This window comes from Phocoena phocoena, chromosome 20, assembly GCF_963924675.1.
Source record: "Phocoena phocoena chromosome 20, mPhoPho1.1, whole genome shotgun sequence".
Lineage (NCBI taxonomy): Eukaryota > Metazoa > Chordata > Mammalia > Artiodactyla > Phocoenidae > Phocoena > Phocoena phocoena.
Genome location: NC_089238.1, coordinates 1011959 through 1073605, shown reverse-complemented (window position 1 = coordinate 1073605; position 61647 = coordinate 1011959). Strand labels below are relative to the sequence as shown.

General features: G+C 42.1%; 3 protein-coding genes across 3 annotated transcripts in view; all 3 read right to left on the bottom strand.

Moving 5' to 3' along the window:
• Positions 1-3270: 3270 nt before the first annotated feature.
• LOC136140867 (zinc finger protein 420-like) lies at positions 3271-13134 on the bottom strand. Its single transcript, XM_065899016.1, is given in 8 exon segments — positions 3271-3469; positions 3471-3617; positions 3619-3780; positions 4320-5543; positions 5880-6220; positions 7260-7270; positions 12710-12836; positions 12928-13134. Coding segments are annotated over 8 exon segments (2418 nt in total).
• Positions 13135-31538: 18404 nt separating this feature from the next.
• Positions 31539-33497, bottom strand: LOC136140866 (zinc finger protein 418-like). Its single transcript, XM_065899015.1, has 3 exons — positions 33050-33497; positions 31903-32893; positions 31539-31818 (listed from the first exon to the last, which is right to left on the bottom strand). Exons 1-3 carry the CDS (start codon positions 33495-33497, stop codon positions 31539-31541), a joined length of 1719 nt encoding a protein of 572 aa, XP_065755087.1.
• A 22342-nt stretch (positions 33498-55839) lies between these two features.
• The window catches only part of LOC136140865 (zinc finger protein 850-like), a 15935-nt gene continuing 10127 nt past the window's right edge, over positions 55840-61647 (bottom strand). The window contains exons 4-5 of the mRNA XM_065899014.1: positions 57944-58425; positions 55840-57859 (exon numbers count right to left, since the gene is read on the bottom strand). Of these exons, the coding sequence (XP_065755086.1) occupies positions 55840-57859; positions 57944-58425 (2502 nt within the window). The remainder of the gene's footprint in view (positions 57860-57943; positions 58426-61647) is intronic.

Sequence of the window (61647 nt, the reverse complement as noted above, 5' to 3'; positions counted from 1 at the left end):
CTGCCCTTCTAGCTCTCTCCATATCGGGCTTTGGAGACTCAAAGAATGTACTGTTCATCCTGATGTCATTTAGTCTATCTGAGTCTGGCTCCAACCTACCAACCCCCATAAAGGAGCAGGAAAATGGACAAACACTACAAAGCAAGGTCATTATTCACTGTCTGGACTTCAGAAAGTGATGGACAACATATTAGGGTAGATTAATCTTTTTCTTCTTTTCCCCTTGGCTGCACTGAGTGGCTTATGGGATCTTAGTTCCCAGACCAGGGATTGAACCCAGGCCCTAGCAGAGTCCTAACCACTAGACCATCAGGGAATTCCCAGGGCAAATTAATCTTAAAAGTGTATGGTAACATGTGTCCATTACACCGTGCATAACAAAAAAACTGAAAAAACTCAGGGCATGCCCTTCCAGTACTGAAAGCTTTTCTTCCATAAAACAGTCACATTATTCAACAAGTGAAAATGGATGACACTCCAATACACATCTTTGTTGTTTCAATGTCCTACTTGTTAAAAAAAAAGAAAGAATATAGCCAAAGTTCATAAAATAGAAGATAAAAATGGATATTTTACAAAAGAGAGAAAATGACAAAAGGGATCAAACATCTGAAAAAATGCTAATCATGAATTCTTATGGAAATACAATGAAAACAACAGTGAGACAGAGTAACAAACTTATTAAAAGGGTTAAAATTAAAAACGACTGACCAAATAAGTATTCACTAGGATATGGAGAAAATGGAACCCTCATACAGTGCTGGTAAAAATGTAAAAAACACAATTATTTAGTCAGAATTTGTTAGTTTCTTCAAAAGTTAAATAGTCACCTACCTCATGATTCAGACACTGCAATCTAATTTTTTGAACAAAAGATAAATGAAACAAATATCCATATTAAGAACTGTACACAAATGTTTGCACCAGTTTATTTTCTACAGTCAAAATCTGGAAATACCCAAAATGTACATAAACAAGTGAATGGATAAATAGCAGTATATCTAAAGATAAGAGTACTGAACCAAAAAAGAACATAAAAGGGAGGGATGAACTACTCACATAACATCTGTATAACAAATATAACATCAAATAACAAAATAATTATAAAATATAAAAGAAACCAGAAAAAAGAAAGTAAACATTTAAGGATTCCATCATATAAATTACAGAAAACATAAACGTATCTATTCTAATGGAAAATAAATCAATGGGGGCTTGGAGGGCTGTAAAGGGTAGGGACACAGAGACTGCAAAAGGACATCAGGCAAATACATGGTGACAGATATGGTCATTACCATGACTGTGATGATGTTTTCACAGGTATCATGTGTATGTCAATATTTACCAAATACTTCACTCTAAATATGTGTACTTTACTACATGTAAATTACACCTAAATAAAGCTTTAAAAAAAACACATTAAGATAAACAAAATCTGTATGCCCCACTTTTTTGGAAAATAGATTTGACAGCCCTATAGTGACTCCACCATCTTTTTGTCATGCCCTCTGGGTGTCAGTCTTGCCTCAGTGGCAGCAAACACTGGCGAGTAATAAAGGACATTTCCACTTCAGTCAACAGGAATGTTGGCTGGCTCACAAGAGCCACATCCCTGGACTACTTTCCTCTACTTTTCTTTTTTCTGCCTGTGCAGCAACGGCATTGAGGCGAACATTGCAGGGAGGTTACAAAAATCCACAAAACTTTCCAATTGTCTTCTCTGACAATGACCTCAGCTACACAAGATAAACATGCCTGAAGGTCCTGAGATTTGTGTACACGCTGATCCTGCACATAGGTCATCGTCACAAACACATCGGTAGATGCACTTTTAGAAGGGGCACATTCCAATGAGCTGGCTGCTGTCGCCTCTGCTCCCTACTAACCCAGTTTCTGTATCAGTTTCAGTTTCCCCTGACCCCTATAGTCTTACAACCAGTGACTGTCACCCATGGAATTTTGGACATCAGGGCACATGCTCTTTGCAAAACCAAGGGAGGAGAATCCTCTCAACAGTGCTGACATCTCTCGTGATATCCCCTGTGAACAGGGGAAAAAATTCATGCTGCTCCAAGAACTTGAGATTGTCACATCTTACTCCTCTTGAGGGTGATGTCTGAGTCTCCTAAAACTCACAGCATCCAGGCTTCAAATGAGTACCAAAAAGCCCTGCCCTCTCTCCTACAACTTCATTGGCACCAATGCAAATTTGACCAAAAATGGCAAGCCAATTTTTGCCATCATACTATCCTCCCTGAGGCCCATGCCTGTGGAGCCCAAATCTCCTTATAAAAAACCTCTAGCAGTACAAAGAACTCCAAAAACAAAGTAGGCCTTAAACAGTAAGGCATCCATATTATACAAACCAAAACAATGTGTGGCACACAGTTTGGGCTGGTGACTTGCTAGACGGAAAAACTGAGCATTTGAGAACATGTCCCTGGAAAATATTGTCCTTCTCTGCACATTGTCAGCTGAATTCATATGACGTTCTCAGGGCCAACATTACTTCAGGCTTTTGTACACGTAGTCAGAGAGAGGGGAACACCAACCCCAAAGGGACTGGGCTACTACTCCTGGTTTGCTCCAACACTTGGAAGAACAGAGGTCAGTTTCCCTGAGCACACTGGGCTGGTGACTGATGCCCATGGTGTGGACCTTCCAGGTGATAGAGGTAAAATGGCCACAGAAATGGGCAGTGACATAAATCTGGGGAAAGCCCTGGACAGATTACAAAGGGCAATATAGCCACACATGCTTCCCACGTAACTGAAACTTAAGGGGTATCTCCCCCTGTGGAAAACTGGATATATGAGACTAAATTCAGATGGGTGGCTCCTCAGTTTCTTCCAACGTCATTACCCTGAACTAGAAAATTGCACATTTCTTTGCATGTTCAAGGCCTTTCTCCAGTGTAAATTCTACCATGTATAATGAGGAAATTTTTTTTTTTTTTTTTTGCGGTACACGGGCCTCTCCCGTTGTGGAGCACAGGCTCCGGACACATAGGTTCAGTGGCCATGGCTCACGGGCCTAGCATCTCCATGGCATGTGGGATCTTCCCTGACCGGGGTACGAACCCATGTCCCCTGCATGGCAGGAGGACTCTCAACCACTGCACCACCAGAGAAGCCCCAGGAAAGTTCTTTAGGAAAGGATTTCCCAAATTCTTGGCACGAATAGGGCTTTTCCTGTGAACTCTCTGATATGAATAAAGGGTGGAACTAGAGGTAAAGGATTTACCCACATTCACCAGACACTTGAGGCCTTTCACCTCTGTGAACACTGATGGTGAAGGACTGCAGAGCTCTGGGGAAAAGATTTCCCACGTTCACTACCCTCATATGGCCTCAATCCTGTGTGAACTCTCTGATGATAATGGAGGCCGGACTTAGACAAAAAAGACTTCCCACATTCACTGCATTTATAAATCTTTTCTCCAGTATGACCTCTACAGTGTTCAATAAGAATTTGCCCTAAAGGACTCCCCACTTTCAGTGCATTCATAAGGCCTTTTGTTAGTGTGAATTCTCTGATGTTCATGGAGAATGGAACTACAAATAAAAGATTTCCCACATTCACTACACTCATTTGGCCTTGATCCTGTGTGAACTCTGATGTTAATGGAAACCAGACCTAGATGAAAAAGATTTCCCACATTCACTGCACTCATAAGGCTTTTCTCCAGTGTGAACTCTCAGATAATCACATAGGCCACACCTAGTAGTAAAAGATTTCTCACAGTCACTACACTGATAAAGTCTTTCTCCTGTGTGAACTCTGGTGTATTAGGTGACATCTTTGGATAAAAGATTTCTCACATTCACTGCACTCATAAAGCCTTGACCCTGTTCTGATCGTAACACTCTGATGATAACAAAGTCTGGACCTAGATGAAAAAGATTTATCACATTCACTGCATGCATAAAGGCTTTACTGCATTGTGAACTCTACAGTTTTCAGTGAGATAAGAATTTGCCCTAAACGATTTTCCTTATACAGTGCATTCATAAGACCTTTTTAAAAATATTATTCTTTTTTTTAAATTTATGGCTGAGTTGGGTCTTTGTTGCTGGGTGTGGGCTTTCTCTAGTTGTGGCAAGTGGGGGCTACTCTTCATTGTGGAGCACAGGCTCTAGGCATCTGGGCTTCAGTAGTTGTGGCTCATGGGCTCTAGACGCAGGCTCAAGAGTTGTGATGCACAGGCTTAGTTGCTTCACGGCATGTGGGATCTTCCCAGACCAGGGTTTGAACCCATGTCCCCTGCATTGGCAGGCGGATTCTTAACCACTGAGCCACCAGGGAAGCCCCAATAAGACCTTTTGATTACATGAATTCTCTGATGATCCTGGAGGATGGAACTATAGATATAAGACTTCCCACATTCACTGCACTCATAAGGCCTTTATCCAGTGTGAACTCCCTGATGATAATGAAGGTTCCTCCTAGTGGTAAAAGATTTCCCACATTCATTACACTTATAAGGCCTTTCTCCTGTGTGAACTCTCTGGTGTATAAGAAGGTAAGATCTTTGAATAAACGATTTCCCACATTCACTGCACAAATAAGGCCTTTCCCCTGTGTGAATTCTCTGATGATTACTTAGGTTGTAACTAGTGGAAAAAGATTTCCCACATTCACTGCACTTGTAAGGTCTTTCTCCAGTGTGAACTCTCTGGTGTATAAGAAAGTGACATCTTTGGGTGAAGGATTTCCCACATGCACTGCACACATAAGGCCTTTCTCCTGTGTGAACTCTCTGGTGTTTAAGAAGGGAGCACCTTTGGATAAAGGATTTCCCACATTCACTGCACACATAAGGCCTTTCTCCTGTGTGAATTCTCTGATGATTACTGAGGTTGGAACTAGAGAAAAAAGATTTCCCACATTGACTGCACACATAAGGCCTTTCTCCAGTGTGAACTCTCTGATGATTACTGAGGGTGGAACCAGAGGAAAAACATTTCCCACATACAGTGCACTCATAAGGCCTATCTCCAGCATGAGTCTTCTGATGATAACACAGGGCAGAGCTGGAGGTAAAACATTTTCCACACTCACTGCACTCATAAGGCCTTTCTCCTGTGTGAACTCTCTGATGATAACGAAGGCCAGAGTGAGAGGTAAAAGACTTCCCACATTCACTACATTCATAAGGCCTTGATCCAGTGTGAACTCTCTGATGATAATTGAGGCCACGGCGAGACATAAAAGATTTCCCACATTCAGTGCATTCATAAGGCCTTTTTCCACTATGAACCTTCCAGTGTTGAGTGAGGTAAGATTGATGACTAAAGGATTTCCAACACTCACTGCACTCATAAGGCCTTTTTCCTGTGTGAACTCTCCGGTGGAGAATGAGTATCGAGCTATTGGTAAAAGATTTCCCACATTCACTGCAAGCAAAAGGCCTTTCCCCTTTATGTACCCGCTGGTGTAGGACAAGCACCGAGCCATTGGTAAAAGAGTTCCCACACTCACTGCAATCGTAAGGCCTTTCTCCTGTGTGAACCCTCCAGTGTACGATGAGGTAAAATTTTCGTCTAAAAGATATCCCACATTGAGTACACTCATAACGCCTTTCTCCAGTGTGAATTGTCCGTTGTCGAATTAGGATGGATCTACAGCTAGGAAACTGCGCACATTCACTGCACAAGTAACAATTTTCTCCAATGTGTTTCCTCCAGGGATAAATAAGGACAAAGTTTTGGTTAAAGGATTTCCCACATTTGCTGCACTTGTACTGCCTTGCCGCAGTATGAATTCTTCGATGCAGATTGAGGGTTGAGGTTCGCCTGAAAGATTTTCCACATTCACGACACACATGAAGCCTTTCTCCAGTATGCACTCTCTGGTGCACAACAAATGAGGGTTTGTACCTGAATGTCTTCCCACATTCACTGCACACAAAACAATGTCTTCCAGGGTGGACACCCTGGTTCTGAACAAGTGCACGTTTCGGACTGAAGGCTTTCTTGAATTCTCCCCAGCTGTAATGACTTTCTCTGCTTTGTAAAGTTGCCTCACACTGGGCAATCTTGTTTGGCTTCTCCCTGGTGTGAGTGATCTGTTGCTGGAGATGTCCCAAGGTGGCCAGAAAATCTTTCCCTACTTCCTCACAGGTAAAGGGCTTCCTTGACACATGGCATTTGAAGCTCTTCACAAACAAGGCCCTGACTACAGCGTTTCTGAAGGATTTCTCTTCCATATCCTGTTTCTGGTGTTTCTGGAGGTTTGCACTAAAATGATATCGTTTCATACATATTCTACACCCGAACACTTTCTGGCTGTGTTGTGTTTCTTCATGCTCAGCCAAGTGAAAAACACCTCTCAAGATCAGACTACACTTCTTACAGGGGTGGCTCTTCTGGGAAAATGAGCCTTCCCTGTGAGTCCTGGCCTGTGACATGCTTATAGAAATGCTTCGTTGAAAGGGTGCTTCGGCATCCTCTGCTCCACAGCAGCAACCTGAATGCAAATAAATGCTGGTGAAGTACACGTTAACTTTATAGGAAGGAGGCAACATCATCATAAATGGATGTGTCACATCTAAGAATGAGTCAGTGGGATGCTCCTCCACACAAGAGATTTGAAATTCCATTGGGGAAGTGGCTACTTATAAAAAGGTCATAAGAAACTACTATGAACAATTAAATACCAACAAAGTGGATAAACTAGAAGAAACGGATAAATTCTTTTAAACAGACAACCTACCAACGAGTCATGAAGAAATAAAAAATATGAATAGACCAATAACAGGTAAGGAACCTGAATCATTAATAAAAAAAAATCTCCCAACAAAGAAAAGTCCAGGATGAGATAGATTCACTGGTGAATTCTACCAAAGATTTTAAGAAGAATTAATGTCAATCCTTCCTCAACTCTTCCAAAACACTTAAGAAGAAACATTTCAAAACTCAATTTCTGAGGCTAGCATTACCCTGATACAAAAGCAAGATATGCAAACTACAAGAAAGGAAAATTACGGGCCAAACTCCTTGGTGACCATAGAATGAGAAATTCCTAATAAATACTCAACAGCACGTTCAAGAATCTTACACTATTGAATAATAATAAAAAAATTTAGGTAACTCCCTGGCAGTCATCCAGTGGTTAAGACTTGGTGTTTTTACTGCAGAAGAAGAATCTTACATTATTATCATTATCAAGTATGATTTATCCCTGGGATGCAAGGATAGTTCCTCATATACAAGTCAAAAAACATGACTTACCATATTAACAGAATGAAGGATAAAAATCATATGAATGTCTCAAAAAATGCAGAAAAAGCACTAAACAAATTGAGGATAGTTTCATGTTAAAACCTCTCAACAAATTAGGTATAGAAGGAATGTATCTCAATACGATAAACCCATACACAATAAGACCACACTAATATTATACTCAAAGTTTAAAAACTAAAAGCCTTTCCTCTGAAATCCAGAACAAGCCAAAGATGCCCACTGTCCACATTTCTATTCAACACAGTTCTGGAAGGCCTAGCCAGAACACATAGTTATCAGAAGAAAAAAAAAAAAAGGCATCAAAATCACAAAATAAGTAAAACTGTCTGTGTTTGCAGTAGGTATGCTCTTATATAGAAAACCCCAGGGACTCCTCCCACCCAAATCTGTTAGAACTATTAAACAATATCAGTAAAGCTGCAGGATACAAAATCAATATGCAAAAAGCAGTTGCATTTCTATAAACTAACAATGAAATATCTGTGTTCTGAAAACTATAAGACAACGATGGAAAAAAACGAAGAAAACACAAATAAATGTAAAGACATCCAGTGTTCTTAAATTGGAAGAATACTGTTAATTTTACTAAGAGCAACTTACAGACTGAAAACAGTCCATATCAAAAGTCCAATGACATTTTCCAAAGAAATAAACAATCCTAAAATTTGTATGGCAGCACAAAAAATCCCAAATAGTCAAAGCAATCTTGAGAAAGAAGGACTTCCTGATTTCAAAATATTACAAAGCTATGGTAATTAGCACATGATGACACTGGTATAAAAAGAGACACATAGACCAATGGAACAGAATAGAGAGCCCAGAAATAAAGGCACACTTATATAACTCATCTTTGATAGGCACCTCAAGAACACACAATGGATAAAGGACAGTCTCCTCCATAATTGGTGATGGGAACACTAGATATCCACATGCAAAAAAAAAAAAGAAAACTAGACCCTTATCTTACACCATTCACAAAAATTAACTTGAATTGGATTTAAAAATTTTAATGTAAGACTAAAATTGTAAAACATTTAGGAGAAAACGCAGAGAAAAATCTCCTTTACACTGGTGTTGGCAATGATTTTTTTGGATGACACCATAGCACAAGCAATGAAAGTAAAAATAAACAAGTGGGAGTATATCAAGCCAAAAACCTGAACAACAAGGGAAACAAAATGAAAACACAACCTAAGGAAAAGGAGAAAATATTTGTGAAGGGTTTATCTGATAACGGGTTAATATTTAGAAAATATAAGAACTCATACAATTCAACAATAAAAAACGAAAGAATCCAATTAAAAATGGGCAAAGGACCTGAATAGATATTTATCCAAAGACATACAAATGGTCATCAGGTACATGAAAAGGTGCTCAACATCACTAACATCAGGTGAATGCAAGTCCAAACCACAATGAGGTATCACCTCACACCTGTTTGGAATACTACTATCAAAAAGACAAGAGATGGGCTTCCCTGGTGGCGCAGTGGTTCAGAGTCCACCTGCCAATGCAGGGGACACGGGTTTCGTGCCCCGGTCCGGGAGGATCCCACGTGCAACGGAGTGGCTGGGCCCGTGAGCCATGGCCACTGAGCCTGCGCGTCCGGAGCCTGTGCTCCACAACAGGAGAGGGCACAACAGTGAGAGGCCCGCGTACCGCAAAAAAAAAAAGAAAAAAGACAAGAGATAGGTGTTCGCGAGGATGTGAAGAAAAGGAAAGCCTTCTACATTGTTGGTAGGACTGTAAATCGGTACAGCCATTAGGGAAAACTATGCAATTTCTTAAAAATTGAAAAAAGAACTACTATATGGTCCAAAAATCCCAATTCTATGTGTATATCCAGAGGAAACAAAATCCATACCTCAAAGAGGTATTTGCACCCCCATGTTCATTTCAGCATTATTCACAATAGCCCAGGTTTAGAAACAACCTAAGTACAGCCATACCTTGTTTTAATCTGCTTCAAAGATAACACATTTTTTTTCAAATTGAAGGTTTCCAGTAACCCTGTGTCAAGCAAGCCTATTTGCACCAGTTTTCTAACAGCATTTGCTCACTTTGTGTCTGTGCATCACATTTTGGTATTTTTTGCGATATTTGAAACTTTTTCATTATTATTACATTTGTTATGGTGATCTGTGATCAGTGATCTTTGTTTTGGGGTGCCACAAACTGTACCCATATAAGACAGGAAACTTAATAGATAAACATTATACGTGTTCTGGCTGCTCTACCAACTGTCCAATCCATCTCTCTCCCTGTCCCCAAGCCTCCCTCTTACCTGAGATGTAACAATACTGAAGTTAAGCTAATTAATAATCCTACAATAGCCTCTAAGTGCTCAAGTAAAATGAAGGATCACACATCTTTCACTTTAAATCAAAAGCTGGAAATGATTAAGCTTAGTGAGGAAGGCAAGTCAAAAGCCAAGATAGGCTGAAAGCCAGGCTTCTTGGACCAAACAGTATTAACCAAGTTGTATCAATAAATACAAAGGAAAAGTTCTTGAAGTAAATTAAAAGTGCTACTCTAGTGAACACACAAATAAGAAAGCAAAAGAGCCTTATTGTTGATATGGAGAAAGTTTTAGTGATCTGTATTCAACATCAAGCCAGCCACACATTCCCTTAAGCCAAAGCCTAATCCAGAGTCAGGCCCTAACTCTCTCCAATTCTGTGATGGCTGAGAGAGGTGAGAGCTGCAAAAAAAAAAAAAAAAACGTCTGAAGCTACCATAGGTTGGTTCATGAGATTTAAGGAAAGAAGCCGTCTCCAGAAAATAAAAGTACAAGGTGAAAAAAAAGCACACGGTGAAGCAGCAAGTGCTGATGTAGAAGCTATACCAAAGTTATCCAGATGATCTAGCTAAGATAATTAATGAACGTGGCTACACTAAACATTTTTAATGTAGATGAAACAGTCTTATGTTGGAAGAAGATGACATCCAGGACTTTCACAGTTAGAGAGGAGAAGTCAATGCCTGGCTTCAAAGCTTCAAAGGACAGGCTGACTCTCTTATTAGGGGTAATGAGGCTGGTGACTAGAAGTTGAAGCCAGTGCTCATTTATCATTCTGAAAATCTTAGGCCCTTAACAGTTCTGCTAAATCTACTCTGCATGTATTTTATAAATGGAACAACAAAGCCTGGATGTCAGCACGTCTCCTCATAACATGGTTTACTGAATATTTTAAGACTACTGTTGAGGCCTACTGCTCTGAAAAAAAGATTGTTTTCAAAATATTACTGCTCACTGACAATGCAGCTGGTCACCCAAGAGCTCTGATGGACATATATAAAATTAATGTTGTTTTCATGTCTACTACTACAACATCCATTCTGTAGCCCATGGATCAAGTAGTTTACACTGTCAAGTCTTAAGAAATACATTTCATAAGGCTACAGCTGCCATAGATAGTAATTCCTCTAATGGATCGGGGCAAAGTAAATTGAAAACCTTCTGGAAAGGATTCACCAATCTAGATGCCATTAAGAACAGCTGTGAATCATGGGAAGAGGTCAAAATATCAACATTAACAGGAGTTGGGAAAAACTTGATTCCAACTCTCTGGATGACTTTGAGGGGTTCAGGACTTCAGTGGAGGAAGTAACTGCAGATGTTGTGGAAAAAGAAAGAGAATTAGAAGTAGAGCTGGAAGATCGCTGAATTGCTGTAATCTCAGGAGAAAAATTTAACAGATGAAGAGTTGTTTCTTATGGATGAGAAAAGAAAGTGGTTTCTTGAGATGGAATGTACTCCTGGTGAAGATGTTGTGCAGGTTGTTGAAATGATGACAAATGCTTTAAAATATTACATAAACTTAGTTCATAAAGCAACAACAGTAGGGTTTGAGAAGATTGACTCCAATTTTGAAAGAAGTTCTACTGTTTTAAAATGCTATCAAACAGCATCGCAAGCTACAGAGAAGTCATTCATGAAAGAAGAGTCCATCAATGTGGCAACCTTCATTGTTATATTATTTAAAGAAATTACCAAAGCCACCGAAACCTTCAGTAACTTGATGAGTCAGCACCCTGATTAGTCAAAATCAAGGCAGGAACCTCCATCAACAAAAAGATACAATTCAGATGATGGTTAACATTATTTTAGCAATAAAGTATTTTTTAACTAAGTTATACACGTTGTTTATTTAGACATAAGGCTACTGCACACTAACAGGCTCTGTACAATGTAAACATAATATTCATATGCACTGGGAAACCAAAAGTCTGTGTGACTTGCTTTATTGTGATACTCACTTTACTGTGGTGGTCTGGAACAAAACCTGCAATATGCCTGTATCTGTCTACAGATGAGTGGGTAAACAAAGCCTGGTATTTATATGCAGTGGGGTATTATTCAGCCATAAAAAGGGAAATCATGCATTTGTGACAACACTGATGAACCTGGAGGGCATAATGCAAAGTGAAATAAGCCAGAGAAAGATAAATACTATATGCTAAAACTTATATATGGAATCTTGAAAAAAAAAATAGTTGAACCCATAGCAACAAAGAGTAGAAGGCCAGGGGCTCAGGTCTAGGGGAAATGGGGAGATGTTGGTCAGTTATAAGATGAAAAAGCTCTGAAGATCTAACACAGCATGGAGCCTATACTTAATAATGCTGTATGGTATACTTCAAATGTGCTAAGAAAGTAGATCTTAAGGGTTCTCACACACACACAGGAAATGTAAATATAATATGTGAGGTACTGGATGTGTTAATTAACTTGATTGTAGTTATCATTTCACAATGTGTGTGTGTATATATATAATCATGACACTGTATACTTACTTTAACGTTTTACCTTTTTTTTATTCTTTGGCCACAATGCACGGCTTGTGGGATCTCAGTTCTCCTACCAGGAACTGAACCCAGGCCACGGCAGTGAAAGTGCTGAATCCTAACCACTAGACCACCAGGGAACTCCCTGTACACTTTAAATATATACAGTATTATTTGTCAATTATACCCCAATAAGCTGGAGAAAAGAAAAAAGAAAAGAGATCTAAACACTACAAGTAAAACCATGAAGGACAGCCTTGGAAAATAGCCCATGGTCCAAGTAAGTAATGGTCATGACAATACCTTCAATTCCTGGCATATGGAGGCGGAACGAAATGTCAGATGATAAAAAGGAACAAAACCTGGGACACAGAAGTGCCATGGACGTGGATACACCACCTGACCAGGGAAAGGGCAAGTATTAGCCTCACTGCAAGACTGCTGACCTCAAATCCATCCCTACGAGGGTTGAGTACAGACTGTATTGGGGCTATGGGGAGAGAAGGGGGCAGTGCAAACAACCCAGCCCTACCTATCACAGCAACTACCCAGAAAGCTGGGGAAACAAGCAGTGCCCAAGGTCCACATGTGAGAAGGACACAGCACACCTTGGAGAAGAGAGGGTGAGGCAGGATACAGAGCCTAGCCCAGGTCACTGGGGAGGGTGAGTCTCTTACCCAGTGAAGATATAAGTGCAAAGTTCTCCAGCATCACATCATGGTACAGGCGTCTCTGAGCCTCATCAAGGAGCTTCCATTCCTCCCAGGAAAAGTACAGGGCAATGTCCTCAAAGGTCACACCACCCTGTCATGAATGAGATAGATGAAACATAAACATTCTCTCTCTGAGGACCCACAATTCATCTCCTCACACATGTATTCCATGGTCATCCTACATCAGAGCTCCCCACGTCAGGCCTGGTGCCAATGATGCCTGATCTCTCCTCACTGTGTTCAGCCCTCAGCCACAAAAGGCGGTGGCCGGGGGGATAAACGCCATCTAAACACTGGGCCTGGCCTACAGGGCCCCATCCCTCCCCCGAAGTAATTCCCCTGAGGTCTCCCACATTGTGCCTCCAAGACACAGCCAAACATGGGCTCATCTTTACCCTTAATCCCCAACACCAGGTCCTGTGGGCCCTCAGCTCACAATTCCCCTTGATGTGCACGTCATTCAGTTGACCAAACCACTTTCACATCTTCAGACCTCACAGTTGCACTCCCACAGCTCTACCACCTCCCTGCCCCACATCACAGGCATCTCTCTGGACTCACCCAGGTACTTGGAACATGGCATCCACAGAATGCTTAACAAAATCAAACATGATCTGGTACAATCCCAGTTCTCTGAGGGAGCCCAAAGCCAGGAAAAGCCCTGCCTGCCTTGCTTCTGATCTCTGTCTCAGTATTAGCCACCCAGAACCAGTAAGGGACTGGGACACCCTCTCCTGCCTTACATAGGTTCCGTAAGTGCCTCTTCAACCTTCAGAACCTGGGCGTCAAAGGAAGGCAACCATGGCTGGGCTCCATGTGTGCAGGACTCCCTTGTATCCCCACCCAGCCCTGGAACCTAGTGACCTCAGGCTGACTAACCTCTGCTGCCTCTCATCAGATCCTGTGACCTTGGACGAGGACTCAACTCCCTGTGCCTCTCTTTGTCACCCCCATTCCAATCCAATCCGTTCGTTCTCTGAGCAGCTTTTTGAAAACTTTTAAAGCCCTCACATACACTGTTCCTCGTCCGTTCACAGCCCTCTGTGACTCCCAGGTCCCTCAGAATAAAGGAACAACCTCTCTCTCTGCCGGTCCAGGCGTGATTCCACCTCACACTCTCTTTACTGCAGTCATAAGATGCACCCCAGGTTTCCCGAATCCTCCTGGCTCAGTCCGACCTCCAAGCCTTTGCACCTGCCGGTCCCTCCGCCTGTCACCCTTGCCCACGCCCCACCCAAGGCCGCCTCACCGTCCTGGACATCGCGACCTGGGCTGCGGGTACGTGAGCAGGCGTCCCGCACTCGGGGCTTTAGTGTCTAGTGCAGTGAGGGCGGTGAGGGGCCGGAGGACGAGTGTTTACCTCAGGCGGGTCCCTCAGGGCAGCCACAGCCATCGGACTCCCTGGGCGGAGCGGGGCCGGGAGCTGCGACAGAGGAGGCGAGACGCGGGCACGGCGGTCACTCTCCCGGGCCTGGCGCAGGGCAGCCCGTGCTGCGTCGCCGAGCCTCAGACGCACCCCTGAGTAGCAGGGACAGACCCTCCTCTCGGACTTTCTCGGTCCCGTCACCTAGAACCTGACACAACACTCCGAGGCCGAACCGACCAGAAGGAAGCGAAAATGACCGCCGAAAGGAGGACGCCGGAAGTCCCGCCCCGACACGATGCGCACGCGCGGGAACTCCTCACCCTGATTGGTCGTGGGTTTGTAACTGCGGCCTCTCGGCCAGGGGCCTTCTGGGGGCCGCGGCGAAGCGAGTTGATACAGTTCAACCCGAGCGTTAGTTTTGCAGCCCCCTGAAGCAGGTGGACCAGCAGGAGCTGAGCCTCTGCTGGTTCCCATAAAAAACGGCTCCCTTGCTTGTATTATCAGTCATTTTCAGAAGTGGAAACAAAAATCAACAGGATCAACAGAAGTGGAAGTAAAATAGGAACTGCCAACCTAAATGTCCTAAATTGTATAAAAGCTAATTTTTAGTTTTGTGGCCTTTTTAGAATTGTTAACTATTGTGTCCCCTAACTATACACACACACACACACACACACACACACACACACACACATATATTTAACTTTTGTTACAAAAATTAACCCATTTATTAAAGGGTAGCAGCGTTTCAAATGGTGCTGTTTCTACTGGTCCTTCAATTCCTTCAATCTTCTCATGGCCGATTTTACTGTGATGGCGGGAGTGGTGTTGTAAATATAGTTAGGCCTAACTATACTTTTTTGGGTGTTGAGCTCATTTATTTATTTGGTGACAAGAAAATATTGAATGAGAATTGTGTTAGTCTGCTAGGCTTGCCATAACATTTGAATACTATTGAAACCGAGGGTAGTCATAAGCTATTAATAAAAAATAAATTGGAACCTGCCTTCACTGATCAACCTCACTTTGCTTTTACAAAAATGTGCACGTACTCCCAAGCATCAAATAGCCTAAACAATAAGATCTTTGCCAAGTTGCTTTTTAGGAAATTGGGGTCACCTGTGTCCAGTTTGAGCTCAAGTTGGTTAAAACTGCTAAGACCACTGACTCTCCAACTGGGCATATGCAAGTGTTGGCTAGGTGACTTTCTTTTTTAGTTAATTAATTTATTTATTTTTGGCTGTGTTGGGTCTTCGTTGCTGCATACGCGCTTTCTCTAGTTGCTGCGAGCAGAGCGGGGGCTACTCTTCGATGCGGTGCGGAGGCTCCTCATTGCCATGGCTTCTCTTGTTGCAGAGCTTGGGCTCTAGGTGTATGGGCTTCAGTAGTTGTGGCATATGGACTCAGTAGTTGTGGCTCACAGGCTCTAGAGTGCAGGCAGTAGTTGTGGCACCCAGGCTTAGTTGCTCCACGGCATGTGGGATCTCCCCACACCAGGGCTCAAAACAGTGCCCCCGCTTTGGCAGGCGGATTCTTAACCACTGTGCCACAAGGGAAGTCCCCAGCTAGATGGGTTTTGATGTCAGAGGGCCAAAAGCCCACCCTCAGAACATGCTAAGCCTGACATTTTCTGAACATGTATCTCATGAAGAAGTCTGTAGCTTACTTTTACCTGTGCAGAATGACAATTACTGCACCTTTTCCGTATCTTCAATCCCCACCCTCACCCCTGCCAAGCTTTATCCCATAAATATTCCTAGCCCCTTGCCTTTGGGGAGATGAATTTGAGATTTGCCCTTCCTTCTCCTTGCTTGGCTGCCTTGTGAATAAACAGTTTCTCTGCTGCAAAGCACAGTGTCTCAGCGTTTGGCTTGTTGTGTGTAGGTCACATGAAACTGGTTCAGTAACAGTTTGGACTGGGTGGCTTAAATAACAGAAATTTATTTTCTCGCAGCTCTGGATGCTGGAAGTCTAAGAGGAAGGTGTCAACAGTTTTAATTTTTCCTGAGGCCTCTGTTTTGGCCTTTGGGTAGTCCACTTCGTGCTGTGTCCTCAAATGGCCTTTTCTCCCTGTGATCATACTCCTGGTGTCTATCCCTCTTCTTATAAGTGATGAAATAAAATTTACATTTTAAGGAAGGACAAGAAAATTTAAACATAAAATTTTCTGTTTCAGCCTCCCTACCTCCTTAATGTGCAGTGTGCATCTGCATTACACACTGTTGCAGTTTATCTTATGACAGGGCCGAAAGCAAGCTCATCACACGAGATGAGTTGTGCCGAAGCACAGCAGTAGAGGGCTGCTGCTCGCTCAGGCAGAACAGCGCCGTCTGTCCTGCTGTGGTAGCTTTTATTTAAGCATTATCTATGTTTACATTTTAAGACTTGTTTTCTTAACATTCCAGAAATGCCAAAGCAGCAACATATGTTTTTTATTGATTATACAAGTAATAATGGGCTTTCTTGAAAACATGCCGTGCTTCGTCCTTGAGCGCAAAAGCAGCACAAGGACATTGCCTTGTGTTCCCACCATTCTGATTATACTGAAGTAGCACAAGAACATTTCCTTGTGTTCCCACCTTTCTGATTATACTGAGGACATCGCATGGATCAGTGCCCGAAGCACTCAATGCTTATTCGCAGGCCCCCGGTTTGCCGGGGGGCGGGGGGCCTCAAAGCATTCAGAACTGTTTACAGTTCTGGCTTATTCGCATGCCCCCGGTTTGCCGGGGGTGGGGCTCAAAGCCATCAGGACTGCTTGCAGTTCTGGCTTATTCGCCAGCCCCCAGTTTGCTGGGGGGGGAGCTCATGGGTCACGTCTCCTTTCCATGTCCTCAATTATTCCACTACATTTCCCCCTTTTTGTTTTGCAGCTTGTGCAGCATCAAGGAGAACACGGCAGCTTGTTGCGATGTTGCATGGCGGGTAGCTTTCACTCGTCGTCGGACTACAATTAAACATATGATTATTATTATAATGAGCATTAGTAATCCTGCAGTAGAACCAAATAAAGCATGTAATTTAGACATGGGATTTAGATTATTAAGTCCTTGAATAATTCCAGTCCATACTTCTTGTGAATTAAGTCGTTGTAATAATCTCTTCTGAAAAGTTTGTTGAATTTTCCCTTGTAAATTCACGATTTCTTCTGTCAAATTTTTGTGATGTAATAAATGCTTTTTTATTTTTGCCCAGGGGAATGCAGACTGATTATATGGAACCGAAGTGACACAAAAGGCACTTTGATTCCAGTCACAACGTAGCTTCATTTGTCTTTGTAAATTTACAAGTTGGTCCCCCAACATAACCACAGCTTGTAAGTCTGCTATTTCCGAAAGTATTTCCGAATCAATTTGTCGTTGAGAGGACCAAAGCATTTCAGAATTTTTATGCCAATCAGTTATATAATCAACGGTCTGAATAGATTGTTCTAAAACAACTCCAGCTACTGCAGCAGTAGCTGTTATGGCTATAATACCCATGACAGCTGCAATCAACATTCCTACAAATCTTTTACTTCTTTTTAATGCATCAGCTAAATATTGCAAAACAGCTATAGGAAGAGATTCTTGCCATTCCCTTCCAAGATTGACAGGAAGCCAAAGACCTGTCCGAGCTCGTAAGATATACAAACTTTCAGTAGATATGTTAAAAGATATACTAGACTTAATGCAGGTATACAGAGAGCAATTTTTACATATTATAATACCTTGAGTCTCATTCCATACAGCTGGTCCCTTTAACAATATATAAGGTAATTTCACACAACTACGTGTATACCAAGTAACATTTTTATGGAAAGTCAAACTATGATTTTCAGATTTGTTAACCATATGTCCTACCCAGGCATTAATCTTTTTCAAAGCTGTCATAAGCTTCCACAAGTCCTTTTGGATAGGATATCCATTTAAATGAGGACCTGGAGGAGAAAACCCTCCAGCATGCCATACTATGGTATCATTAATAGTATTGCTATAAATAGTGTTATCCTCTCTATGCCAGTGTAAATTCTTCAGACCCCTTTTTCCTCGGGTGGAGCCAAAATGTCTCCAATCAATGACGCTTCCCCAAGAAGTATTAACAAGAACCCGAGGCATTTCTCCTCGGCATCGAATCCAATGGACCCAATCTGATAATCTATCCACAAGAGGCACCTGGCATGAGGCAAGTAAGGTGCGGAAACATTCTCATTAAGAGTGGAATTAGAACTTTTAAAACTATAAGCACTCAAAAGATATAACCCATGATATCTGTTTTCATTTTTGACAACACTTAACCATGCCTGATAATTCATTTTAAGGCAAAGATCTCCCTTTCCCATACAAATAGGAGGTCCATTAACACCCACCGTGTAGTTCTCTATTATCCTTCCTTCTTCCGGCTTCAAAGGGCCTCTATCATCAAAAGGACCAGACAACTATCCAGACTCATTTACATATACAAGAATTGGGGCATCCCACCAGGTAACCCCCATATTAAAAGGAGGGTTAGGAATATAAGTCCAATAAGTATGGTTAGTACAATTTATCTCATTGGCTGATATGCTTATTACCTGTGCAGACATTGCCAACATAGCCACAAAAAGACTGGTGCTAGTGAGGGGTTTACCCTGTGAAATGACAAGATTTTCAGCAGTGCCTGCAAACTTTTTCACTTGCCCCCAGGTCAATGGAGACGCCCTCTTTGTTCGATCCAATGGCACACGGATTGCTCTCTTGCTCAAATCCATCTCCGCAAATCCCTTCGTCATTCCCGTCACATCAAAGCTATGCTTAGTTGCCATCCCGAAGCTTTATCTTCTTAGCCGGCACCCAATAAGATTCAGCTCCTGCAGAAACAAAAGCATATCCCCGGTCCCAACGAAGAACCTCGGCAGGTTTCCAAGTGTTAGTATTTTCACTTAATATAGAAACAGGCTAAGTTCTTGTGTACTTATTTGTGTCCAATGTCTGTCAGCTGCACTAAAATCATCTTCTCCATGATTCAAAAAATTAGGAGTAAATAAAGCAATATGTATTCTTTTCCTAGGACTTTGTACCTCATCTCCCCCTTTTTGTTTTATAAGCATTTCTTTCAAAGTGCGGTTTTGTCGTTCAGTAACTGCTTGTCCCGTACTGTTTCCTGGGATACCTGTAACATGCTGTATATTATGTGTGGCAAAAAAAGTCTGACATTTTTGAGAGTGATATGCAGAATCGTTATCGGTTTTTATGCTGTCGGGAATTCCCATAACAGCAAAAGCTTCTAATAAATGAGTTATTACAGCATCAGCTTTTTCAGAAGATAATGGAGTTGCCCATGAAAAATGAGAGTAGGTATCTACAGAATGATGAATATATTTTAACTTTTCAAAACCAGGATATTGAGTTACATCCATTTGCCAGATAGCATTAGCAGATAAGCCTTTAGGGTTAACTTCGATATTCAAAGAAGGTTGAGTAATGGCAGCACATTGCGGGCATGTACGGAGAATAGTTTTTGCTTGTTTCCATGTAAGATTAAATTTATTTTTCAATCCTCTGGCATTAGTATGATATCTGTGATGTTCTGCTGTAGCTAACTGTACGGTACCCACTAAAGTATCAATAAAATCATTTCCATCTACCAATGGGCCGGGTAAATGAGTATGAGCGCCAATATGAGTAATATAAAGTGGTGCAGTACGTAGTCTAATTATATGTTGTATTTGCAAAAATAAAGAGTGCAGTTCTGATCCATCATTTGGGATAAAAGCGGTCTCAATATTTTTAACTGTAAATTCCACATACTGAGAGTCTATAATTATTCATTTATGGCAGCTGCAAGTAAATTGGCATGATAAGTAGGAGATCCAATATCATGGCAAGCTTTTATATACTCCTCAGGTGGAGCGTTTACAGCCCATAAAGGTCGCAATGCCTTCTGGCATTCAGGATTTGCATACTCAAATGCCAAAGACTGTAATAATAAATCTTGCACCTCTATTTGTGCTACAGCTCTTTGAATGGCTGCACGCAGTCTAGACAAGAAATCAGTGTAAGGCTCACCAGGCCCTTGCATTAACTTAGTAAAAGATTGTGCTGTTTTTCCAGGGGGTTCCACTCATAACCATGCTCGAAAACAACACATACGTATTTGAATGATTCGTAAATCATCAAATTGAGCTTAAGCTTGTAGATTACAAAATGCGCCTGCTCCTATTAATTCATCTAAAAGTGGCTCTGGAGGATTATGGGCTGTATTAGTCCTTGCCATGTTTTCAGCGTCCTCTCTCCACCAAGTTTTAAACTGCATATATTGTCCACGTTCAAGAACAGTTTTGGCAATCGCTTCCCAATCATGAGGAATTAACATGTTTTCGGTAGCATACCCAGACAAAAGTCCTTGAACATAATTAGGATACATCCCATACGCGTTAATGGCTTCTTTTAGCATTTAAAAATTTTTATATCATGATGGTTATACTCAACATTTACATATCCATTCAGAAATTGATCATTAGCAGGCATAGCTTGTCTAACAATAGGGAAAGCAAAAAATGATTCAGAATATTGCTTTTCTTCCTTATTCATCTCTTCTTCCAAGAATAGTCTATTAGATTCAGGTTTTAGAGGAAAGCGAAACTGACGAGAGGCTCCAACAGGATAAGCTGCTAATTCTAAAGGAGGAGCCGAAGGAATAGTAGGACATGGCTCCTGACATGAAGGGGTGGCAGCATTGTTTTTATTTTCTTCCAATTTAGTCATCAAATTTTTCAACTTTGAAAACATATCAGAAATCTCATTCTGTTGAGAAAGTGGCATCTCATTTTGTTTGCTAGCTTGCTCCCGATCTTTATCACCATCAGAAAAAGCCCCTTCATCACTGGAACCTGAAAAATGCTCTCCTGTCTCAGACACAAGGGGAGGAGGAGGCGGAGGAAGGTCCTCTATAGGAGACTTACGAAACAGAGTACGAAAAGCAGCACAATGATCGGGAGCAGAATTTGGACGCTGAGGGCGCGCCCCATTTTCACTTTCAGTTTCAGATTGTAATGGTTCCAGGGCAAGGGAAATTAATTTACAAAGAGATCAAACACGGACAGATATAGGGTCTCCATGCTGATGAGCTCTTCTTAAGGCTCGCATAACCTGTTTCCAAACTTTTAAATTTAACTGGTTATGACCAGTAGGTTGAAACCAGTAACAATGTTTACGAACCAGAGCAAACAATTCATCAAAACATTCTGGTTTCACTTTCACTCCTGAACTCCGTAATAACTGTTTCAGGAGTCTAATGTATTGAAATTCTACTGAATGGGAATTCCCCATTACAGTTACTCTACTGCTCCCGAAGGTTTCGCTTACTCTTGAGCAGACCAATTTCCCCTTCGGTCCCGCGATCACGCGATTACTTACCTTCAGGTCCCTGTTCGGGCGCCAAATGTTGTAGTTTTTCTTATGACAGGGCCGAAAGTAAACTCATCACACGAGATGAATTGTGCCGAAGCACAGCAGTAGAGGGCTGCCGCTCGCTCAGGCAAAACAGTGCCGTCTGTCCTGCTGTGGTAGCTCTTATTTAAGCATTACCTAGGTTTACATTTAAAGACTTGTTTTCTTAACATTCCAGAAATGCCAAAGCAGCAACATATGTTTTTATTAATTATACAATCAATAATGGGCTTTCTTGAAAACATGCCATGCTTCGTCCTTGAGCGTAAAATCAGCACAAGGACATTGCCTTGTGTTCCCACCATTCTGATTATACTGAAGTAGCACAAGGACATTTCCTTGTGTTCCCATCATTCTGATTATACTGAGGACATCGCATGGATCAGTGCCCGAAGCACTCAATGCTTATTCGCAGGCCCCCGATTTGCCGGGGGGGGGGGGGCGCTCAAGGCATTCAGGACTGTTTACAGTTCTGGCTTATTCGCATGCCCCCGGTTTGCCGGTGTGGGGGGGGTGCTCAAAGCAATCAGGACCGCTTGCAGTTCTGGCTTATTCGCCAGTCGCCAGTTTGCTGGGGGGAGGGAGTCATGGGTCACGTCTCCTTTCCACGTCCTCAGTTATTCCACTACACACACTAACTAGTCCTCCTCAAAGATGGGAATGCTTTCTTGAATGTAAAGATCAATTTTTTTTCCCTTTCTTCTGATGCTAGCAATGGAACTTCTTAAAAGATTAGCATTCTTTCCAAACTCTGTTGGGGGTCATGCTGACTCACTGCTCGCTTTGTACATGCTTACTTGGCCTATGAACTTTATGTAAAATGTCAGTATGTCATTTTTTTGTACAATCCTTTGTCTGAAAAATGTAAATAATTGTGCCTTCAACTTCTAAAAGGCAGAACAGACCTCAGAGATTCTGAGAGTCTGTCTCCTGGGTGATAATCCTCAGTTTGGGTTGAATAACATTCACTTTTTTCTTCTTAACTTGATTGTCAATTGAGTTTTTGTGAACAGAAGGAAACCAGTCTTAATGGGATACAGCCACACTCTTATGATCTCACTTATCCTTAATTACCTCTATAAATGACCTATGTCCAACTACAATCCCATTGTAGGTTAGGGCTTCAACCTATGAAAAGTATTCTGTTAATATATGTTAGTGGTAATAAAAGGCAAGTGGTTTACTAAAGCTAGGTAATAAAGAGGAAAAGAATATTCAACTTTTAAAAGTATCCTCCAATTGCCAATAGATCTCAGTAATTTCTGAAATTGCCTTTATAAAAGCATAATTTCCAAAATATGCCTATTAAATACCATAAATGCATCAGTTCTTTTTTAAAATTTACTTATTTTATTTTATTTATTTTTGGCTGCATTGGTTCTTCGTTGCTGTGCGCAGGCTTTTCTCTGGTTGTGGCGAGCAGCAGCTACTCTTCATTGCAGTGCTCAGTCTTCTCATTGCACTAGCTTCTCTTGTTGTGCAGCATGGGCTCTAGGCACACAGGCTTCAGTAGTTGTGGCACGTGGGCTTCAGTAGTTGTGGTTTGCAAGCTCTAGAGCGCAGGCTAAGTAGTTGTGGCAAATGGGTTTAGTTGCTCTGAGGCATGTGGGATCTTCCTGGGCCAAGGCTCGAACCTGTGTCCCCTGCATTGGCAGGTGGATTCTTAACCACTGCACCACGAGGGATGCTCGTAAATGCATCACTTCTAAGAACTATTTCAAACAAACACAAACTTTCAATTAAAATAAATATTCAATGATGCAAAAATATAGTTTAATAAATTCACTTGAATACTTACACTTGTTATCATATATAACACTGATTATTATCCCACCTGACTAATCCCTCACAAACTCATCATCTTCCCTACAAAAAGTTCAGATCATTCTGATCACTGAGATATCCTCTGATACCTGGCAAAAGAAGCCTTCACCTGCTTCCTCTGCTTTTCTCATCACTCTTCCCATCACACACTATACCAAAAACACATTGATCTTCCTTCAGTCATAAATTCCATATGAGACTTTACAACTCAGAGTATTCCCAGGTTTTTTTCTCTCCAAATGAAACATCTATTTTCCCCACTATGCTTTGTAAATTCAAATAAATCTTTTAAGTGTCAACATAGTTTAACGTTTAAAGTGCTGTTATAATCTACACTCTTAAATCTTGAATATTCTCTGTATTACCATAAAATTCCCTGGACCTGTAGTGAATAACAGTATAACATTTTAGAAAATTGGTTTTGAATAATTATTTGCTGTTTTTTATACTCTACATGTAATATGAAGCAGAGTTGTTATCACTGTTATTCGATTTTGAATCAAAATATTCTGAAAGATGAAATGATATAAAATGTGAGCCTACAAATATATAAAGTTGATTAAATAAATGGTAGGGTGTTCCAGAGAGAATTTTAGCCCAGGAGCTACACTTAGAATATTTGTTCTCCTTGCCCAGAAGGCAAAGCAAAATAGAAAGCTGAGTGTCACTACCAAAGATAACAAAAGGATGAATCTTGGTAAGCCTGAAAATACCTTTGCAGAGGTGTTCATTAGACCATGTTGTGGGTTCATAATCAGACTTATCCAAAAAGATAAAATAGAACAGGGTAAAAGGAGACAGCATATTCACCAGGATGAGAATGGTGAACACGGCTTTTTTCCCAGAGAATGGTGCTTTGGTCTCATGGGAAAGTCTAGGGAAAACGCTGTTGCTGTGAATGTGTTGGATTCTCTTGTATTTTGTAGTTTTACAGTTGATGACAACAAGAGGATAAGTCAGACCCTGTTACTCCATTACAGCTGTAAGCCACAACACACTGTATGAAATAAGAGTGATTCTGAGTTTTAAAGTCTGACTCTCACTACTGGGCTTCTCTGGGGACTTTGCAAATTGGAGCTAAGTTTTGGTTTGCAGCACAAGTGGAAGCAAAATAGGAAACTCCATATTAAATTCCCTTCCCTCCCAAAGCTAATTTATAGTTTTGTACCATTTTTAGAATTATACCAATTGTCTCTGCTGTCCTTTGCATGTTGTGCCTCACTATTTATTTGGGAAAGAGAACACATTAATGATGTTTGTGTTAATCTGTTAGAACTGCCATAACAAAGTACCATACAAGGATTGACTTAAATAGAAATTTATTTTCTCACACTTCTGGAGGCTGGGAGTCTGAGAGGAAAGTGTCAACAGGTTTGGTATCTCCTGAGGCCTCTCTCCTTGGCTTGGGAAGGCCATCTTCTCACTGGGTCCTCAAATGGCCTTATTTGTCCCTGTGGGCATACACCTAGTGTCTACTCCTCCTATGAGGAAACCAGTACTAATGAATTAGGGCCCCACCCTTATGACCTCATTTAACCTTAATTACCTCCCTAAAGGCCCTGTCTCCAAATACAGTCACTTAGGCGTTAGGACTTTAACATATGTATATTACTAAGTTAATATAACTGTTAGTGGTAATAAAAGGCAATAGAGTTACTAAAGCTGTGAGATAAACAGGCAAAGAGAATTCAACTATTTGAAAGTATCCTGCAGGTGCTAATGGCTCACAGTAATTTCTAGAAGTGACTTTTGTAAAAACATAACTTCCAGGGCTTCCCTGGTGGTGCAGTGGTTGAGAGTCCGCCTGCCGATGCAGGGGACGCAGGTTCGTGCCCCGGTCCAGGAAGATTCCACGTGCTGCGGAGTGGCTGGGCCTGTGAGCCATGGCCACTGAGCCTGCGTGTACGGAGCCTGTGCTCCGCAACGGGAGAGGCCACAACAGTGAGAGGCCAGCGTAACGCAAAAAAAAAAAAAAAAAGAAAAAGAAAACATAACTTCCCAAAGCTGCCCACTGAATACTCTAAATTCCATAAATGCATAATCACTACTAACTTTTTAAAACAAATAGAAAGCTCCCAACTGAAACAAACATTAAAAGGTGTTAAAATATAGTTTAATAAAATAAATTCATTTCAATACTTAGCACCTTTTATCTTAAACAATTATGATTATTTGTCCTACTTGACTAATCCCTCACAAAGCCATGGTCTCCCCAACAAAAAACTGTGTTCATTCTAATCCTCGAGATAACCTCAGATACCTACTTTCTCTGCTTCTTTGCTACCCACTGTCCCCATCACACAATACCCTAAACAGAAGATCTTCCTTCTGTTCTTTGAACTCCACATGTACCTTTCCAACTCAGAGTATTCCCAAGTCTTTTCCTCTCCATTGAAACATATTTTTTCCTACAATGCTTTGTAAATTAAATCTTCTAGATGTCAACATAAATTTCAAATCAGCAGTGGTTTTCTACCCTGAACATTCCTATATATATTATAAAATTCTTTGAACCTCTAGTGAATAACACTATACAATTTATATAATTATGTTAAAATAGTTATTAATACCATTCATGTTTCTATACACTATATGCAGTATGAAGCAGTTATCATCATCGTTATTCAATTTTGAATCAAAATGTCCCAGTTGGGTAAACAGCATAAAATGTGAGCCTACAAATATATAAAGTTGATTATGTAAATATTGAGATCTTCTAGAATGAACTTATAACCCAGAGACTACACTTGGAACCTCTGTTCTCCTTGCCCAACAGACAAAACAGAACTGAGAAACTTGTGTGTCACTGTCAAAGAGCAGGAAGCAGATGAATTGCCAGAAGCCTGAAGACACCAGTGCACAGGTGTTCGTCAGACCATGGTGTGGGTTTATCATCAAAGTTATCCAAAAGAACAAAATAGAAGACATCAAGGAAAAGGAGACACACATAGTCATCAGAATGAGCCAGTGCTTATGGTGCTTGTCTCACCTGGATGAGAGCAGCACTCTGGTCTCATGGGAAAGTCTACGGTAAGGCTGTCGTGGTGAATGTGTTGGACTCTCCGTTAGTGTCTGTGCAGAACTAGCCCATCTTCCCCTGCCCTCAGACACGAGAGCTCATGGATCTTGGCCCTTTGCACACTGGGATTTACACCAGCAGGCCCTTGGTTCTCAGGCCTTCGGTCTTGCACTAAATGATACCAGCAGTTTTCCTTGTTCTCCAGTTTGCAGACAGCAGGTTGTGGGACTTCTCAGCCTCCATAACCAATTCCTATAATAAATGTCCTCTTAACATAGTCATCTCTCAGGGGATGTATCCACAGGGACCTGGTTCCAGCCTCCACCACTTGGATATCAGAATCCTCAGATGTTCAATTACCTTACATAAGATGGCCCAGCACAGTTGGCCCTCTGGATGTAGGGGTTCTGCATCTGGGGTTGGCTGAATCCTGGGATGCAGAACTTGCAGATATGGAACTGTATCTATATATCCTACTGCTTCTGTTTTTACGGAGAATGCTAACACAGACAATACAAATTCCCAACTGTAGAAAAGTCCCTGCAATCACAAAGGAAATAATAATCACGTCAATTGAAAGCTCTCTTTGGCCCCATTCCTGTTTGCCCATTTCTGTCCCCCCTCACCTTGGAAGAACCTAATTAAAGGAATGAGGTCAGTAAACAATTTAAACTAACTCCTGACTTATGCTCTCCTGAATGCACACCATACCTTGCCTGACCTGTTCATTGTTTTCCTAGATTAAAAAGAATTAAGTAAAGAATGACTAGCTCTCTACCCTCGACAGATCCCTAAGCAATCCTACAAGCAGACCCCACAGGGGTAACAGCCGAAGTCAGCCAGACTGAATGCAATGGAAAAGTTGCAGAAACTAACCTCCTGCTTTGACGATTCACTGAGATTCTTTCCCCTTTTTCCTTTTAAAAACTATCATGGCTGGGAATTCCCTGGCAGTCCAGTGATCAAGACTTCATGCTTTCACTGCAGTGGGCATGGGTTCGACCCCAGCTCATGAACTAAAATCCCACATGCTGCAACGTGTGGCCAAAAAACAAAACAAAACTGTCATGGCTGACCAGAATGTTCAGAGTTGGTCTCGGGTCATGAGTCCACCTTCTCTCCGGACTGCCAGCTTTTCTGATTAAAACATCTTTCCCTCCTGACACTTCCTTCTCCATTATTGGCTTTTCAGCCGTGAGCAACCAAACCTGAGTTTGGTAATACAATGAGAAAAAATTCTGCATTTATGCTACTCCCAATAGTTCAAGACTCAGGAGACCATTCACATACATGCTTCAACTCTGAACAACGCAGCCACTGTACTATACTAAAATAGCATGTTTCTTTGTTCCCTTCTGAGACTGATGGTGTCAGAGATAAACACAACCAGATGTTAGTTGAAATGATAAAAACAACAATGGAAAAAAACGTTTTATTCAGTAACTACTGACAGCAGGAAAGAGTTGAACTCCATGGTAATTTCTGCAGAGGTGATCAGGTGTTTTAAACGGAGATTGAGAGGGACTTCCCTGGTGGCCCAGTAGTCAGGAATCCACACTTCCACTGCAGGGGACAGGGGTTCAATCCCTGGTTGGGGAACTAAGATCCAGCATGCAGTGTGGCACAGCCAAAAGAAAATAAAAAACAGAAAAAACAACCAAAAAAAACAACCAAAAAACCCTGTGAGATATATATATATATATAAATTTTTAAATAAAGGGAGAATTTTTAAATAAAGGGAGAATGAGAAAACAGAAGATGGGAGTTCAGTAGTCACAGAACTGAAACATTATAAAGTGTTGGGAAATGTAAACAAGATTAGTGCAGCTGTATTTGATAGGCAGTAATTATGAAAACTAGGATTCTATCCTATCCAAAGAGACTGAGAGACACCAAAAAGACTGAGAGAAAGAGGCCTAATTAATCCTGATGACTACATTTCAATGGATTAGCCTCAGCTCTTTGAGAAACATACATATAATTATAAACTCTTCTTAGTAAATGCTGAAAAAAAGAGGCTGGTGGAGGGGTGCCATTCATCAAGTTTACTTAGAACTAAGTAAATTCTCCTGGCAGATTAATCTGAAACTGTAAAGTACATGTCTCCATTACATTGTGTGAAACAAAAGGATTGAAAAAACTCAAGATATGTTCTTCGAGTACTGAAAGCAATTATTCCATAAAGCAGTAAAATGGGTATCTTTGTTGTTTCACTGTCCTACTCGTTAAAGAAAAGGAAAATCGTCAATGAATCAAAGAATAAGCAGAAAAGGAAATTCCCTGGTGGTCCAATGGTTAGGACTTTCACTGCAAGGGCCCAGATTCAATCCCTGTTTGATGAACTAAGATCCTAAAAGCTGTGCAGTGTAGCCAAAATAAATAAATAAATAATAAAGCAGAAAACAAAATGAGACATTTAACCAAAGATAGCAAATATAAATCTGAAAAGATGCTAACCATGAATCCTTAGGGAAATTCAATTAAAACAGTGAGAGAGCACAGCAAACTCATAAAAAGAGTTTAAAAAAAAAAAAAGACTGACCAACTAATTATTCACTAAGATGTGGAGGAAATGGAACCTTCATACAACTGCTGGTATGAATACAAAAAAATACACAACACTGTAAATCAACTAGATTCCAATAAAATTTTTTTTAAAAAAAGAAAAAGAAAAAAATACCATGTTTAAATAGCAATTTGTTAGTTTCTTCAAAAGCTAAACGTTCACCTAACTTTGTGATTCAAACACTGCAATCTAATTTTTTGGCCAAAAGATAAAAGAAACAAATATCCAGATTAAGAACTGTACACAAATGCTTGCACAAGTTTATTATCAACCATCAAAACACGGAATTAACCCAAATAGCCATAAACAGGTGAATGGATAAATACTGTTATATCGAATGGTAAGAATATTACTTAAAAAAATAAAAAAGAGCTCCTCATTTAACATCATTGATGAATCTCAAAATAATTATAAAACACAAAACCAGGAGAAAACAAAAGTAAACATTTTACGATTCCATCAGGTAAATTATAGAAATCGCAAGGGTATCTATTACAAGGAGAAATAAATCAATGGTTGCTTGGATGGCTGTGAAGGGCAGGGACACAGAGATTATAAAAGAACATGGAGCAAATACACAGTGACAGACATGGTCACTACCATGACTGTGATGATGTTTTCACAAGTATCATGTGTATGTCAAAACTTATCAAATACTTCACTTTAAATGTGTGTACTTTACTACATGTAAATTACACCTAAATAAAACTTTAAAAAAACACTTCAAGATAAACAAAATCTGTATGCCCCACTTTTTTGGAAAATAGATTTGACAGCCCTATAGTGATTCCACCATCTTTCTGTCATGCCCTCTGGGGGTCAATCCTGCCTCAGTGGCAGCAAACACTGGCAAGTAATAAAGGACATTTCCACTTCAGTCCACAGGAATGTTGGCTGGCTCACAAGAGCCACATCCCTAGACTACTTTTCTCTACCTTTCTTTTTTCTGCCTGTGCAGCAACAGCCTTGAGGCGAACATTACAGGGAGGTTACAAAAATCCACAAAACTTTCCAATTATCTTCTGTGACAATGACCTCAACTACACAAGTTAAACATGCCTGGAGGTCCTGAGATTGTGTACACACTGATCCTGCACATCAGTCATCGTCACAAACACATCTGTGGATGCACTTTTAGAAGAAGCACATTCCAATGAGCTGACTGCTGTCTCCTTTGCTCCCTACTAACACAGTTTCTGTATCAGTTTCAGTTTCCCCTGACCCCTATAGTCTTACAACCAGTGACCGTCACCCATGGAATTGTGGACATCAGAGCACATGCTCTTTGCAAGACCATGGGAGATGCCTATCAACAGTGCTGACATCTCTTGTGATACCCCCCATGAACAGGGGAAAAAATTCATGCTGTTCCAAGAACTTGAGATTGTCACACCTTACTCCTCTTGAGAGTGATGTCTGAGTCTCCTAAAGCTCATAGCATCCAGGCTTCAAATGAGGACCAAAAAGCCCTGCCCTCTCTCCTACAACTTCACCGGCACCAATGCAAATTTGACCAAAAATGACAAGCCACGTTTTGCAATCGTACTATCCTCCCTGAGGCCCATGCCTGTGGAGCCCAAATCTCCTTATAAAAAATCTCTAGCAGTACAAAGAACTCCAAAAACAAAATAGGCCTTAAACAGTAAGGCATCCGTATTATACAAACCAAAACAATGTGTGGCACACAGTTTGGGTTGGTGACTTGCTAGATGGAAAAACTGAGCATGAGAGAATATGTCCCTGGAAAATGTCCTTCTCTGCACATTGTCAGCTGAATTCATATGACGTTCTCGGGGCCAACATTCCTTCAGGCTTTTGTACACATAGTCAGAGAGGGGGGAACACCAACCCCTAACAGACTGGGCTACCACTCCTGGTTTGCTCCAACACTTGGTAGAACAGAGGTCAGTTTCCCTGAGCACACTGAGCTGGTGACTGATGCACACTGTGTGGACCTGCCAGGCGATAGAGGTAAAACGGCCACAGAAACGGGCAGTGACATAAATCTGGGAAGAGACCTGGACAGGTTACAAAGTGCAATACAGCCACACGTGCTACCCACATAACTGAAATTTCAGGGGTATCTCCCACTGTGGACAACTGATGTATGAGATTGAATTCAGATAGGCCACTCCTCAGTTTCTTCCAACGTCATTACCCTGAAGAAGAAAACTGCACTTTTCCTTTCACATTCAAGGCCTTTCTCCAGTGTAAACTCTACCATGTATACCGGGGTGAACTCTTTTGTTTTTTAAATATTTATTTGGCAGTGTCGGGTCTTAGTTGCGGCACATGGGATCTTCGTTGCAGTGCACAGGCTCTAGAATGTGTGGGCTCAGTAGTTGAGGCTCGCAGACTTAGTTGCCCCATGGCATGGGGGATCTTAGTTCCCCGACCAAGGATAGAACGCACATTGCCTGCACTGGAAGGTGGATTCTGAACCAAAGGACAAACAGGGAAGTCCCATGAGATGAATTCTTTAGGAAACAATTTCCCAAATTCCTGGCATGAATAAGGCTCTTCCTGTGAACTCTAATAAGAACAAAAGGTGGAACTAGAAGTAAACAACTTCCCACATTCACAACACACATTAAGACCTTCCACCTCTGTCAACATGGACGTGGAAGGAGTGCAAAGCTCTGGGGAAAAGATTTCTCACATTCACTATCCTCATATGACCTCGATCTTGTGTGAACTCTCTGATGATAATGGAGGCCAGACCTAGAAGAAAAAGATCTCCCACATTCACTGCATTTATAAGGCTTTTCTCCAGTATGAATTATACAGTGTTCAGTGAGATAAGAATTTGCTCTAAAGGACTTCCCACATTCAGTGCATTCATAAGGACTTTGGTTACTGTGAATTCTCTGATGTTCACGGAGAATGGAACTACAAATAAAAGATTTCCCACATTCACTATACTCATATGGCCTCAATCCTGTGTGAACTCTCTGATGATAACGGAAAACATACCTAGATGAAAAAGCTTTCCCACATTCACTGCATTTATAAGGCTTTTCTCCAGTGTGAACTCTACAGTATTCAATGAGAGAAGACTCTCTCCTAAAGGTTTTCCCACATTCACTGCACTCATAAGGGCTTTCTCCAGTGTGAGCTCCCTGATGATAATGAAGGTTCCTCCGAGTAGTAAAAGATTTCCCACATTCATTACACTCATAAGGCCTTTCTCCTGTGTGAATTCTCTGATGATTACTGAGGTTGGAACTAGAGGAAAAAGATTTCCCACATTCACTGCACACATAAGGCCTTTCTCCTGTGTGGACTCTGTGATGATAACGGAGGGTGGAACAAGAGTAAAAACATTTCCCACATACAGTGCACTCATAAGGCCTATCTCCAGCATGAGTCTTCTGATGATAACACAGGGCAGAGCTGGAGGTAAAACATTTTCCACACTCACTGCACTCATATGGCCTTTCTCCTGTGTGAACTCTCTGATGATAACGAAGGCCAGAGTGAGAGGTAAAAGACTTCCCACATTCACTACATTCATAAGGCCTTGGTCCAGTGTGAAATCTCTGATGATAATGGAGGCCATGGCGAGACATAAAAGATTTCCCACATTCAATGCATTCATAAGGCCTTTTTCCACTATGAACCTTCCAGTGTTGAGTGAGGTAAGACTGATGACTAAAGGATTTCCAACACTCACTGCACTCATAAGGCCTTTTTCCTGTGTGAACTCTCCGGTGGAGAATGAGTATCGAGCTATTGGTAAAAGATTTCCCACATTCACTGCAAGCAAAAGGCCTTTCCCCTTTATGTACTCGCTGGTGTAGGACGAGCACCAAGCTATTAGTAAAAGAGTTCCCACACTCACTGCAATCGTAAGGCCTTTCTCCTGTGTGAACTCTCCAGTGTACAATGAGGTAAAATTTTCGTCTAAAAGATATCCCACATTGAGTACACTCATAACGCCTTTCTCCAGTGTGAAATGTCCGTTCTCGAACTATGATGGATCTGCGGCTCAAAGACTGTGCACATTCACTGCACAAGTAACAATTTTCTCCAATGTGACTTCTCCAGGGATAACTAAGGACAAAGTTTTGGTTAAAGGATTTCCCACATTTGCTGCACTTGTACTGCCTTGCCGCAGTACGAATTCTTCGATGCAGATTGAGGGTTGAGGTTTGCCTGAAAGATTTTCCACATTCATGACACACATGAAGCCTTTCTCCAGTATGCACTCTCTGGTGCACAACAAATGAGGGTTTGTACCTGAATGTCTTCCCACATTCACTGCACACAAAACAATGTCTTCCAGGGTGGACACCCTGGTTCTGAACAAATGCATGTTTCGGGCTGAAGGCTTTCTTGAATTCTCCCCAGCTGTAATGACTTTCTCTGCTTTGTAAAGTTGCCTCATGCTGGGCAATCTTGTTTGGCTTCTCCCTGGTGTGAGTGGTCTGTTGCTGGAGATGTCCCAAGGTGGCCAGAAAGTCTTTCCCTACTTCCTCACAGGTAAAGGGCTTCCTTAACACATGGCATTTGCAGCTTTTCACAAACAAGGCCCTGACTACAGCATTACTGAAGGATTTCTCTGCCATGTGCTGCTTTTGGTGTTTTAGGAGGTTTGCACTAAAATGAAATCGTTTCATACATATTCTACACCTGAACACTTTCTGGCTGTGTTGTGTTTCTTCATGCTCAGCCAAGTGAAAAATACTTTGCAAGACCAGACTACACGTCTCACTGGAGTAGTTCTTCTGGGAAAACAAAGGTGCCTTAGGAGTCCTGGCCTGTGATATGCTTATAGAAATGCTTTGTTGAAAGGGTGCTTCTGCATCCTTTGCTCCACAGCAGCAACATGAATGCAAATAAATGATGGTGAAACACACGCAAATAAACATGTTGACTTTATAGGAAGGGGGCAGCATCATCATAAAGGTAATGTGTCACATCTAGGAAGGAGTCTACAGGATGCTTTTCCAGAAAGGAGACTTGTAATTCCACTGGGGAAGTAGCTACTGGGCATGACTGTGCCTCTAAGGCAAAAGAATGGTACACTTCAACAGGGGAAGGACATTAGGATAGGGTGCAGCACCAAGTAGAGAGGCATATTCTAGAACTTGTTCATATGCCAGAGGATTCCTGCAGGACCTATTCTGCTAGTGACGTGACACTGTGTAGAAGCATATGTCCAAACCCAGCAGAAACCAACTACAGTAGAATAGCTGCTGTTCAAGGCCAATTTAAGGATGTGTGGACACCTCATAGCACATGCGGACCAAAGCTGCAGAGCAGGAGAGGAGGATATATGAGAGTAATGGCTGAGATTTGAAGTCCAGAGACATGGGTCTTGTCGCTGGGCTGGAAGTCAGAGTAGATATCACAGTGAAGTAAAACTGACTAGTCAGCACAGGCTTAACAGTGGGAAAGGGAAATACACATGGGCTGTGGTGTGGGCAACAACCAAAAACATACTGGCTAAATGAGAAACATTCCTGGTATGATCTGAACACAGTACTGATGTCACACCCTCCAGGTTCACCAGGGCAAGGTACCTGTGAGTTCACCTTGCAGACTTGGCTATTGAGAATCCCTATAATTTTTGGTGTCCCTGACCTCAGCTGACAGCTGCAGAGCCACTACATGGCTGGTCCCTTCTGACAGCCAAAACTGCCACACCCCACCTAGCCAATGATCTTGTAACCAACCCAAGTTAAGGTCTCTCCCTATCAAAACAAGTCTGAAAATCCGGATGATGTGACTGATCCATCAAATGCAGAAACATGAAAAAAAGGCTCCAAGAAACATGGAATATCAAGGAAACAAGACATCACCAAAGGAGCATAAGTTTCCAGCAAGTGAACCCAAAGAAATGCATATCTATAAACAACTGGACAAAGATTTCAAAATAAATGTTTTAAGGAAGCTCCAGGAGAACACAAACAGAAACTCAATGAAAGCAGGAAAAAAATACACAAACAAATCAACAGGTTCCAAGAATGGGAGTTCCTTGGCAGTCCAGTGGTTAGGGCTTCACACTCCCACTGCACGGGGTACAGGTTCCATTCCTGGTCAAGGAACTGAGATCCTGCATGCCACACAGTGCATCCAAAAATAACAAACAAACAAGAAAACCCAAGAAGTTCCGAGATAGAAAAAAAAAAAAGGAAAAGGAATTAAATTTTGCAGCTGAAGAACACAATGAATGAAATTTAAAATACAACAGAGAACAGCAAACTTGATCAAGCAGGAGAAAAGTCTGTGACCTTGAATCAGGTGATTTGAAATTATCCAGCCAGAGGGAAAAAAGACTGAAGAAAACCTATGTAAATTATGGGATACCATTAAGAGAAATAATATTCGTATTGTGGAAGTGCCACAAGAAGTGACAGAGAAAGGAGCAGAAAGCTTATTTAAATAAAAAATGGTGGAAACAATCAACCAAATCAAGAGAGAGGTGTGGACATGCAGGTACATTATGTGCATAGGTCCCCATCCAGATTCAATCCAACAAGATAAGATCTTCACTGAGATACAGTGAAATGAAAGCTTGAAAAGTCAAAGACAGAGAATTTTGAAAGCAGTAAAAAAAAAATCCCATAACATATAAGAGAAGCCCTGTAAGGCTATAAGCACATTTCTCAGCAGAACCCATGCAACCTAGGAGAGAGTGGGACATTAAATTCAGAATGCAGAAGAAAAAAACCCTGGCAACTAAGAAATACTTTATCTGGCAAAGCTGTCCTTCAGAAATGAAGGAGTGATAAAAACTCTCCTGCACAAACAAAAGCTGAGACAGTTCATCACCATTCAATCTGCCTTATCAGAAATGCTAAACGGAGCTTTTCAAGCTGAAAAGAGAACACTAATTAGTAACAGGAAGATACACAAAAATATAAAGCACAGTGGTAAAGGTTAAGTATATACTCAAATTCAGAATATGCTAACACTGTAACATGGTGGTGTGGTAATCATTTAATACTAGTATAAATGACAAAAGACAAAAATATTAAAAATTACTACAGCCACAATTGGTTCTTAATAACTACAAGTATAAAAAGATATATACTGTCACACCAAAAACATAAATGCAGGGACTTCCCTGGTGGCGCAGTGGTTAAGAATCCGCCTGCCAATGCAGGGGACATGGGTTCGAGCCCTGGACTGGGAAGAAGCCACATGCTGTGGAGCAACTAAGCCCGCGTGCCACAACTACAGACGCCCACATGCCTAGAGCCCATGTTCTGCAACAAGAGAAGCCACTGCAATGAGAAGTCTGAACACTGCAACGAAGAGTAGCCCCCACTCACCGCAACTGGAGAAAAAAGCTCACGGGCAGCAACGAAGACCCAACACAGCCAAAAATAAAAATTTTCTTTTAAAATGTAGGGTTTCCCTCATGGCACAGTGGTTGAGAGTCCACCTGCCGATGCAGGCGACACGGGTTCGCGCCCTGGTCCAGGAGGATCCCACATGCCACGGAGCGGCTGGGCCTATGAGCCATGGCCACTGGGCCTGCGTGTCCGGAGCCTGTGCTCCGCAACGGGAGAGGCTACAACAGTGAGAGACCCATGTACCACACACAAAAAAAAGCAAATGTAAATGCAAAAGGGGTGAGATACTAAAAGGGGATTTTCCCCTTTTATTTATTTATTTTTATTGAAGCATAGTTGATTTACAATGTTGTATTAATTATTGCTATACAGCAAAGTGATTCAGTTATACATATATATACGTTCTTTTTTAAAATATTATTTTCCTTTATGGCTTATCAGAGGATACTGAATATACTTCTCTGTACCATATGGTAAGACTTTGTTGTTTAGTCATTCTATATTTAAAAGCTTACACCTGGGAATTCCCTGGTGGTCCAGTGGTTAAGAATCCACCCTCCAATGCAGGGGACGTGGGTTTTATCCCTGGTTGGGGAACTAAGATCCCACATGCCACAGGGCAACTAAGACCGCGTAGCTCAACTAGAGACCCTGCGTGCCGCAAACTATAGAGCCCATGCACTCTGTAGTCCGCATGCCACAACTGTACAGCCCGCATGCTCTGGAGCCTGTAATCACAAATAGAGAGAAGCCTGTGTGCCACAACAAAGATCCCATGTGTCGCCATTAAGACCCAACGGAGCCAAAATAAACAAATAAATTTTAAGGAAAAAACAGCTTACACCTGCTAACCCCAACCTCCCACTCCATCCCTTCCCCAACCCCCTCTCTCTTAGCAACCACCAGTCTGTTCTCTATCTCTGTGATTCTGTTGCTGTTTCATAGATAGGTTCATTTATGTCATATATTAGACTCCACATATAAGTGACATCATATGGTATTTGTATTTCTCTTTCTGATTTACTTCACTTAATATGATAATCTCTAGGTCCATCTATGTTGCTGCAAATGTCAGACTTCCTTCTTTATGGCTGAGTAGTATCCCATTGTATATGCTGGGTTGGCCAAAAAGTTCGTTTGGGTTTTTCTATAAGATGCTATGGAAAAACCTGAATGAACTTTCTGTCCAACCCAATATATACCACATCTTTTTAAACCATTCATCTATTGATGGGCATTTAGGTTGTTTCCATGTCTTGGCTATTGTAAATAGTGCTGCTATGAACATTTGGGTGCATATATCTTTTTGAATTATAGTTTTATCTGGATATATGCCCAGGAGAGGGATTGCTGGATCATATGGTAATCCTTTTAGTTTTCTGAGGAACTTGCATACTGTTTTCCACAGTGGCTACACCAACTTACATTCCCAACAACAGTGTAGGAGGGTTCTAGAATGGGACTTTCTGTATAAAACTGACATTAAGTTATCAGCTTAAAATACTGTTATGTTTCATGAAAACCTGATGGTAAACACAAAAGCAAAAACCTACAGTAGATACGCAAAAGAGAAAGAGAAAGGAATCAAAGAACACTGCTACCGAAAACCATCAAATCACAAAGGAAGAAAGTGAGAAAGAAAAAAGGAACTAAGGAACTACCAAAATTAACAATATGGCAATTAGAAAGTCCTTACAAAATTCTCTCCATTCAGAAGACACACAGTGACTGAGGATAAAGCCTTCAAGAGACTCACATCAGCTTTAAGGACATAAATAGGCTAAAAGAGAAGGAAATGAAAAAAAACTCCATACAAATGGAAACCAAAAAACAGTAGTTTATACTTATAAATAGTCTACATTTAGACAAGAAAAATAAACTTCAACTCAAAACCTACCACAAGAGACAAAAAAAGTCATTAAATAATTATAAAGGTGTTGATTCATCAAGAGAACAGAACATATTATAAGTAATATGCATCTAACACCAGAGAACTTAAATGTATAAGGCAAACACTAAGAAAGTGGAAAGTAGAAAAGAAAGCAATGAAATAGTATTAGCAGACTCCAATACCCATCTTTTGAGAAAGGGTAGATTAACCAAATAGAAAATCAATAAGGAAATATTTAATGACATTTTAGCTCAAACATTGACCAAATACTGAATGGAACTTTAGACCACCTCAACCTAACAAACATACACAGAACATGCAATTCAACTACAGCAGAATACATTCTTTTCAAGTGGACACAGAACACTCTCTACGAAAGATCATATGTTAGGTCACAAAACAAGTCTTAACACATTTAAGAAGACTGAAATCATATCAAGAATCTTATCCAGCCATGAGGGTTGGAAACTACAAATCAGTAACATAATATATTTGTGAATGCGGGAAAGTTCAAACATATATGAACATTAAACAACACATTCCTGGGACTTCCCTGGTGGCGCAGTGGATAAGACTTCATGCCCCCAATGCATGGGGCCCGGGTTCAATCCCTGGTCAGGGAACTAGATCGAACATGCATGCCACAACTAAGAGTTCATATGCCACAACTAAGGAGCCCATGTGCCACAACTAAGGAGCTGGCAAGCCTCAACTAAGGAGCACACATGCTGCAACTAAGACCCCATGCAACCAAATAAATAAATAAGTGAATATTTTAAAAAAACCCACCACATTCCTGAACCGTTAATGTGTTGAAGAAAAAAATCAGAAGGAAAAGTAAAATTATCTTGAGACAAAGTAAAATGGATCAAAACATGACAAAACTTACGCGATGCAGCAAAAGAATTTCTAAAAGCAAATCTGATAGCAATAAATGCCTATATTAAGGAAAAAGAAAAATCTAAAATACACAAACTCACTTTACAACACAAGGAACTAGGAAAACAAACAACTAAGCTCAAATGTAGAAGGAAGGAAATAACAAAGGTCAGAGCAGAAATAAAATACAGACTGAAGAAACAATAGGAATGTTAACAAAGCTGAGAGTTGGTTTTTGAAAAGAAACAAAATTGACAAACCTTCAGCTACATTAAATTAGAAAAGAGGAGACTCAAATAAATGAACTCAGAAATGGAGGAGATATTACAACTGATATTATAGATATACAAAGATCATAAAAAACTATAATGAACAATTAAGTGTCAACGAACTGGATAAAGTAGAAGAAATTATTTGAAACAACCCAGCAGCACTAAATCATGAAGAAAAAAAATCTAAATAGGTCAGTAACAAGTAAGGATACTGAATCATTAATCAAAAATCTCCCAACAAGCTAAGCAACAAGGATATATTTTACAGCACAGAGAAATACAGCCATTGTTTGCCATCCTTCCTTCCTTCCTCCCTCCCTCCCTTCCTTGGGTCTTCATTGCTGCATGCGGGCTTTCTCTAGTTCCGGTGAATGGAGGCTACTCTTTGGTGCAGCGTGCAGGCTTCTCATTGCGGTGGCTTCTCTTGTTGCGGAGCACGGGCTGTAGGTACACAGGCTTCAGTAGCTGTGGTATGTGGGCTCAGTAGTTGTGGCACACGCGCTTAGTTGCTCTGCAGCATGTGGGATCTTCCCAGACCTGGGCTCAAACCCATATCCCCTGCACTGGCAGGTGGATTCTTAACAACTGCACCCACACACTGCAACAAAGAAGCCCATGCACCTAGAGCCCATGCTCCACAACAAGAGAAGCCACTGCAATGAGAAGCCCACTGACCACAATGAAGAGTAGCCCCTGCTAGCCACAACTAGAGAAAGACCGCACACAGCAATGAAGACCCCATGCAGCCAAAAATAAATAAATAAATTTATTTAAAAAAAAAAAAAAAAGATGCCCACTGTCCTCATTTCTATTCAGTACTGTTCTGGAAGGCCTACCCAGGACACTTGGTCAAGAGAAAATGGTAATAATAATAAAATCATAAAAGAAGTAAAACTGTGTCTGCAGAAGGCATGAGCTTATATATAGAGTACCCTAAAGAGTCCCCCCTAAAACTGTTACAAATATTAAACAAATTCAGTAAAACTGCAGGATACAAAATCAATATGTAAAAATCAGTTGCATTTTTATAAACTAAGAATGAAATATTGGAATAAGAAACTAGGAAAGCAATCACATTTACAATATCAAAACCAATAAAATACATATGAATAAATATAACAAAGGAAGTAAAAGATCTGGACTCTGAAAATTATAAGACACTGATAAAAGAAAGTGACACAAATAAATGAAAAGATATCCAATGTCCTTGTATAGGAAGAATTAATAATGTTACAATGTCCACACTGCCCAACACGATATACAGATTCAATGCAATTCCTTTCAAAATCACAATGCAATTTTTCACAGAAATAGAACATGAATCCTAAAGTTCATATGGAGCCACAAATGACCTCAAAGAGCCAAAGAAATCTTGAGCAAGAAGATCAGAGCTGAAGATATCAAACATCCCAATTTTGAAATACATTGTGAAGCTGTAGTAATCAAAACAGTATGGTACTGTCATAAAAACAGACACATAGAGGAATGGAACAGGATAAAGTACCCAGGAAAAAGTCCCAAACATATATGGTAAACTAATCTTTGACAAGGGTGCAAAGAACACAGGATGGGGAAAGGACAGTCTCTTCAATAAAAGGTGTTGGGAAAATTGGATATTCACATGCAAAACAATGAAACTGGACCCCTACTACTAATAATAATTAACTCAGAGTAGATTGAAGAGTTAAACAGAAGACATGAAAATGTCAAACTCCTTGGGGGAAAAAAACAGAGAATACGCTATGTGGCAGTTGTCTTGGTAATGACTTTTTTTTTTTTAATACAACATGAAAAGTACAGGGAAAAAAAAATAACAAGTGAAACTTCATCAACCGAAAAAGCTTTTCTGCATAGCAAAAGAATCAAAAAAATAATAGGGCTTCCCTGGTGGCGCAGTGGTTGACAGTCCGCCTGCCAATGCAGGGGACACGGGTTCGTGCCCCGGTCCGGGAAGATCCCACATGCTGCGGAGCGGCTGGGCCCGTGAGCCATGGTCACTGAGCCTGTGCGTCCGGAGCCTGTGCTCTGCAACGGGAGAGGCCACAACAGTGAGAGGCCTGCGTACCGCAAATAAATAAATAAATAAATAATAATGCCGCCTACAGAATGGGAGAAAATATTTGCAAGCCATGTACCTAATAAAGGGATAATATTTTGAACATGTAATGTACTCATACAAATCAGCAGAAACAGAATAATCTGATTAAAATATGGGCAGAGGGTCTTAACTAAGCAAACTGTTTCTTGGTGTGCTTTCCCACTTGCTGTTGTGCTATGTCTCTAGCAATAAACTTTATACCTGTTTTTACAAAAAAATATATATATATGGGCAGAGGATCTGATTAGGCATTATTCCAAAGATGATATACAAATGGCTAACAAGTATATAAAAAATTGATCTTCCTCACTAATAATCAGGGAAATGTAAATCCAAACCACAATGAGATATTACTATATAACTGTTAGCATGGCTATCATCAAAAAGTCAAGATGGTAGGATGAATTGGGAGATTGGGATTGACATATATACACTACTGATACTGTGTATAAAGTTGGTAACTAATGAGAACATACTGTATAGCACAGGTAACGCTACTCAATGCTCTATGGTGACCTAAATGAGAAGGAAATCCAAAAAATAGGGAATACATGTATATGTATAGTTGATGCACTTTGCTGTACAGTACAAACTAACAAAATACTGTAAAGCAACGATACTCCAAGAAAGAAAGAAAGAAAAATAGAGAGAATGAGAGAGAGAGAGAGGAAGGGAAGAAAGAAAGAGAGAAGGAAAGAAAGAGAGAGAGAAAGAAAGGAAGGAAGGAAGGAAGGAAGAAAGAAAATGAAATGGGAGGGAGGGAGGAACAAAGACAGACAAGAGTTAAGAGTTGGCAAAAGTATACAGATAAGGGAACCCTTGTACACTTGTTAGCAAGATAAACTGGTACAGGCATTATGGATAAACAGTATGGAAGTTCCTCAAAAATTCAAAACAGAACTATCATACGATCCAGCAGTCCCACTGCTTGGAATATAGCCCAAAGAAATGAAATCCAAAGGGGAAAAGATAACCTGCACTGTCACGTTCACAGCAGCATTATGGATAATACACAAGATATGGAAACAACCTGAGTGTCCATCTACGTAGGGATGGATAAACAAGGTGTGATATACTCACACACACACATGCATGCCTTGAATATTATTTAGCCTTAAAAACAAAGGAAGTCCTGCCATATGGGACAACATGGATGAACCAGATGGACATTATGCCAAATAATGTATGATATCACTTACATGTAGAATTTAAAACAAACAAAAACGTTGAACTCAGAGAAACAGAGAGTGGAAGGCCGGGGCTGTGGAATGGGACAAATGGCAAGGTGTTGCTCAAAAAGCACAAATCTTCAGTTACAAGATGATACAAATCATTAAATATACTGCAGGATTACAGACCTCAAATTCTTCCCCATGAGGATCCAGTACAGCAAATATTGGGGTTGCAGGGGAGAGAAGAAGGAACTGTGAACAACCCAGCCATACTGACCACAGCAACTACCCAGAAAGCTGGAGAAACAAGCAGTGCCTGAAGTCCACATGTCACAAGGAAAGAGCACCCCCAGAGAAAAGGGGGGTGAGCCAGAATACAGAGCTCCCTCCTGGTCACTGGGAAGACTGCGAGAGTCTTACCCAGTGAGGATATGAGTGTAAAGTTTTCCAGCATCACATCGTGGTACAAGTGTCTCTGAACCTCATCAAGGAGCCTCCATTCCTCCCACGAGAAGTACACGGCGATATCTTCAAAGGTCATACTATCCTGTCAACATGGGGACAGATGAAACAATGAACACTCTGAGAACCCACAGTCCATCACCTCATACATCTACCCCACTATCATCCTCCTCCCAAGCTTCCCACCTCAAAGGAGATACCAGGACCTGGTGCTACTGATGCTCACTCTTTCCTCAGGTCCCATGAACCACTGCATTCAGCCCTCAGCAATAACAGTCAGGGAGACACATAGATGGTATGTAAGCTCTGGGCCTGGCTAGCAGAGCCCCATCCCTCCTGCCAAGCAATTCCCCTGAAGTCTCTCAGACTGTACATACAAGACAGTCAAACCTGGGCTCATGCTTCACCACTAAGTCCCCAATACCAGGGCCATGGGGCTATCAGCACATCATTCTGTAGACTCTCACTCTCTAACATCATCACTCCCCAGAGTTACACTCCCAGTTCCTCCACCTCCCTGCTCTACAACACAGGCTCCCTCTACTCACTCATTAACGTGGCCCATAGCTTCCAGAGAGTCCTTGACACTCAAACACAACTCAGTACCATCCGAGACCTCTGATGAATCCCATACCAGGGAAAGTCCCACATGCAACTTTGCAGGCCTCTCCACCTGCTTCTGATCCTTGCTTCAATATTAGCCACTCAGAACCACATGTGAATTACAGACACCCATGACATTCTTCTACTTCTGTGATGCACTGTCTGATTGCCTGTCCCCTCAACAGTCACAACTCTCCTCTCTCTACTCAAACTTCCTCACAACCCCAGCCCTTACAATCTCCCTGCCAGGCATAAAGACTTTCACAAATGACCATTTACCCTGGATCTTATCCACCAGCAAGACTAAAACACTCTAGACCCCAACAAGGCTCACTACACGATTCTGGAGAATATGGACAGTAGTGAACTAGCAGGAGCCCTGGCCTCAGTGTCAAATTGTCTCAATTATCTCTCTGCCTCCCAAACCACGTATTTTGCACCCATTCATCCCATGGAAGCCTTGGCCACCTGCCAGATCATCTTCTCTCCCAGACCATCCAGAGCCATTCTCTCTCTCACCTGTTTGTTATACTCAGGAACCTCAACCAGGTGCTAATCAAGAGAACCACTCCTGGGCATGCACCCGAGTCTTTCTGACCCGCTAATAGCATTACGACTCTAACCTGCATTCTACTTTTGAAATGTCATCCACATCTCTGCTCTGGTCCTTATAATAGCCACCACTCTTGAGAGTCTCCATCCTGAGCCCTTCTCTAAATTTGAGACATACATGTTCAGCTGCCCATTTGATGGCTCCACTCACTGTACTCTGAAACGCCCCAGACCCATAAAGAGACCAAAACAAAATTTCTGATACGCACAAGGAAATAAGCATACTGCATCTGTCACATCCAAGTTGATGAAGGATCCATTCCTTCAGCTCCTAGGGCCCAAAACCCTGGAGTCATCCCTAACCTCTCCCTTACCTACAACATCCAAAAATCTACTTGGCTCTTTTTAAAAAATGTACTTAGAATCCAAATTTGTCTCCCACCTTCATGGCCACAGTTCTGTTCCTTCAACACTCAACTGGATTACAAGAGTAACCTCTTCCTGGGCTCGCTGCCTCCTTCCTTAACTCCATAGTCTTTTCTCTTCTCTCCAGCCAAATGCAGCCTACTGAACCCTGGTTAGTACCAACACTTCCTCTTATTCAAATCTCTCATTACTTCCATAAATGATGCCCAACTTCTCAGACAGCCACATCATAGGCCTGATTACCAGGTCCCCTGCTCTTTGTTCCTAACTGAAAGAATGAAGACCTGCTGTACCCTGTTCCCAACTCAGTCACACCTCCAAGCACTTGCACATGCTAGTATCTGTTCCTGGGATAACGTTCCATACAGGTTCCAACGGTTTATACAGGTTGTCAGGAAAGTGAACACCTGTATTTACCCTTGTCCTGCACACAGGACCCACAGCTTGAGAATATCCTCAGGGCCCACACAGCTAAGAGCTGAGAATATATCAAGAGAAGACTCTCAAGACACAATACCCAGCCACTCTATGAGTGGTGTCATTACCAGTGAGGGACTGGGACACCCTCTCCTGCCTTGTGTAGGATCCCTAAGTACTTTTTCAACGTTCAGAACACGTGGGAAGTGAAAGGCAACCATGGCTGGGCTCCATGTGAGCAGGACTCCCCTGTATTCCCACCCGACCCTGGAACCTGGACCTCGGGTAACTTACTAACGTCTGTGTTTCAATCTTAGAGCTGCCTCTTACCAGATCTCTGACCTTGGACAAAGGCTCTACTTCTCTCTGTCTCAATGTCTTCGTCACCCACATTCCAGTCTGTTCCCTCTCTGAGCAGCATTTTGATAACTTTTAAAACCCTAACACATAATGGGTCCCTCTTCTGTCCACTAACCTCCACGGCCTCCAGGTCCCTCAGAATAAGGAACAACCTCTCTGCCGGTCCACGTGCCACTCCGGCTCACTCTGTTTCCTGCAGACATCAGATGGACCCCAGGTTTCCCGAATCCTCCCGCCTCAGCCCGACGTCCAAGACTTTGCACCTGGCGGTCCCTCCGCCTGCCACACTCTCCCACGCGCCATCACACTGTTAGAAACATGGCCCCACCCAGGACAGCCTCACAGTCCTGGACACAGCCTGGGCTGCGGGGACATGAGTAGGCGCCCCGCACTCGGGGCTTTAGTGTCTGGTGGAGTGAGGGCGGTGAGGGCCCGGAGGCCGAGCAGCTACCTGAGGCGGGTCCCTCAGCACCGCCGCCGCAGACGCCATAGCAGTCCGTGGGCGGAGCGGGGCCGGGAGCGGCGAGAGAGGAGGTGGGACGCGGGGACGGCGGTCCGTCTCCCGGGCCTGAGGCGGGTCAGTCCGGGCGGTGTCGCCGAACCTCAGACCCGCCTCTATGGCGCGCAGACAGCGCCTCCTCTCGCGCTTTTTCAGTCCCGTCACCCCGGTGCACCGTAGCCAGAACAGACCCAGGGCAGTTAAAACGCCCGCCACAAGGAGGAGGCCGGAAGTCCTGCCCTGACGTGAAGAATTCTCCCGGAAGTGCATTTATCCTGGTGGTCCTTGGCTCACCTCGGCGCAGGATCTTCCGGGTAATGTAGTTCGCGGGGCTTTAGAAGTCGCCGCAAAGGGGGTTCTCCTTTCTGACCAACCAGAACTTTTTACACGCGGCACCGGGAGGGATGCTGGAAAGCAGTCATCCTACCTCGAGGAAGGGAGGGGCTCTGTTCGTTGTTAAGTGCAGCAAAGTGACAAAATTTCAGACTTCGTGATGCTCAGTCAGCCCTTAGAAAGTAAAAATATTATTTGAGATGCTCTCAAATGTACAGATCTAAATGGCCATATTATTACAGAGTCATTCAGACATGACTCAGCGCGTAGCTGGACACATTATATAACTGTTCTTCAAATGCGTGTATCTGAAGCCATAGTCAGTTTTATGAGTTGTATTATGATAGGCTATGAGCAAGAGAAATCAGTCCGTACAGGGCCATGACTGTGAAGAAAGAAGATGGATATTCTAAATTAGGTGGACAAGCAGAAGTTTTACCTCTGGTTCCACACAAAGCTTCTCTCTTGCCTATAGAGTCGGTGATTGTATCCTACCCATTAAGAAACACTTTCATCCATATAATATCTTATTCCATTTCCTAACATAAACTCAATTCCTTTTAGTGTACAGACATCTATCTCAAACGGAGAGCAACTTAACTAATGTCATTTTGGTATGTGCCAATAGCTGCAACTTTCAGAGGCGCAGCACTTGTGGAAGGGAGTATCTGAACACTCATATAAAGGAGGGTATCTTAAGCTTATGATCTCGTGTCCTTGATGGTAAGTGATTATCATTTTCCAGTGATTGCAGGTAGAGTTCTTCATGGGGAAATGAGATAATATCAGAAAAACAGTTTTGAAATGCAGGTGTCGGAAAGTTATTTATGTAGTTATTCAAAGACAGGGGCAGATATCGCTCTGGGGAAATAGCAGATGATGTTGAAGACAGTTAATACTTCAGAGAACTTTTGGTAGGGCTTTTATTCTTGAAAACATTAATACCAGCTTGGAGAAAGAATTGGAGTGGACGTTAAGAGTAGTCAGACTAGTAAAAGTGAACAAGAATATCGGGTGTCATGTTTATTCACGGTTCTCATAAATTTTCATTGAACAAAATACTCAGTGTCAGGCACTGTTTCAGGTGCATGAGAACCATGACAGATGAAAACCTCTATTTTCATGCAGCTTAAACTCTTCAATGAACACAGAAAGGAAACGTGAAAGAAAAAGTGTGTAACTTTATAGTAAGTTTTAGTGTGATATTAGAAAGTTCAAAGACTCATCTACATATCATCTAAGTCAGATATGAATGAGACTCAAAGTACAATCAACCCTGAGGCAAAACTGCTCTCCAGCAGTGAAACCAAAAGTTCCATGCTTCCAAAATGTAATAGTGGGACAGGCATAGGATAGAAATTTCCATTACAAATGGGGGGAATGGGAAATAAAGGTGTGAGGGGTCCTAAACAAGCCCAAAACCTAGCAAAGCAAACATCATGAGATCTTATGGCTCATAAATAATCTTTGGCTCAATGCTCTGCCTTCCAGACCCACTGGAGTAGTGGTCCTATCCCTGCAACTGTACTGGATGGGTACTGCCCCCAGAAATCTGCCTGGTGGAAATCCCACATCCAGGGTTCCAGTTAGTTTCACCTCCAAGACATTGGGGTGAGTGCTGTCGGTGTGGGTCATTGTCGTGGTTGTGGAGGTGGGAGAAGTTAATGAATTTTTGAATCCGTTTTTTAAAACAGGACAGCCAGACTTCCCTCGTGGTGTGGTGGTTAAGAATCCACCTACCAATGCAGGGGATACGGGTTCGAGCCCTGGTCCGGGAAGATCCCACATGCCGTGGAGCAACTAAACCCATGCACCACAACTACTGAGCCTGTGATCTAGAGCCCGCGAGCTACAACTACTGAACCCAAGTGCCACAACTACTGAAGCCCACGCACCTAGAGCCTGTGCTCCACAAGAGAAGCCACCGCAATGAGAAGCCTGAGCACCGCAACAAAGAGTAGCTGCCCTCCGCAACTAGAGAAAGACTGCGTGCAGCAACAAAAATCCAAATGCAGCCAAAAATAAATAAATTTCTAAAACGGGACAGCATGGTTTTTCGGATTGTGATGTTGAGAGAAAGTAAGGTAGAAGTCAGGTATGACACCAAGATTTTTCTTGTTGGGAGGTGGAAGGATGGAAGCTCCATCAGCTGTGTTGGGTGTTCCATAAAGGAAATAATTCTCATTAGGGATATCAGCAGTTTCCTTTTTGGCCAAGTTGACGGTATGAGATATTTCATAGAACAAAAGAGTGGAGTTATTTAGCAGGCAGCTGGACACACAGGTCTGGAACTATGGGAAGGGCTTCTGGATGGACACATCTACAAAACGTGGTGGACGGTTTGTGGACCAGGCGGAGCTTTTGTTAATATTAGTAGGAGGAATCCTGAACATGATGGTCATGCCAGTAGCAATCAGAAAGAGGAGGGTGGGTGCCACAAGTGCATAGAGAGCTTGGGTACCTGGGTGAAGGTGGGGGGGCATCATAAGCACTGGTGTGGGAGAGAGGACAATTTGTCAGGTGGTCAAGGCTGCTGAGGAATGTGTGGACATGAGATGGGTGTGGAGACACTTGTAACTGAGGCAAGATGACATTGAAGCCTCCTGTTTATTCACTGCTCTACAGAATCACTAGGATTTTGTTGTGAGCCTTGGTGGTGCCTGGGGTGCTTCAGCCAGGCTGGCAGATTAGTTCATGGGCACAGTGGCTCTCTGATAGAGCAACTGGACCTGAAGTGAAGGGCCACTGGGGCTGGCTGGGCTTCAAATGAGGGTTAAGTGTACAGAGAAAGGCTGACAGGTCAGAATGGCTATCATCAAAAAGTCTACAAATAGGGAGTTCCCTGGTGGTCTAGTGGTTAGGATTCTGGGCTTCACTGCTGTGGCCCGGGTTCAATCCCTGGTCGGGAAACTGAGATCCCATAAGCCGCACAGCAAGGCAAAAGAAAAACCCAAAAAGTCTTTAAATAATAAATGCTGGAGAAGGTGTGGACAAAGGGGAACCCTCATACTGCTGGTGGCAAAGTAAATCCGTGCAGCCATTGTGGAAAACAGTATGGAGGTTTAAAAAACTAAAAACAGAATTACCACATGACGCAGCAATTGCACTCTGGGGTATATATCCAAAAATACCAAAAACACTAATTCAAAAAGATACATGCACCCCAATGTTCACAGCAGCATAATTTACAATGGCCAAGATATGGAAGCAACCTAAATGCCCATCAATAGATGAATGGTTTAAAAAGATGTGGTATATATTGTGTTGGCCAAAAAGTTCATTCGCGTTTTTCCATAGCATCTTACAGAAAAACCCGAACGAACTTTTTGGCCAATGCAATGTATGATGGGATACTACTTAGCCATAAAGAAGGAAATTTGACATTTGCAGCAACATGGATGGACCTAGAGATTATCATACAAAGTGAAGTAAGTCAAAGACAAATACTGTATGATATCACTTATATGTGGAATATAAAAAATACAACAAACTAGTGAATATAACAAAAAAGAAACAGGCTCACAAATATAGAGAACTAATGGTTACCAGAGGGGAGACAGAAGGGGGAATGCGCAATAGAGAAGTAGAGGAGTAAGAGGTACAAACTATTAGGTATAAAATAAACTATGAGGATATATTGAACAACACAGGGAACATAGCCAATATTTTATAACTATAAATGGAGTATAACCTTTAAAAATTATGAATCAGGGGCTTCCCTTTTGGCACAGTGGTTGAGAGTCTGCCTGCCAATGCAGGGGACGTGGGTTCGTGCCCTGGTCCGGGAAGATCCCACATGCCACAGAGTGGCTGGGCCCGTGAGCCATGGCCGCTGAGCCTGCACGCCCAGAGCCTGTGCTCTGCAACGGGAGAGGCCGCGGCAGTGAGAGGCCACGTACCACAAAAAAAAAAAAAAAAAAAATTATGAATCACTATATTGTACACCTGTAACTTATATAATACTGTACAGCAACTATACTTCAATTAAAATTAAAAATGTAAAAAAAATTTTTTAATAAACTGAGGTATGCAAGTCATTACAAGCTAAGCCCCAATTTAAGGCCACAAAATATACTTTTGATTTTTGTAAATAAAAATTCAAGTGGGGGGCTTCCCTGGTGGCACAGTGGCTGCAAGTCCACCTGCCGATGCGGGGGACACGGGTTCGTGCCCTGGTCCGGGAAGATCCCACGTGCTGCAGAGTGGCTGGGCCCGTGAGCCATGGCCGCTGAGCCTGCGCGTCTGGAACCTGTGCTCCGCGGCAGGAGGGGCCACAACAGTGAGAGGCCTGCGGACCACAAAAAAAAAAAAAAAAAAATTCAAGTGGGGAGTTCACTGGTGGCCTAGTGGTTAGGATTCTGGACTTTCACTGCTGCGGCAAAATACAGTAACAGCTAAAAATTTAAATGACAAAAATAACGTGTATAATGTAAAAAAAATTGTCTATAATATTTTCAGTATCCATAAAACCATAAAAACATTGGGCAACATTTTGCAACAGGTAATTTTTGTGAAAACTATCCAATTACTATACAATAATCTAATTTGTGAAATTTTCGTTTTGATTTCAAAATCTACCCATAACCAGCCAGAATTAAAGTGGACTGATAATTTTAAATGTTTCCAAAACATTCTGACTGTAGAATACTTATAGAATTATATATTTATTACTTTATCACATACTTTTATCAGCCACATTTCACTGAACTGGATTTTTTAAAAAGTAACTTGCAACCTTTCCAGTATATTCAAATGAATATTCATTGAAATAAGAATGTTTTCTAAGTAGTTATCTGTTGTTTATATCATATTAAATAAGCTATTTTTTTTTTTTTTTTTTTTTTGCGGTACGCGGGCCTCTCACTGCTGTGGCCTCTCCCGTTGCGGAGCACAAGCTCCGAACGCGCAGGCTCAGCGACCATGGCTCACGGGCCCAGCTGCTCCGCGGCACGTGGGATCCTCCCCGACCGTGGCACGAACCCATGTCCCCTGCATCGGCAGGCGGACTCTCAACCACTGTGCCACCAGGGAAGCCCAATAAGCTATTTTTAAATAAACAAAACTTGCATTGAGTTTCAGGGGAAGGACAAAAAACTAATGAACAAAAAAACTTACGTGAAAAGGCTATCTGGTATGTGAAATAGCATACTCTAATAGAATTGGTCATTTTGCATTTCAGCATAATAAATTAAATATGTTTAAAGAGGATCTGAAGAGAATTAATTTATCAGTTAGGGCAAACAGAAGTAAGAGATCTCTCAGTACACCTGCAAAAGAATCAAACTATTTCTGTGATAATCCATCAATTGATGAGTGTGCTCTCAATCTCACAGAGTAAACGGATTCAGAAGAAATACGCTATAACAATGATACACATATGGATTGAGTAAAATTTCACAGTATATTTACATGGCATTTATATTAACTTACATGGCACTCTATAAAATGGAACAAAATGAGAATGCTACTAATACAATAAAAATACCAATAAATTAGAGTTAAGTACAATAAGAGAATTGTGAAAAGGAAACTTATGAAAATATTTTCTATTAAAATTTTAAATAAATACGCCACATAAAAGCTCAAAATACAAACCCTGGAATTCAGGTGTTAAGTGCTCAGTGTTTTGTTACATTCATTGATCCTCTCAGGGGCCAAAGTTAACACCTTTATGTCCAAGTCAGCAAACTGAGGCTCAAAGAGCTTTAGCAAGTTGCCCAGATTATTTCCCACTGGGGTATCCACACGGAGACCTCAGTACCCAGCAGACCCCTCCTCGATGCATGTTAAGTCCGTGGGGGCTGACCCAGATCGTGGGTTGTGAGATGCCTCATTTATTTCTGACATGTCCCTGGGGATAGAGGGGTCTGGGGCTAGAGGAATCTGAGGACATCAGGGGGAGCTAAAGGTGGCTGGCACCAGAATGTCACCTGCAAAGGGAGCCTGCATAGGAATGGACAGCTCCCCTCTTCACATCTTTCAGTGGACCAGAGGCAGGTCAGCTCCTAATCCCCACCTTACATAGGAGGAAACAGACCTGGGGAGGAGTGTCTGCCTGTGGGTTCTTGCACTGGTCAGGGATACAGAATTAAACCCAGCAGCCTGGATGAGGACTTGTGGAGTCTGACCACTGATCTCTTCATCCCCCGCCCCCCAGCCAGGCCTTGGGACTCAAAGGAAAGACCAGTCCATCCTGATGAAATCTTGTCCCTGGAACTTCCCTGGTGGTGCAGTGATTAAGAACCCACCTGCCAATGCAGGGGACACAGTTTCAAGCCCTGGTCTGGGAAGATCCCACATGCCACGGAGCAACAAGGCCTGTGTGCCGCAACCACTGAGCCTGCACTCTAGAGCCCACAAGCCACAACTACTGAGCCTGCGAGCCACAACTACTGAATCCCATGAGCCTAGAGCCTGTGCTCCACAACAAAGAGAAACCACCACAATGAGAAGCCCGTGCACCACAATGAAGAGTAGTCCCCACTCTTGCAACTAGAGAAAGCCCGTGAGCAGCAACAAAGACCCAACACAGCAATAGGTAGGTAGGTAGATAGATAGATAGATAGAAAGATAGATAGAAAAGTAAATCTTGTCCCCATCTGCTCCAACCCACCAACTTCCATGGTGATATAAACCAGGAAAATGTGTAAGCACTATAAAGCAAGGCTTTATTGTATTCTTCAGTGACTGAAGTTAAGAATATAGAGAATATGTTAAAAATGCAGATTAAATTTAAAATGGTATGTCTAAGTATCCACTGCATTATGAATACTGCAGATTTTTTCAAGTGAGAAAATTCTGCAAGTAAAGTTACTCCATAAAGCAAAATCACTTTTTAAAAATATTAAAAGTATTTTAAAATGAGTGAAATTCCAACATACATCTTTGTTGTTTCATTGTCCTATTTGTTAAAGGAAGATAGCCAAAGGTCAATAAAGAAAAAGATATGAGCAAATATTTTAACAAAGATACACAGCAAACGAATCATCATGAATCCTTACGGAAACTCAAAAGTGATGTAACTCTAAAAACTCAGTTAAAAGGCTAAAACTAACACGAATGATAAACCAAGTATTCAGTAGAATATGGAAGAAATGGAATTCTCATACATTGCTGGTAAGATGCAAAAGGTACAATCATTTTAGATCACAACATGTTAGTTTCTTCAAAAGTAAAACAGTTGTGGGACTTCCTTGGTGGTCCAGTGGTTAAGAATCTGCCTTCCAATGTAGGGAACAGGGAATTGATCCCTGATTGGGGAACTGAAATCCCACATGCCGCAGGGCTACTAACCTCACAGGCCGCAATGAAGAGCCCACTTGCCACAACGAAAACCCAGTGCAGCCAAAAAAAAAAAACAGTTATGACTCACACATTATATTCTAAGTTACTGACAAAAGATAAAAGAAACATATATATTCTTCATATATTCATATAAAGAACACAATTTTTATACCAGCTTTATTTTCAGAAGTCAAAATCTAGAAACAAACCAAATGCCCATAAAGAGAATGGATAAACTAACCATCGCATATCGAAAAGTATTACTCAGCCAAAAACAAAACAAAAACCAAAAGCACTATATACCACTGATGAATCTCAAAGTAATTATGATACATAAAGGAAAACAAAAAATATGGTAAACAACAAATGATTCCAATAATATAAATTCAAGAAAATGCAAGGTATTTACTGTAAGGAAAGTAAATCAATGGTTACTTGGAGAGGTGAGAAAGGCAAGGAGATTATAATAGGAATGAGGTAAATATACCATGACAGATATGGTCACTATTAGGACTATGATGATGGTCTCAGAAGTTCACACCTATGTCAAAACTTATCAAATTGTACACTTTAAATATATTCGTATTGGCACATGTAAATTATACCTTAGTAAAACTTTAAAACATAGCTCAAGATTTAAAGATCTCTATGTCCCAGTCCTTTCAGAAAATAGGTTTGGCAACCTTATACTGACTCCATCATTTCTATCCTTATGCCCCAGAGGGTTGGGGCGGCAGTCAGTCTTGCCTCAGTGGCAGCAAATATGGTGAGCAATAAAGAACATTTCTACCCGAAGTCAAACAGTAGTGCTGTCTGGGTCACAAGAGCCACATCTGTGGACTAGATCCCCTTTTTTCTCTTTCTTCCTGCCCGTGCAGTAATGGCCTTGAGGTGAATATTACAGAGGCTAAAGGAATCCACAAGACCTTTCAATTATTTTTATTTTCTCTGATGACTTCAGCTATACAAGACAAACATACCTGGAAGTACTGAGATTTGTGTACAAACTGATTCTCCACAGTCATTTTTACATTGACACACTAGTAGGCTGCAGCCTCTTCCCCTCCCTGGTAAACCAGTTTCTGTACCAATTATGGTTTCCCCTGGACCCAATGGTCTTAGAACCAGTGACACTAGGCCAATAAATTGTGGCCCTCAGGGAATATGGCTCTCTGTAGACCTGGGGAAGATAATCCCTCAACAGTGCTGAAATGCCCTGTGACCTCTCCTTTGAGGAAGGGAAAAAATTCATTCTGGGGCTTCCCTGGTGGCGCTGTGGTTGAGAGTCCACCTGCCGATGCAGGGGATGCGGGTTCATGCCCCGGTCTGGGAAGATCCCACATACCGCAGAGTGGCTAGGCCTGTGAGCCATGGCCGCTGAGCCTGCACGTCCGGAGCCTGTGCTCCACAATAGGAGAGGCCACAACTGTGAGAGGCCCACGTACCAAAAAAAAAAAAAAAAAAAAATTCATTCTGCTTTCAAAGCTCTTGAGATTCTCACAGCTGCCACTTCTCAGGGACATCTTGGAGACTCCTAAAACACAAAGCCTCCGGGCTTCATATGAAAACCAGAAATCCCTGCAGTCTTTCCCAGGAGGCAGTGGGCAGCAATGCAAATTTGGTCAAAACTGGCAAGCTACTGTCTGCCATCATACCGTCCCTCCTCAGACACAGAAATTTTGAGACCCCCCTAAAAGTTGTTCTCCCCTTTATGCTTACACAGTACAAACCTGTGTATAAACTACCTGCAGAGTAAACAGAACTTCCAAGATTAAAGAGGGTGTAAAGAGCTTGTAAGGCCTTGATTATTGTACAAGCCAAAGCAATCTGCAGCAGGCAGTTACCCAGTTCATGATTTGGAAGCTGGAAAAACTTACTATTATCATGTGAGACCAACACATCCCTGGGTTGTCATTCTCTGCTAGCTGCCAGCTGAACTTTTGGTATCTTCTGGGCCAATACTGACCAGGTCCATGTCCAAAATAAGTCAGGGAGGAGTGAAAGCTGATGCCATAAATGTTCAGGTGACTCCTAACTTGGCCAATACATTGCAGGACAGAGGTCAGCTTCCCTGAACACACTGGGTTGGTGACTGATGCACACTGTGTGAACCTACCAGGTGGTGGAGGTGAAATGGCCTTGACCATTTCATGTCATGGAAGTGACATAAATCTGGGAAGAGCCCTGGACAGGTTAGAGAGTGCAACATAGTCACACGCTTCCCACATAACTGAAACTTATGGGGAAATATCCCCACTGTGCATGCTCAAATGTCTGAGAGTTAATTCAGACATATGGCTCCTCAGTTTCCTCTGGAATCCTTACAATGAACAAGAAAACTGCACATCCCCAGTACATCTACGGCCTTTCTCTAGTGTGAACTCTCTGATGTTGAGAAAGGGTAGATTTTCGCATAAAAAATTTCCCACATTCTCTACACTCATATGGCCTTTCTCCAGTGTGACCTCTCTGGTGTTGACTAAATTGGGAACTATCCCTAAAGGATTTCCCACACTCACTGCACACATAAGGCCTTTCTCCCGTGTGAACTCTCTGATGGTAGCGGAGTTTAGAGCTAGAGATAAAGCATTTCCCACACTCACTGCACTCATAAGGCCTATCTCCTGCGTGAACTCTCTGATGATAACGAAGGGTGGAACTAGAGGTAAAAGATTTCCCACATTTGCTGCACTCATAAGGCCTTTTGCCTGCATGAACTCTCTGATGATAAGAGAGGGTGGCACTACTAGTAAAAGATTTCCCACACTCACTGCACACATAAGGTCTTTCTCCTGTGTGAACTCTCTGGTGTCGAATCAGTATGGAGCTATTGGTAAAAGATTTCCCACACTGACTACACTGATAAGGCTTTTCTCCCCTGTGAACTCTCTGATGATAACCAAGGCCAGAGATAGAGGTAAAAGACTTCCCACATGCACTACACTCGTAAGACCGTTCTCTATTATGAATTTTCCGGTGTGTTGAGAGGGAAGATTTTTGGCTAAAAGATTTCCCACATTCACCACACTCATAAGGTCTTTCTCCAGTGTGAGCTCTCCGGTGTTTATTGAATTGTGATCTATCCTTAAAGGATTTGCCACATTCACTGCACTCATAAGGCCTTTCTCCACTATGTACTCTGTGATGATAACGGAGACTGGCACTAAAAGTAAAAGATTTCCCACATTCACTGCATTCATAAGGCCTTTCTCCTGTGTGAACTCTCTGATGATAACGGAGGGTAGAACTAGAGGTAAAAGATTTCCCACATTCACTGCATTCATAAGGCCTTTTTCCTGCATGAACTCTCTGATGATAACAGAGGGTGGAGCTGGAGGTAAAGGATTTCCCACATTCACTGCACACATAAGGCTTTTCTCCTGTGTGAACTCTCTGGTGTTGAATGAGTGTCCACCTATTGTTAAAAGATTTCCCACATTCACTACAGTTGTAAGGCCGTTCTCCTGTGTGAACTCTCTGGTGTAAAAGGAGGTTATTCCTTCGGATAAAGGATTTCCCACATTCACTACACTCATAAGGCCTTTCTCCAGAATGAACTCTCTGATGATATTGGAGGTCAGACCTAGAGATAAAAGATTTCCCACATTCACTGCACTCATAAGGCCTTTCTCCTGTGTGAATTCTCTGATGATAACGGAGGGCAGAGCTAGTGGTAAAAGACTTTCCACATTCATCACACCCATAAGGCCTTTCCCCAAGGTGACCTCGTTCATGATACTGGAGAGTGGAGCTACAAGAAAAAGATTTCCCACATTTATTGCACACATAAGGCTTTTCTCCTGTGTGAATTCTCCGGTGTCGAATGAGTGTCCACCTATTGTTAAAAGATTTCCCACATTCACTGCACTCATAAGGTCTTTCTCCAGTGTGTACTCTGTGATGATAACGAAGGCTGGAGCTAAAGGTAAAAGATTTCCCACATTCACTACACTCATAAGGCCTTTCTCCTGAGTGCACTCTCAGGTGTATAATTAGGTTGTTTTTTCGGGTAAAGGACTTCCCACATTCACTACACTCATAAGGTCTTTCTCCAGTGTGAACTCTGTGATGATAACGGAGAGCAGTACGAGTGATAAAAGATTTCCCACATTCACTGCACTCATGAGGCCTTTCTCCAGAATGAACTCTCTGATGGTAACGGAGGTCAGAACTAGAGATAAAAGATTTCCCACAATCACTGCACACATAAGGTCGTTCTCCTGTGTGAGATCTCTGATGATAACTGAGTGCAGACATAGAAGTAAAAGATTTCACACAGTCAGTACACTTATAAGGCCTTTCTCCAATTTGAAATCTCCTATGTGGAAAGAACACTGAGCTATGGCTAAAAGATTTTGAACATTCACTGCACACATAACTGTTTTCTCCACTGTGCCATGAATGGGGATAAATGAGGACAGATTTGTGGCTTAAGGATTTCCCACATTTGCTGCACTTGTACTGCCTTGCCCCAGTATGAATTCTTCGATGTTGACAGAGGGTTGAGCTTTGCCTAAAAGATTTTCCACATTCACCACATACATGAAGCTTTTTTACAGTGTGGATTCTCTGGTGCAGAACAAATGAGGATTTGTACTTGAATGCTTTCCCACATTCACTGCACACAAAACACTGTCTTCCACTGTGGACACCATGGTCCTGAACAAGTGTGTGTTTGGGGCTGAGGGCTTTCTTGCATTCTACCCAGGTGTGACGGCTTTTCCTGCCTTGTGAAGTTGACCCGCACTGGCTGATTGTGTTTGGCTTCTCCACAGTATGAGTGTCCTGTTGCTGTAGATGTCCCACGATGGTTGGGAAGTCCTTTTCAAACTCCCCACAACACACTGGCTTCTGTGACACATGGAATCTGCAGCTCTTCACAAACCAGGCCTCATCCACACTGCTTCTGAGGGTTTTCTTTTCCATGTACTGCTCCTGGTGCTGCTGAAAGTTTGCACTAAAATAAAATCGTTTTGCACATGCTCCACACCTCAAAAGTTTCTGGCTGTGTTGTGTTTCCCAGCACTCAGCCAAGTGGAAAACGTTTCTCAAGACTGGACCACACATCTCACAGGGGTGTGTCTTCTGGAAAGACAAAGCTGCCTTGGGAATCCTAACCTGTGACACTCCTAGAGAAGTGATCTGTTCAAAAGGTGCCTCTGCATCCTCTGCTCCACAGCAGCAACCTGAACAGAAAGAAATGCTGGTCAAGTACATGTCAACTATAGGGAAGGGTCAAGTTCATCACAGATGTCCATCTGTCTCATCTAGGTATTAGTCTATGAGATGCTTTTCAAGATACAGAAGTTGGAATTAAGTTGAAAGAACAGCCGACTGTTTTGCGTTACTGAGCCTCAAAATCACAGAATAGTGGAGACCTCACCAGGGGAAGGAAACAAAAGACAGGCTGTGACACAAGGAAGAGAGGCAGGGTCTACAACTCATTTCTTTCCCAATGGCTTCTTGCAGGATTTTTCTGCTGCTGATGTGAGACAGTAGAAACATGCATCTAAGCCCATTAAAATCCCACAGCCACATATTTGCTGCTATTCAAAGTCAATTTAGGGAAATGTGAACATATCACAGCACAACCAATGTTGGTGAGTACTACAGAAAGAGTGGTGAGAAAAATGGGAGAGATGTGGAGTCCAGAGAGGTAGAAATTATCCCTGGGCTGGAAGTCACCATAGGAATTACAAGTAGTAGAACTGACAAGTCAGGCAAGTGTTAACAGTGGAAAAGGAAATATAGAAGTAAGGTATAGCCACTGCAAATGGCACCTAAACCCTGGTTGAACAAAGATAGATTCCTGGTATGATCTGAAAACAGCCTGATGTCATACTCTACTCAGCTGCCATTCACCAGGACCAGGCCCCCTCTGAGCCCACCACGCCATGACTGGAGTCATATCCATCCTGGCACATCTGTAAGCCCTAGTTAAGCAACTACATGGTACATGCAGGATACAAATCCTAAGGTAAAAACAGGACAGATGAATGACTTCTACTGTCACAGAGCAACTCAGCACATAACAGACCCAGAAAACCGATCTAGAAGTGATATCAGCGTAACAGCAGAGGACACCAGCCTTTACCACCAACAAAAAACAGACATCTAACTGCAAACAAAATTGACCCTTGGAGGACTCAGAAATCCAATTAAGACACTGCAGCAACACAATGGAAATTGAAAAGTAGAATAACCACACAAAAATGATCACTAGGGGGCTTCCCTGGTGGTGTAGTGGTTAAGAATCTGCTTGCCAATGCACGGACATGGGTTCAAGCCCTGGTCCAGGAAGGTCCCACATGCCATGGAGCAACTAAGCCTGTGCACCATAACTACTAAGCCTGAGCTCTAGAGCCTGTGAGCCACAACTACTGAGCCCAAGTGCCACAACTACTGAAGCCCACGCACCTAGAGCCCATGCTCCACAAGAGAAGCCACCAATGAGACGCCCACACACTGCAATGAAGAGTAGCGCTGCTCGACACAAGTAAAGAAAGCCCACGTGCAGCAACAAAGACCCAACACAACCAAAAATAAATACATTTTTTTTTAAAAAAAGGATCGCTAGGGACATCAGCTTAACAGACACGTGGAGATGGATAGGAAATAAGATGAATGGTGGGAACTATGTGTATCAGCCATATGGTGGCTGCCATCACATTCCCCAATGCCCTGCTCTGCAAAGGACCCCAGTAGCCTTTGCTTCGGAGAACCTCAACAGGCCCCGATATAGCTGCAGATCCCACTGTCTGCACGGCAGAGAAGGGCAAGTGTTTATAGGTGTGGACACCAGCTCCCTGCTCTGCAGAGGGTACTGGCAGCTCTTTCAATAAGGTAACTAATAGCCATGATCATGGGGGACCTGCAAGAGAATAATACACTGAATCACACCTGTTCCCCCAGAAGTAGCTATTGCTCTATTTCAAAACCATGGCTGCTACCCCCATAAATCCTGCACACACCCTAAACCCCAGAGCCCCAACTGTGCAATGGATGCCCATATTCCATAACCTGACTCCAGAGCTGTCACCTGAATGCCCGTCTCAGGCACGAGATTCATGGCCACTATAAGTGAGTTAGTTCCTCAGACCCCAGACACTTCTGTGTGCACCCATACTCCAGTCAAGACTCCATCACTGCTCAGTGTGCAACTGTATTTCACAAAGCAAAGTCAACACTGCTGCAGGCTGTTCAGTGTCTGGGACCCTAGAACTGCTACTGCTCTGCATTTATCACACCCTAGAATCCAGATCTATATCTGCTCCACAGTGCCCACACATCAGACACCAATGCCATCACCACCATGAAGCACCACCCCCCAACCAAGAGCCAGACTTACCATCAAGAGGGAGCCCCTCAGTCAAAACATTTCCCTTGGGAGAAAGAGATCAGGCGATCCCCAGCAGTCTTCTCTACTACTGTGGATACCCACAACTTTAGCTATTGAGGACCCCTGCAGTCTTTGCTGACACTGATCTCAGTTGACAGAGCTGGACAGACTCTAAGCCCCTGGGCCTTGTTGTAGTCGGAACAGCAACTACCCATCAAGCTGGCATACTAACACCCACAAAAAGGTGAAGATCTTCCCCACCAAAACCTTACGTAAAGTCTGAAAGAAATGACTGCTCCATTAAACGTATTAACATCAAAGCAAGACTACATGAAACACATACAAAATAATCAAGGAAACATGACACCCCCCAAAGGAACATAAGTTATCAGTTGCCCCAAAGAAAGGGAGATCTATAAACTGTCAGACAAGAAATTCACAATAATTGTTTTTTTTTTTTTGGCCATGTCATGAAACATGCGGGATCTTAGTTCCCTGACCAGGGATTGAACCCATGCCCCCAGCAGTGGAAGCACAGAGTCTTAACCACTGGACCACCAGGGAAGTCTCTCACAATAATTGTTTTAATGAAGCTCAATGAGCTACTAGAAAACACAGACAATCCAACAAAATAAGGAAAACAATATGCCAACAAAATAAGGTTTCAAACAGAGAGAAAATATGAAAAAGAACCAAACAGAAATTATGGTGAAGAGTATGATGAACAAAACGAAAAACATGGTAGCGCATCAATAGCTAACTTGATCAATCAAAACAATGAATATGAAACTGAAGGTAGGTCTTTGAAATTATCCAAAGGAGAAAAA

What these genes read in the sequence shown, in the direction of transcription:
- LOC136140866 (XM_065899015.1), bottom strand. Translation starts at nt 33,497, where the DNA reads ATGGCAGAGAAATCCTTCAGTAATGCTGTAGTCAGGGCCTTGTTTGTG. An exon ending in CAATCTGCATCGAAGAATTC is followed by an intron (nt 32,894 to 33,049) that starts GTACTGCGGCAA and finishes TCATAGTTCGAG; the next exon opens with AACGGACATTTCACACTGGA. An exon ending in GGGAAAGCTTTTTCATCTAG is followed by an intron (nt 31,819 to 31,902) that starts GTATGTTTTCCG and finishes TTTTATTTGTAG; the next exon opens with TTCCATTCTCCGTGAACATC.